This window comes from Elgaria multicarinata, chromosome 2, assembly GCF_023053635.1.
Source record: "Elgaria multicarinata webbii isolate HBS135686 ecotype San Diego chromosome 2, rElgMul1.1.pri, whole genome shotgun sequence".
Lineage (NCBI taxonomy): Eukaryota > Metazoa > Chordata > Lepidosauria > Squamata > Anguidae > Elgaria > Elgaria multicarinata.
Window position 1 is genome coordinate 86,805,954 of NC_086172.1, and position 72,089 is coordinate 86,878,042.

General features: G+C 42.6%; 1 protein-coding gene across 1 annotated transcript; it reads right to left on the reverse strand.

Annotated features, from left to right (window-relative positions):
* Positions 1-9,431: 9,431 nt before the first annotated feature.
* POLR2L (RNA polymerase II, I and III subunit L) lies at positions 9,432-17,319 on the reverse strand. Its single transcript, XM_063117105.1, has 2 exons — positions 17,225-17,319; positions 9,432-10,008 (listed from the first exon to the last, which is right to left on the reverse strand). The coding sequence occupies exons 1-2, from the start codon at positions 17,317-17,319 to the stop codon at positions 9,903-9,905; spliced, it is 201 nt and encodes a 66-aa protein (XP_062973175.1). The 3' UTR covers positions 9,432-9,902.
* Between the last annotated feature and the right edge of the window lie 54,770 nt (positions 17,320-72,089).

Below are 72,089 nucleotides of genomic sequence, written 5' to 3' on the forward strand. Positions count from 1 at the left end.
TGATGTGTGCAGCAAGAACAAGAAAGCATGCAGTATAATGCCACCAGGAGGTGAGATAGGTTGCACTACACATTATGGGAATTCGGTGCTACCATTTTCAGTGGCAGCTTTGTGTTTGTCATGTTTAATTCTGCTCTAAGTTATCATTTGGTGAGCAGTTATCTCTATTCATCCATAATGATTATGTGGTTGGTATCATAATTTCTTCGCCTCATGTTATGTCTCTGGTTAAATGTGGCATGTGAAGGATCCCATGACTGCCTCTGACTGAAATATCTTGTAACATTGAATAGATAGGAGAAAGTATAATCATGCTATCCTTTTTCAGCTTCTTACTGACACAGCGTTCGATCTAGACCATGTTAATTGATTTCAATGGGACTTAAGTTATTCATGATTAACTTGTCCATTAATTTCAATAGAACTAAATGGAGCATTGGAGGGGGAGTGAAAGGGCAGACTGACACTTCCAAAGCTTTGCAGGCACACACTGGACAGGGCAGAGTGAATGGGCGGTGTTACCTTTTTTCTTTGCCAGTGGCCTATTAAGAAAAATGTTGATTTCAATGAGAAGGAAAATACCTACCAAAACAACAGTTGGATGTAGCTGAGGGGCCCAATCCTTAGGCCCCTCAGAAGAATAAAGGTTGCCTCCAACGTGGCCCTGAAATACTCATGGGGGGGGGGGGGGGGCTTTCACCAGCAGAAACACTGTCAGCCATAAATGTTTACCCCTACAGCTTGCCATGGATGTACTAACAGAGCTACTCTCCAGCAGTGAAGGGACAGTATTGCTCCATCCTAGCCTCTTCCAGACAGCAGACCTGGGGGTTAGAATTGCTCTGTAAAGCATGACTAATTTAGCTTGTATCCAACTCATATCAGATTTTCTCAACCTTGTGCTCTTTAGAAGTTTTGGACTACAACTCCCAGCATTCCTGACCATTGGGTGTGCTTGCTGGGGCTGATGGGAGATGAAGTCAGAAACATCTGTACAGTACAAGGTTGGGGAAGACTGCACAATTTTTCAATCTTAAATGCATTTACACATGAGTAAATAAGCGCCAACCCCAGACATTCAAACTCTTTTCTGAATGCTAAGATATCTATGGAAAATGACTATATTTAGCTTTGAGAAATTATTTCCAATTTTAAATATCTATATGCAATATCATCAATTTAGGTTCAGCAAATTCTTTTGTTGTTGTTGGGGCAGGGAGACAGGTCAACAAATTCTAAGTTTCTTATTGCTGAAGTTAATGCCTGTCTCTCCCAGAAAAACAAAACAAAACACAATCTATGAAATACCTATCATAGTTTTCTTGATGACAGAGAAGAGTAATAATTTAGACAGAAAGCAAGAAAGTGGTGGAAAATCAACAAAGAAGGCAGAAATATGCCTAAGTGTCAGCTAAAAGGTTCTCTTTATAAAATACTATCTACAAATCCATTGTGTGTAGAAAATTTCCTGTATACTAGCTTCACTTGTGCAAACCATCTGTGCACTGGTATTTTATTGCTCAGTATCATACCTTTCCAGCTTTTCCGCAGGCAAGCTGGGCGCAAGGCCAACGGGAGTCCATTGGACTCCCCTCTTACCAGGCACTCCCCACTGCCTTCCCACTACTCTCCCCTACTTGCGGGACTTACCTGAGGCCTACACGTACACCAGTGAGCCACCTGGCCTCCTCTCTGGGCTCCCCCTCCCAACCGTTCCCCCCTGCTTCCCCCACTTTGAACTGCATTTGTGAATCCTGTTGCTTAGCCACTCAAAGTTCTTCCTATAGCTCAGAATCTCCACACCATGCATTGCCACGCATCACCTTAGCATTAGAGAGAGAGAGAGAGAGAGAGAGAGATTTTCTGGTCAGTCCCCCCACTCCGCTCCCCACCCTTGGAAAGTAGATCAGAGTGGGGAACCTCTGGTCCTGGGGACTCCTGTGGTCCCAATCTGGCCCCTGGCCCCCTGGTTCCACCCGTTTTACCTAGCCACCTATAGTTGGCTGGCTTCCCAGCTATTATGCAGTTTTTTCCCCATTTTAAAAGTTTGCAATGGTTTCCCAAAGCTTCGTTAATGGCAGTAAAAGTGTTAAGCTACAACATACTGGTGTGTTTTGTATTTTGGTCCCACCCCTTTTGCCTGCAGCCTTGCTCACCCCTAGGTTTCCACCCCTGGGAGCTTCTCCAAAACTGTATTTGGCTGACAGGGGGCTTTCTGATTCCCTTTGGGGGTTATGTCAACACCTTCTCCTTTTAAGGAAAGGTGGATGAATTTTCATTTAACTCAGTGGCACTGTGTTCTTTCTCTGAAAAATGCAGATCTTCCTTTTGAAGCCTATAGTAAAATAGTTACTGCAAACTTACCTCTTGCACATCTTTTCCTGGCTTACAAATTAAAAGCCGGACACCTACGGAAGTAGGAAAACAAACAGCTGCAGCTTATGCTTATTGACAATCCTTGTATTTTATTTCTTTATTACATTTCTATAGTGCCTTATAGCCGAAGCTCCTTAAATGTATCCTTTTAAAAAGAAACAGGAGCCTGTCCTCCACACTAATTACTTTCAGTGCTTAATTGCTGGAATGGAAACACTTTTCTTTTCCTATTAACATATTTAAAATTCACAGGGTCAAATACTCACTTTGGTAGCACAGAATTGTCGCTAAACATGGAGGGATTGATCACACTTCATTTCTCAGGTGCACACTATTAAATGTGTTAATTTTAAGCCCACACATAAATGCAGTGGGGAAAAAATATTTTACAACCTTGGGGGCAAGTTTCCCACTGTTGGTATCAAACTTAACTCAATATAGATTTTAATGCTAGCAAAGATGTTGGCCCTGTTGTCAGTGGTATGCTTTCAAATGCTGCTTTTTGACATTTGTTGCCTCTGGATTTGTTTGCTGCTTGCACTCCAAGAATCTCTCTCTCTTGCCAGGACTCTTTAATTTTACCTTTGCTCAATACAAGCTTTATGTCCCCCCCCCCCCCCCGATAAAAATCTCATCAAGGCATAGCAATAACATGTCAACTTGTCTGAGAGATCTTTTTTTAATCAGCTTGCTTTCCCTCCTAGGACTTTTAATATGGTGTTTCCAGGGGCTTGTCTATATGCACTATATACCCCATAGTGGCTGTGCAGTGGTGCTGCATTGTTTACATGACGCAGCTGCCAACTCGCAGCCACATTGGGGTTTTACCTTCAAAACTGCACTTTCTTGCGGTGTCCTTTTACCATGACTTTTTCATTTGCTCTGATGCCACTACGTTGTTTCTCCCATCTGTCAGTGGTGACTTCGGATAGCGGCATTCCTAGGGGCGGTTCCCAGTACAGGGAAAACCCAGGAAATGTAGGGCATTGGGCAGGGGACAGGCTTGACCAGTGGGATGGCTGCCGGATAGCCCATAGCAATGCTGCAGGGTTTTGGGGGGAAACAGCTGCAAAGTGGTGGCATATAGTCAACCCCCAGGCTTTGAGGCTAAAGAATTCCTTTTTAACCCATTCTGTAGGGCTGCCTGCAACTACTCTTCACAAACATGGGTTCAGACAGTACTGTTTTGCAGGCTTGCACTCATCAAATCCCTCCTCAGCTTCCTATGGTCATCTTAACCATTGTTTGCTGTGATGATTTGGAGAAACTATGGTTAGCAGGGCCAGCCCAAGTCATTTTACAGCTTGAAGTGAAGATGCCTCCCCATCCACAATTCGATGTGCAGAATCTGACTGAACATGGCACAGACTGTGCGCCCCACAGCATCAGCCATTTTTGGTGGCTGGCCCTGATGGTTACTGCTAACCATTGCTAGCCTCCAAACAAGAATTGGGAAACAATGGCTTTGAGGTGGCTTTTTTATTCTAGCTTGGAAGCAAAATATAGTTAGTGGTAACCATAGCATTCCCATTTCAGACATTATGGCGAACTATGGTTATTAAAGAGTGGAGGAAGGAGGCATCACATGCGAAAGGAGGAGGGAGGGTGTGTACAAGCTCACAGCACTTTCCAGATGACCAAAGCATGAATTAACAATGATATCAGAACTGGGCATAGCTAAACATTACAAAAAATATGGAGCTGTTGGTTTTCTATATTCCTTTAGTTCCTCTTTCCAGTAATGTGTAACAACAACATATGATTTCACTAGTGTGTTTTCTCATTCCTGCTACCAGAAACCAATTATGTGAAGTGGAGAGAAGCATGGAATATGATGATGATATGCCATGTGTTGTGTTGTATTATGTGTCACCAGAAAAGGGAGACAAATGTGGAACGGCAGCAGTTGTGTCTTTCTTGTAGTGTCTAGTTCTGCCCTAAAGCTACTAGCTCAGATAAAATCTATGCTGGGGAGCAAAGTGTATTTTTAGTAACAGTTAAGCAAATCCTACTATATACACAGTCAATTCAGTTTGAATCGTACTGGAGAAACAAGTACTCAGACCTGTCTACCAGATCCTACATACCAGGCTCCAGATGTTTTGGACTTCAATGCCTATCAACTCCAGCTCTCATGGCAAATGGCCAGGAATGCTGGCAGCTTTCCAAAACATCTGGAAGGCACCAGGTTGGGGAAATCTGCTATAAGCCACTGTGCCATAGCAATGCTTCATAGGGTTCTGTATAACAGAAGTGGGCAAACTTCAGATTTGTTTTTTACTAGAGCTCTAAGATCCATTGATCAGGACCAGGTGCAAAGTAGCGTGTGTGTGCAAGTGGATGGGTAGGTGCAATAGAGTCAATTACCTATTGCACCCCTTGAGCCATACACTGCAGATACAAAAACCAATCTTCATATGAATTACTATAGGTCAGGAATTCTAACATAAAACTCTCAAAGTAGTCAGTAGAATTGTACAGAGGCCTGGTCAAAGGCAACCTATTGATACTCATATGTTACAGGTGAGCAACACTGAGGCTAACAGAGAAGGAATTTGCACAAGGTCAAGCCATGGCAGACTTTTTTTTTTTTTAAGAAAAACACCATTCAGTTTTATATCTTAGTGTCAAACTATTGGGTGTAAAAACCCTTGCTGATCTACTGCAAGTAGATCCACCAGTGGATCCACATTTACCTTTCCTGCTCCTGCCAAATAAGCCCCCTAGCAGCATGTTGAAGGACAATGTGGCTGGATACTCCTGTATTAGTTTATGGCTTTTATCTGGTCCATGTAAAGTACAGCTGTGTTGAGCAAGGGGCTTGTAAGGCTCTGCCAAAGTGCCTTTCCCTTCTGTGCCTGTTTGGTTTGCAGGGGCTTCCCAAATGATCTGCCATGGGTTGTGTGTTGCTGGCAACTGGGAGTGGCAGAATGGCAGGCTAGCCAAGGACAGAGGGAGGAATGGAGAAGAGGGAAATTGAAAGGGATGATAGCTAGCTAGTTCTGATCTTAGGAGCACTGAGCCTGAACATGTAGCAATTTGGTCATGTCCTTTGCTTTGCCCAACCTTTGCTCAAGACTTTAGGCTGAAGACTGATCTGTAGGATGGTGTTAAATAGGGCAACAAGAGGAGGCTTATTTGTGGGAAACTGGGTGGCAGAGTGTAGAATTGAATGACAGGCCCAAGCAATATTGGAGCCCTGGCCTTGTGGTCATTCAGTTTCAGTACCTACATGGGATTGGAAAATCCCCATTGGACAATTACCTCTTTTGGGAGTACTACTACATCCCTGATATAGCAGTCGTAACACTCTTGCTGTGGGCCCAAGTGTGGGAAGCTTGATGCAGGAGGAAATAGCTGCTGTGAACAGAGTTACGTTAACTTTCCCTACACCCTCCCTTGATGATTAGTCTACCTTCTCCTCTCTGTCTTTTGAATTGCCGTAGCTTTCCCATTATTTCCCTCCTACCAGAGTGCTCATGGTTTGTTCTGCCCTCTTCTTTTCCTCATGAATTGTACATTCATCAGCCTCACTGCAGTATGGGTGTGGTGGCCACAATGGATTATGCTTGCAATTGCAACTGCGGTGCCCTCTTGTGCTGTGTGCGTTTGCATAGACATGATACTGACTAGCTTGAGGTGCAAGCTGTGACACAGTGGTGGCCTTCTTAGTGGCACACAGGATTGGGCTGTAAAATGAGCAAGAATAAAACCAGCACATATGCTACAAGTCAGAGAATTTAGTGAAGGAACTAATATAAAGGCTTCTTGCTTCATCTAAGCTGGTACCCAGGAGCTGGCGTGTTATTCCCTAAAGATGCAACTTTGGATGGACGAAAAGCAAACTTATGCACTCCAGACGCAAATATAGCCTGAAACAGAATGTTGTTTTTCCAGGCATTTTCCTAGATAATGTGGCAGGCATACAAAACATAAGCTCTCCAACCAACTGTGAAACACAAATGCCAGAATTAATCACTTAATGCCCTTTGCATTAGGATAAAGCATGTGGTTTAAAATACAACAGAGCACTTTTAAATGAGGAACTGCTGAATGCTGGCAAAAAAAGAGAGAGCAATCTCCCGCATCCCAGTAATAAACGAAAAAGGAAGCTTAACTTGTAAAGATTCGTAGAACTGATGAGAATAATAATGGTGAGGAGGTTAATAATGTTCCTAGATCAGTGTTTTTTTAAAGAAGCAAATTGATAAAACCAAATTAAAGGAGTATTGGCAAAAGTGGACCCCTATGAGGAAGAAGCTGTGCACAGCTAGCAGTTCCTGTAACTAAACACTGTTCTTCTCTACAGTTCCTTTCCTCCACTACGTGCAAGGCAAATACACTGAAATTTAGAGGCCGAACCACATTGGCGGTTGCGACAATGGACTGGATGAGAGCTAATAAACTGAAACTCAATCCAGACAAGACTGAGATGCTGGTGGTGGGTGTTCTGGATGGGGTTGCACTCCCCTTGAAGGAGCAGGTTCGTAGCTTGGGGGTTCTCCTAGAATCATTTCTGTCACTTGAGGCCCAGGTGGCCTCAGTGGCACAGAGTGCCGTCTACCAACTCCGTTTGGTGGCCCAGCTACGCCCCTATCTGGACAGGGATAACCTAGCTTCAGTCGTCCATGCTCTGGTAACCTCGAAATTAGATTACTGCAATGCCCTCTATGTGTAGCCTTTGAAGACGGTTCGGAAGCTGCAGCTTGTGCAAAATGCAGCGGCCAGATTGATAACTGGAACCAGAAGGTTCGAACAAATAAGACCGATTCTGGCCTATATGTTTCCAAACCCAATTCAAGGTGCTTGCTTTAACCTATAAAGCCTTACACGGCTTGGGACCACAATACTTGACAGAATGCCTCTCCCGACATAAACCTTCCCATACACTGTACTCAATATCTAAGGTCCTCCTTCGAGTGCCTACTCTGAGGAAAGCTCAGAGGATGGCAACAAGGGAGAGGACCTTTTCAGTGGTGACCCCCCCAATTATGGAATGATCTCCCTGATGAGGCTCGCCTGGTGCCAACATTGTTATCTTTTCGGCACCAGGTCAAGACTTTTCTCTTCTCCCAGGCATTTAACAGCATATGCAAGTTTGTCTGATTTTTAATGGACCCCAGAACTGTTGTGGTTTAAATGGATACTGTTGTTTTATACTGTTATTTTAATATTTTGATGGTTTTAAATTTTGTATATTTTTTAATGTTCATGTTTTTCAACTTTTGTAAACCACCCAGAGAGCTTCGGCTAAGGGGCGGTATATTAATTTTAAAAATAAATAAATTTGTGGTAAAACATATATTCCCAAACCTATCTGGCTACCGAGCCCACATTTATACCCAACACATTTCAGAAAGGACTTGTCTTCCTCAGGAATCAGTTATTTTCTCCATATGCTTGGAGCATTTAAAGCAGTTGCAGGATTGGAAAGATTCTGGAAAGGAAGGAAAGTCCTTTCTGAGACGCTGGGAATTTTTTCTTCAGGCACCTGAGAACAGTTTCTCTTGTTTTGGGACAGGACACATAAGCACCTTTCCTTCTTGCTGTTCCTTTACCTTTATACCAACCTTTATTACATGAGGGGACTCAAGGCAACATACATGGTATTCCCAGGTGGTCTTCCATCCAGGCATGCCCAGACACAGACTTCTTGAGTTTCAGCAAGGTTATTGTACCTTGCTGACCATGCCCTCTTGATGTATGAGCAACCAATATGGTTTATTGAAGCATTTTCCTTTAGCAGGCAAACTGAATTTATCATTAAATGAAAGGTTTTCTGATATTATGGAGATAACGCTGACAGGGCAGTAAAGAACAAGGATACGTAAAATTCCAGAACAGGTTGTTAGTTCGCAATAATAATTTTCTGAGATGTGTGCAGAGAAGCTTGCATTTTCTTATAAGTATAGCATTATTTATTAAGCAGATTTTATCTGAGAGCTGTTATGAGATTTCCCCGGCCTAATGTGAAGCTAGCATTTGTTTAAAATGTATAGCTATCCTGTCCCTTAAAAAAAAAAGCAAATAGAGAGAATAGCTCTCCACTTGTTACTACCCAAGCATTTAGTCACCTCCACAATATAGACTAGCTACACTGGCACTCCAACGGAAGGCCATTGCAGAGCTCCATAGAAGCTAATAGGAACACCTTTATGTACACACTTGTACTTGACATGTAATAGCACTACATGTGCTTGAGGACATCCAAAATACGTTGGTAGCGAAAGGCAAGCTGTTTTAGGTTCTTGTCAAATTAATAGTGTATTTCTACATTAGTGGTGAGGTGAAGAATTTTCATTGCCTCCACTTTAGTCATTTAGCAAAAAGCAGATGTTCATTTCCTGAGTTCCCACAGCAGTGTGAAGGAAATGACAGGCATGTGAGTATTTGTGTTCCAACTTTGCTCATATGATAAACCACTGATCCCAGCATTGGTGTTAGAGCATACAAAATAAATAGAGGCAATTCCTTTCATTAGAGAGCTGCAAAGCTTTCAGTTGCACAGAACTCTAAACCAAGGCAAACCGTTAATGAGGAGATATATTACTTGAAAGCATGTATGTATTTGTACCTCTTACTCATGACATGACTCTGGAGTTATGTGGTACTAACACTAAGCGTTTAATGAATACATCTTTTCCTTCATGTAGTGATTTTTAGAAATTGTAATGATTTTTTAGAAATTGTACAGACAAGAAAGCAGGCCACTCAACTGCTCTGAATTCCTGAAGCTGCTCATTTTTTCTCAACTTTTGCAGCTTCCAAGAAGATCGTGCTAGCAATATACCACGGTAGCTTTGAGGATGATCCCTCAGTTTGAGCACAAGAGATTGAGTTTGATGAATATTGCCCCTTATGCCATTATTTTTTACCCATGGACCTGCTTTTTTGTTGTTTTAAGCAAGCCAAATCCATCTTACATTTTTATTAGTTTTCCACATCACAACCCACAACTCAGTCATCTGGATCTCAGATCTCTAAGTCAGGTTCATAACATACAATTGTGTGGAAGAATATTGGAGAGAGGTTTCTTTCTTTCCACCCCCCACCCCTTTAACATTGATAGATGCCAGGTGTGAACAATATAAAAGAGGTTAGTAGCTAGCAGTTAACACTCACCAGTTTCTTGAATGAGATTTAGAATAACAAGAGCAGCACATGCGGGAAGGGGGGGTGGGAGGACAGTCCTTACATCACAAACAGGCTATATTTGCAAGATTTGTTCAAACTGCTGCCAGTAACTCAAAGTAGTTTTAAAAATTCACCATTCTCCCAAGTCCATGTGATTCTGATGAACTTTCATCCCTGTTTTAATTAAATCTACAGTCTCCAACTGTGTGTAAGTGGATTTCATCTTTCAGTAATTTCCTTTGAAGAGGTTAGTGGCTGGGGCAGGAGTGTGCACAGAGAGTGAAATCCCTCACTGAGCATGATTTGCATTTGTAACCCCAACAGTTTAGCTTGTAGATTTCTAGCAGCACACTGGTCGATGTAAACGTAGCACCATACATTCTTCCTGATCTTTATTTCTCCAGAGGAGCATAAATCAGGAGCTTCTCAATCAGATCCAGATGGGCAAGCAGCATTCGACAGCAGTATCTCTTCAGACCCAGAGTATCCGAGGCATCACTAAGAACAAAGAAAAGCGTGTTTTTTTTTTTAAAAAAAGAACAGCTACATGCTAAAACCAGATCCCAGCCAAATAAAGGCAAAGAATTTTAGGCCTTGCCCATAATGTATCAAAAGGAAACCATGGACCCAGGAAGCTGAGTCCCCCAGATATAATCATGCAAAAAAGAATGCTGCTGTAGTGGACGTTGATTCTTACAGTGTACATGTTCTGTAAATATAACTTTGATAAATTACTGGGGTTTAGATTTTTTTTTTTTAGATGTAAAAATGTCCCTGAGAAGTAGGTAACATTGATCATGGCTTGATCGCCTTGAGTCTCCCTGCCACCCTACACACGCGTTAACATTTCTGGTGTCCCTGAGAGAAAATCTTGACAGTCTGTCTCTTAACAAGGCCTGCCTACCCACAAACAGGATTGGTTGTTTGGTTCTAAGAACCAAGGCTACAGTGCTGGGGTTTGTGTTGCATGCTTGCATGTATCTGGGCTGATTTACTTCTTTAAAAAGCACCAAACACAAAGAACAGCATTTCAGCCAATGTCAGCCTCCAGAAGAAGGGAGGGAGTTTTCTCCTCTCAGGAGGAAAAAAAAAAAAAACAGCAATCATTGCCCGAGTTTACATCTAGCATGTACTTACCTTCTTGTCACATCTATGTTTAGGGGTTCACTATTACAAAAACTGTGCATAGCTCTGGTTCCTAGCAGCCTTCAGAAGCCCCTGCTATCTTTCCTCCCTCCAAAATAAGCCCTATTCTCACAACATATTCAGAGTGAGTGACCAGGTGGCTCCATGCTGAATATATGTGCATTCAGTTGAATATCTCCAAGGAGCCTATGTACATTCAATGGCACACATATAGGACTCTCTTCATACAATCAGAAACTCTAGTAAAGCAGGGTTCCCAATTGCAGGGAGACAGTTGTATGTGTGTCTCCTTGTAAGGGAAGGGCCGTAAACCCCTCTCCCCGCTATTTATATTCTTCACCCTGATTATGTTGTGAGAAAATAAGTTATTTATTTATTTGTTTATTGCATTTTTATCCCGCCCAACAGCCGAAGCTCCCTGGGCAGTTCACAAAAACTAAAACCATTTAAAGTATAAAACACAGTATAAAAACAGGATATAAAATACAAATTAAAAACTGATTAAAAACATACCATACATGATTAAAACATCTTTAAAACATCCTGAAAACATTCTAAAATTTCACTGGATAGGCCTGCCGGAATAGATCAGTCTTGATTGCTTTTTTAAATTATAAAGGACTGTCAAGTTGACAAATCTCCCAGGCCATTCCACAGTTAATAAGCTACTCATTCTGGGGATCTTTCGGGGGGGGGGGGGAAAGATCCTGCCACAGCAAAGGATCTCCAGCAAGAGCAGGTGAGGGAGGGGGATTCAGGTTGTTGCCAAACAGTGCTGGAAGAATTGTGTGCATGGTGGAGGCAAATCTGTAAGATGCTGCAAGGAAGTTAGTGAGCCCTGGAAGCTGTCAAAATTGCTCTGTTTTGCTCTATGGTGAAAGAGTCTTCACTTTTTTCTTGGAGCCTGGTACAGGAAGGGGCTACATTTTGTATACATGGTATTTTCTTAGGTGGCATGAACCAACCTAATGATACTACCTACTACTGTCTGACTTATTGATGTTGCCACTTCAACCATGCTTACTTGGAGGAATTGTGTTGAATTTCACTGGGGAAGGGCTCACTGGCAGGGAATGTGATTTGCATTCAATCCATGGCATCTCCAGGTAGACCGGAGCAAGGAGGAGTTAAATAAGTCTGGAGAGCTGCTGCAGACAATGCTGAGCTAGACCAATAGTGACTTGGTTTAAGGCAACGTCCTATGTTCATTGAAACTAATGGCACTGCAGAATTAGATTGCCCCCTTTGAAGAGGCAGTAAGTAGAAAGTATCTAACACATGGAAAGTCTTATATGCAGGTACAAAAAATTAAAGGCGTGAGTACAGGATCGCAAAGACCTGGCTTGGCAGCACTATGTGTAAAAAGGATCTAGGGATCTTAATGCTTCACAAACTGAACAGGAGCCAACAGTGTGATGCAGCAGGTCAAAAAGCGAATGGAATCTTCATCTGTATTAACAGAAGCGTAGTATCCAAATCATGCGAAGTAATCATCCTGCTCTATTCTTTGCTGCATTTAGAGTACTGTGTCCGGTTCCAGGCACCATATTAACAAACTGAAGCATATCTAAAGAAAAGGGGAACTAGGATGATGAGCGATTTGGAAACCAAGTCCTATGAGGAATGGTTGAAAGAGCTCAGTATGTTTAGCCTGAAAAGAGAGGATTAAAGAGGACACATGACAGTGACCTTCAAATATCTGGAAGGCTGTCATACTGAAGAAGCAGAGTTGTTCTCCATTGCTCCAGAAGACAGGACTAGAACCAATGGTGGAAATTGCAGGGACGCACATTTTAGCTAAAATGTCTTAATGGTAAGAGCTGCTCTACAGTGGGACAGACTGTGCCTCATGATGGTTCTCCTTCACTGGAGATATTTAAACAGAAACTTGACAGCTATCAATCAGAGATGTTGAAACTGCATCCTGCATTACAGATCCTACATTCAGCAGGTGGTTGGACAATATTACATCCAATGTTTCTTCTAACTCTATAATTCAATGACTCATGCCTACTTCATGGCCCTTTTCCAAACTCAGTACTCCAAATATACAGATGCAATTTCATTTTTATAGCTTAACAAGAGGATAAAAACAAACAGGTCCCTGACCAAAGCAGCTTGCAATCTAAAAATAGAGAAAAGGAATCTGAAAAAGGAACAAGAATATGCAACTGATATACAAATGAAGAACAGAATCCCAGAAACCAAGACAAAAAAGAGAATGAAAAAGAGAATGGGTGAGAGTATGCAAAGGAAGTATTAATTCTTTGCAAACCAGTATTGTTTAGCAACAGGATTCTTTGCTAAACAAAAATCACTACACATTTTAATAAGAATTGTTTTCACAGAGCAAAGACAATTGAAAAAGGTCAAAAAGGTGAATTAACACTAAGAGATCCAGGACAGCAGGAGTACAAAACCTATTCAAGATTTTAGAAGCTAAACTGTATGATAGCAGGAGTGATAAGATGCATCAAGGAAGGTTTTTTTAAAAAAGAAATGATCATAAAATGTATCAGTTTTAATATACAGTCATCCAAATATGCATCATTTATGGTGTGTGCATGTGTTGGAAGGGCTTTATATTGTAACTTTGTGCACATACATGCATGGAAGAGCATGTCTGAGTCATTTCTCCTCCTGCAAGATCCCTGTTACTTCATATGTGTGGGTGGGTAATTTTTCATCTATTGCGATGTTGTCCCCAAGAACAACATGTTATTTCTTCCTTACAGAAGTAAATTTATTTATTTATTTATTTTATTTATTTATTACATTTTTATACCGCCCAATAGCCGAAGCTATTCAGTTATGTGGATGAAAATAGATGAATTTAGAAACCACTGGGACAGGGGGCCAAGTCTGTGCCTTCTTCCTGGCAACTCCAACCATTAAGAATTAAACTTACTCCTATCTGCATAGCACCATCCTGGATTTGTTCCTTGGTCACTCTAAAATGTGTGATGGAAGGTTCAGAGAATGAGACTGGATGCTGGCTTTAGACAGATTCTCTCTCATTAGGACACAGTCAGCCCCAATCAGGACTTGCTTTTCAGCCTCCATCTTACAGAAGCAGCTTCTCTGGTTTCTGCCCTGACCTTTTAGGTCAGCATACTATTAGCTTCTGTCCCATAGAATTTCTGGCTTTCAGTGGGGACTAACTCATATGGCTGGGCTGTTGACCTATTCAGGTAGCCACATTTAAAAAGAAGTCAAAACTTTCCAAGTGTTATTTAAGTACTTTTTATTAAGTAAGAACAGAGTACATTCCACATTCTGATCATGAATTGTGCCAGAGTAGTAGACATAGGGAGAGTCAAGTTTCCATTTCCATGATGGACACAGTGTAATTAACATTCAATTTGAGATGGAAGCCACACACAGATCAAGTAGGTAGAAGCTATAATATAGAAGTAGGGACTTGATGAACATAAGATAGTATCTCTTGACCTTAGAGGCCTCCAGTACAGACATCAGATTTCCATAAGGGTTTAATTGAAGATTTCAGCATACTAACATGCAACCCATTCACACTTACCTGGGAGTAAATTCTATTGAACGTCATGGGGCTTACTTCTGAGTAGACATGCATAAAATAGCACTGCAAACCTCCACAAAAACTGCAGAAAGGTTTAGATATTTAAATATATCAGTCCATGGTCCAGTTTTTAAAAGCAGAACTGAATATGCTCCTGAACGTTTTCTTTCTTAAATATTCTAAATGACTGTCTGAAGAGGCTCAATGTAAGTGAAAAGTAGCATTTCCAAATAATGCAGAATTTCTGCATCCCTAAACTAGGAAATTATTCAGTTTACCTGACCCATTTTTGCTAAAAGAAATGATTTTAACAATATCTGACATATAGATCTGCCCCCAAAATTGTCAAAGACAGTTAGCTAACATAGATAGCTTTGCTGCTAGGGGGAACTCAAATATGCATTGTCTGCTCACTTGGTTAATGTAAAATTATACAATAAATTGCAAGAGAAACAGATTTATGCCCAAGGCATTCATTCATTCAGGTGCATTTATCATGCAAATATTGTACTAAAACTCTGCTTAATCTCAAATATTAGATGCATCAATCCCAATTCTGTATTTGCAATGAAAAATCAATGGTTATCACAACAGCTATGATTAATTGCAACCAAAAGCAACAGAACGAACTTAAGGAAAATAGTGGAAAGAAGCAACAAAACAGAATAACAGTAAGATGGAGGCATTCTCTACACTCTAGCTAGTCAAGGAAGGAAGCTTTTCTTAGCTTTTTCTGCTATATTTTTATTTAATATCTGGCCATTTAATTCTATTAGAAAAATGGTGTTATGTGGCTGCCAAATGGCAAATTATAAAGTATCTATATATGAAGTTCGTACAAGTATTTTTCTTAACAGATACTTATTAAGAACTGCTAGAATATTAATGTGTAAAATACAGCCAAATTAGCTGATGATTCTTTGTGATTTAATAAAAACTTAAAAACAGGAATGCACTTTTGCTATTCAGTTATGGAATGCTAAAAATGAACACCTAAGAAATACTTTTTGTGCTGTTCCGTATTCAAGTGTCTCAAACTACTCTGCTGTTGAAAGGGTACAGAACTAGTTTTATGTCCTTTCTTTCTTGCAGCACCAATATGCTACAGTCGAATTGTGTAAATAAATTAACTTACATTTCAAATGATCAAATTTAAACCAAGGGTTCATATTTTGTCCATGGCTGCAGCAGAGGGAGATGCGGGGAGTGGGGGGCATTCCATCAATTGTGCTGATAGACCAGTTCCATCAGGCTCCTTCTCCTGCTGAACTGTTTCTATTCCAGCTGGCCGTTATAAGAACTACAATTTAGTCTGCTTTTTTCCTCTTCTCTCCCCATCCCCTTTTCACCACATCTTTTAGACTGTCAGCATGTGGGCAGGGACCGTCTTGTTCTATTGATTGTATATAAGTCACTCTAGGAGCCTTTTTGGCTGAAGAGTGGGGTAAAAATGCTATAAATACGTAAGAAGACACCTGTGTGCCCTATAGAAACTTATTGGCATTCTAAATTATGATGTACTTTTTTAAATGTTCCAAAATACAAATTCAGTATCCTGATAAGTTTCTAGTTCTTATAAGTGTGTGTGTGTGAGAGAGAGAGAGCACTTTATGGGAAGTGTGACAGCAAAGAGGTCAGGTACCAGAAGACACCTAAAATTAGTCTTCAATTTGTTATACATTCTTGGGTTTCCTGAGAACTCAAGCATTCCAAGGATTTAGCAGTAAGACAGAGCCTATCATGGGAATCCTATAACTTACTTGGGAGTAAATTACACTGAATTTAATTGCGCTTACTTCAGAGTAGAGATGTACTGAACTGCATTGTTAACAGCACAAATACAGGAGAGCTATGTTTGTGAAAGCATTACACTGAAATACAAAAGATGGGTAACACTATCTACTGTTCATTGAATTTTTTTGCCATGTCATATGGCAATGCTGAATCACAGTAAGATAGGATGCTTGAATATAAATGTTGAAGGATTGTCTGTTCTAGCAGCTCTATCTCTGTGGGAGAGATTGAAATGTTCTAACTCTGTTTGACACACACTTCTCACTTTGTCAGTATGCTTTATTGGTAAGAAAGCACTAACACCTGAAGCTCAGCAATGTAAGAGCACATGCTTTGCATGCAGAAGGTCCCAGGTTCAATCCCTGGCTTCTCCAGGTAGGGCTAGCAAAGAAATTTTGCCTGAAGCCCTGGAGAGCCATTGCCAGTCAGTGTCAACAAAACCGGGCTAGATGGTCTGATCTCAGTATAAGACAACTTCCTACATTCCAATCAACAGAACCATTATTATATTATTTATTTATAATCATTTTTAGGCTGCCTTTAAGGTTTTATCACCCCTCCCATTTCCGAGGCCAGAGCACGGTCAAGGAGGAAATCCTCACTATCCTATGACCCTCAGACAATATCTAGGGGCCATGGGATTATTTCCTAAAATGAGGTAAAGATGGCTTAAAATGTCAACACTTAATTTTCAACATAACCTTGATCCAGGATATTTTAAGGAATGCCTTGTCTTGTATAAGCGGAGATCCTGTTTCCTCCCGAGTCTAGAATAGGGGTGGGGAATCGGTGGCTCTCCAGATGTTGGACTCCAACTACCATAATCCCATAATTGGACATGCTGGCTGGGCTGATGAAAACTGGGAGTCCAGCAACATTTGAATGGCCACAAATTTCTCAAGTGTGTAACAGAAAGATGGTGATGAGTAAGACTTTTATGGTAGCAACACTCTGATTGTGGAACACTCTGCCTAAAAAGGCCCATCAAATAACCTCTTGTTTTGTTTTGAGATTGCATGGAATTAAACAATGTTTTTTTCAGAAGGTATTTGAAGAATTTCCCACAGTGCTGCTTTAATTGTATTATGATTTTTGGGGGATACATCCCTTAGACTGATTTTATCGTTTAAGCATTAAAGATTTGACATAGATGTTATTATTGACAAGATTTTGGAAGCTGTATTTGTACTTAAAACACTTTTGAAAACAGAAGAGTGCAAGGAGAAGTACACAAACCCTTCTGTATATTCTACTTGCAGAAGGCCAAGGTACGCCTCCCATTTGTTTCCAACTATTTTGCCACCAGTGAAGCATCTCATGGGTATAATCATTTTATACCTAGGAAATCATTAAGGAAAGGAAAATTAAACAGAAAGCTCATGATTTGGTGTATTTAGATTCTAGAATTTAGTCTATTAAGTAACCAAAGCCAAACATTTAAGACCTATTAGTTTCAAAGGAAGAAATCTGCTGAAGTCAATGGATGTAAAAGTGATTAACTCTGGATGAACTGTGTCCTTGTTTTGCAGCCTATGTTTTTTTGAAATTAAGTCTACAACCCAGCCCTAAGCGCATTTCCTTAGATGCAAGTGCCACTGATAAAGAACAATCTGGAAGAACCTCATACTGCAGGCTTGTTGAAGTTAAGTGGGTGTGGACCTAGTAGTCAGTGCCTGAATGAGTGGTTACTGGGTGCCCCAAGTAAGCAAGACAAAGCATATGTGCAATAAACAAATGAGTGTAATGGGGCTTACTTTTGAGTATGTGTATTATTAACTAATTTACTAATATATGCACACTTAGAGCAATCCAATAATAATAATAATAATAATAATAATAATAATAATAATAATAATAATTATTTGTATCCCACCTTGGGGTGCTATAGGATGCTATGGATCTCTTCCTCTGTGCCTGTAGACAGAGCTACAAATGTGGAGGAGGAGAACTGATTGTGGATCTTCCATTCCTGCTGCTGCAAAAAGCTTTCCCTACAACATCGAAAGTGCGACCTCATAAGTGAAGTGGAGGTAGGAGAAAAGGGAACATCCTTGGTGGACAGGGAGGGGAGAGGCTGGGATATGCAAAATCCTATGGCCTCTCCAGTCCCCTCTCCAGCCACTAAAAGGTAAGTCAGTCAGAGGGGCTCAGAGACAGATTTAGTTGTTTTTTGTATTTTAAATGAGGGAATGGAGATGAAATTGCCTCCATCCTTCTCTTGTCCTGCCTGGCTCTTACCAGCAGAACATAGGATAGGCAAAGGGCTCTGAACTTGAAACCTCTCTTTCTATTAGGAGTGCAACCCATAGGATTGCATTGTAAACTTATTTAAGATGTCACTGCATTGTTTACATGTATTAATTCCAAATATTCAGATTTTTCTTAAAGAAAACCAACACTGGTTATAATCCCAGAGTTCATTAAGAAAAATAGAGATATTCTTTGTTCAAAATATTGACAAGGATATTGATTCAGGCAATCAGCAACAGAAACAATGCAGCATCAGTTGTTTCCTCCATCCCTGCATGTGCTGGTCACATGACTGGGAATATCCTAACCCACTACACCGTGGGTTGCTGTGTCATCCGAACCCAGTATGCAGAATGGATGTAGTGAATTTTCATCCACCCTATAACCCCTAGAGCAAACCATGGTTTGTAGGGTGGGTAAAAATTCACTACACCCATGCCGGGTTTGGATGACATGACAACATGCAATGTAGCATAGGTAATTCCAGTTGCAAGATCAGCATACGCAGAGGAAACAACCAAAGCTGCATTGTTTCTTCCGCTGATTATCCAAAACTGGACACTATGTTGAATCACAGATTTTGTCACATCTCACCTTTGCAGAAGACTGCAAAATTTAATGGAATTTTAGTGGTTCTGATTTAAACTAATCATTTGCCAGTTTAATTTGTGTCTTTTAACAAACAGTATTGAAAGTAAGGGGCATGTAGAATTATTTAAGTCTCCTTCACCTCTAAGTGAGAAGGTGAACATAGCATAGATTGCATCAAACTGTTTTTCTAAGTGTGATATCTATATTGGAGACACTCCTTATCCCCTTCTCAGTTTGAGCCAAATAACATGCATGATCAGGCAACTCTAGTGCCACACTTAAGAGTGGTGGGCTTAGATATTGAAGGAACTCCAACATAATTTCCCGCTTAGCCATGGAATTCACTGGGTGACCATCAAGCAAATCAGTCTCTCAGCCTGATGCCAACTTGTATCAGAGGGTTGTTGTTAAGATGAAATTCATCAGAATAAATCTCACTGAAAACAACACATTCTAGAGGGATAGTTTTGTTTTCCTGTTACAGCAAACACAAAGAAGAATCTTGTGGCACCTTGAGGATTCACCTTTATTGTAACATTAACAATTTTTGAACTAGAACCCACTTGGCCAGAGCCATACAGGTTTATACCACAAAAAGCAAGTCTTTAAGTTGCCGTTTTGTTTTTGATTTCTAACCAATTGCAAATCCCATTTGGTTTCAAAACATGGTCTCCAGGGGGTTGAAGTAGCCCTCCAACAAAGTGACCAGCAGCGCTGCTGCAACGTATCTGTACATTCTGGCGTGACTGTCAGTTCAGGATCCAGCTGCCATGGCCCTGACCGCCTCGAAACGCGGGCGGATACAATTCTGATAATGATAGGGGAGGCGGAGGAGGGGACACACGTTCCCGTCTCCCGCAGCTGGCTTGAGCCTGTGGAAAAAGCTTCAATCCGTTTTTCACGCACTCCTTCCTTAGAATGAAAAAATAAATTATTATTATTATTATTATTATTATTATTATTATTATTATTATTATTATTTACTGCTAGTATTAGCAGCAATGCCAGCCACTCTCCCCTTATTTTGAGGAGATGAAAAAGTGTCCGAAACTGAGGAAAAGAGTTTGGAGTAAAGGAACAGTATCCGTTGTTAGTCCTACAGAGTAGACCCATTGAAATGAATGGGACTTAAATTAGTCAGGACTAACTCAAGCCCCATTCATTTCAGTGGGTCTACTCTAAGTAAGGCTTGTGTTAGATTTTGCCTAAGGCGTCCGACAGAAAGGACAAACCAAACTGAAGTACAGCGCCGGGAAACGTCCTGCCGCCAAAGCGCTCAACCGACATACCTACCTAAGAAACACTCACCGAGCCCCGCTCGCGCCACGTTCAAGCCTCCGGTACAACAACGGCGCCGCCACTCCACGCTTTGTAACCGCCGCGCCCCCTCCCCTTCAGGCACTACTAGTCCATAAAAGGTGGGGTGTGTGTGTGTCCCGGCTTCCGCAACCTACTTTGGCCTTGCAGTGCCTTAAGAGATAATAGCGCTAGGTACCCATGGAGAGTAGCGTTAGTCCATGAAGGGTTGGGAAATCATATTATTCCTTTTTGTTTATTTCTTTCGCTTTTTTAACCCCCAACTCCTCCCCACGGCTACGGATTGGTACATTCCGAGAGGTACGGCGTCGCGGTTGGCTCAAGATAACCGCGTTCGTCTACAGAGCTTCGCGATTCTCGTGCGCGCGGCGTTGAGTGGCAGCTGGGGCGTTCGGGTTGCAGAGCGCTGGGTTTAGGCAGCCCGAGCAGCGGTTCTTCGGAAGCAGCAGCAGCAGCGGGTGAGCGTCAGGTATGCCTTTCGCTTTCGCGTTGCTCTGCCACGGCGCTCTTTTGCAGACACGTGTTGCTAGAGTTCTTCTGATGGAGAGTTTTAAAAGGGACGAACGCGGGTGGTGGTGGGGTGTCTCTTCCCCGTACGTTGATTTGTGCTTGTAGATTGGAAAGTGCAACTGGTGGTGGTGTTGCAGCTGAGCCCGATCAAGTTTCCCCCCGCTGCCGATGGGAGCAAGGACGGGCATAAAAAGGGGGGCACCTGGGCAAGAGGTGGCAGCCCTTGTTCCTCGCCACCCCGACTTGTTGGCAGTCTGCTATTTTGTTGCCTTGCCTCGAAACACAGCTGGTCTGGTCCTCTGCGACTCTTGGCGATTTCTTCTTGCTCTGCCCAAGCCGCTCAAGTTAGTAGCGGTTTGCGGCGTGTGTGTATATTTGGGGAGGAGATGCCTGGCGCTAGCTGCTCTCGAACAGCGATTGCAATCTCGGCTAGCTATATTTTAAAACAGCCTTCCCCCAAGCGGGCGATCTCCAAACGCGTCAAACTGCAATCCCCATCCGGCTGGGGATGATGGGGATTGCAGTCCGCCGCGTCTGGAAGACGCCCGGTTGGGGGGGAAGGCTGTTTTAAAGCAACGGGAGTGAACTTTAAATGGAAATACGCGCTCCCGGAGGGAGGAAAGTGTGTGGGGGGCGGGTAAACCACCTTCTTTTTTAACACGGAGACAGAGTCGTGGAGAAAATGCAACTGCTCTTGGTCGTTCATCCATCCTGGTTTTCCCCTAATGCTGCTCCTGCGCTGGTTTTTCATTACCCGAGGAAGGAATCTTCCCCCGTTCTTTCCTATTGAGTGTTGACTTGATGGATCCGAAGGCTGCTGGTGTCACGCGAAAACTTGCCCAATATAGATCTTTTACAGACAGAGTCGCTGTTCTCCAAATCTCTCGGGGGCGGGACCCGCGGCCGCTCGGCCTTTTCCCCGGAGAAATCTCAAACCGCTCCGGGTCTGGCACGTCTGCAGCCCGATCCAGTGAGTGCACGCTTATTACTCGGAAATAAATTCCACGGATGTCAGTGAGATTTACTCCCGGATAAGGGTGCCTCGGTTTGGAAGCCTGCCCACTGGCGCATAAAAGACGTCTTAAATAAGATCGACGGACCTCCTGCGTCCATGCAGGGCTTACGGGCGAGCGAGTCCCACTGAATTTAGTGGGGCTTACTTTCGAGCGAACAATTGCATGCGTCGGATCAGGCTGCACGTTAAACAGCGACAAAGCCTTGTTTAGTACTTTAAAAAAAAATCCGCTCTTTCTCCAAGGAGCGTAGGATGGCATGTGGAGCTGTCCTTTTAACCTCAACAACAGTCCTGTGAGGTAGATCAAGTTGAGGATTTGCCCAAGGTTATCCAGTGAAAGCTTAATGAGCGAGTGGAGATCTGGACTTAAGCCACCTTGGGGAAGCTCACAAAAAAATTACCAGAGTGTACATTTGAGGGGCGGGGAGGAAGGTTTTAAAGTTGAATTAATTACACACTAGCTTATCCAGAAGAAACAATTGAGTTAAAATCCGGTTATGGCTTATTTGGGGGGCATTCTGTTCAAGTTAATGGTGGTCCTCGCCAGTATGTAGTTTAAGGACTGTAGTCTTCTTGGTTACCCTACCATGTAGTTGAACTTTTCTGGAGTTCTCAGCTTGGCTGAAGTGGATGGGTGTGGTCTGTTTGTTTTCTTTTTTCTCTAGAGTAACTTTGGCCAGTCTCTCTCTGGCCACATGTGCAGAATATACTTAAGAGTCGCCTTTAAAAGGTTGAGATTTATTCACAAACGTATTTAGGACAAAATGTTCCAGCTTCAGGAGGATTAGCATGTAATGTTTGCAGGATTGTGTCCAATGGCAACATTTTATTCGGGGAGAGCTACAAATCGTGGGATGGGGGTGGAGAGAGGACAAATGAATTGGATATTAGGTTTGCAATTTGTCAGACCCTGCACTTCAGCAAGCTATTTCTGTGTCTTCAGGCATAGACCAAAAGAGGGACTATCGTGTTTCTTGATTTCCCAGTTGTGTCTCATGAGAGTGTTTGGTATTTGAAACCAGTGGTGCTATTATTATTATTTATTTCTTTGCAAATATTTATCATATAGCTGCAAGGCTTACTTGGGAGTAAGTCTCCTTGAACTCATAGGTCAATAGGTCTTACTTTTGAGTAACGAGAAGTCCAATCCTGTGCAGGACTTATTTACCACAAACTTTAAAAAAGGTGCATAGTTACCATAGAGGGGAAGGGAAGCTGAGAGAAAAAGGGAAGTGTGCCTTGCTAGGTAAAGTCAGGGTCAGCATGAAGGGTCCGCGTGGTTGGTTACTTGCCGAGGGCTCGCACCCCGGCAGAAGCCCACTCACAAGAGCCCCCTGGGATTGCTCCTCCTCTTCACCCTTGCAACCTGCATGTTCACCTGCTTCTTGCTCTGGCCCAGGCAATGTTGGTGGTGAGGAGAAGAGGCAGTAGATGCCGCTGCCTTCTTGCTCACTGGATCTCTTTCTGTCAAGCAAACACAACGTAGCAATTATGCCAGAGAGGAAGAGGAGCAATAGTAACTGGGTGGTGAGAAAGTTGACTCACTGAGGGAGGGGCCCATTGAGGGGGTCTTATTCATGGGCCCTCAGAAATCCTGGAGCTGGGACAGGTTTTTTTTTTAGCAGCATCCCCCTGCCACTCCCCAGTCTAGAAACACCAATTAAAGCCCCAATCCTATGCATGTTTAGACAGAAAAAAGCCCTCCAACTCCCAGCAGTGCCCAGCCAGTCTTTTCTTTTCCCATCTAAACATGCATAGGATTGTGCCCTGGAGGTAGATTGCCACTACCGTGTATGTTGCTTTCATAGTCTGGACTGCCTAGGGCATGGAGGAATGAAAGCCTTCTTGGGAGAGGTAATTCGAGGGAGCCATTCCCTGCAGCCCACAAGGCTCGCTTTCTCTAGGGAGGAATCAGGGAGGCAGCCTTGAATGGGGTGAGGGGCGGCAGACTTTGTCTTGCATTACCATGGGGGGGGCAGCCTGTAGCCCTCCAGATGTTGCTGGGTTTCCCGTCCCCCTCAGCCCCAGCCAGCATGGCCAATGGGCCATGGGAATTTGAGTCCAATACCCACTGGAGGCTCACAGGGTTCCCAACCCACCCTTCTTTGATCAAGCCTGTCAGGGGAAAAAGAAGATTCCTGCTTTTTCTCTTGGAGTTCAGCTGAGGCTACTCAGGAGGGGGAGGGAGAAAGAGGCTTTGTGAACACTCTCTATTTCCCTACCCCTGTGTGCTCTACCTTGTGTGAAGGGTTGCAGAAGAGGGATGATCTTCATGCAAGGTCTCCTAGCCCACCCCTCTTGTCCATCAAATGGCAAGCTGTGTGGTGGTGACCTATCTGTCTCAACTTATTTCTAGGCTGCCTTTACAGTTGAAACATTACGCTAGTTATGTACCCTTGGTGTTCAGGGAAGCAAAGTGTGTGCTAAGGGAAACAGGTTGCTGGACTAGGTAGCCCTTTGGGCTGATCCAACAGGGTGAGTTTTATCAGTTGATGAAATAGACATGGGGCTCATCTACATGGGTGCTTTGCCCCTGGATTACTTTAGAGTGGCGGCAGGTGATCTACATAATGCAGCTGCCACTCCGAAGCAATCCAGGGGCAAAGCCCCAAAGCTCCGGAATAAAGAAGTCAGGTACTTATCCTGACTCTTTTAGATTGGAGCAAGGTTCTGTGCCTCTGCAGAGCCTTGTTTAGAAATAAATAAATAAAATTTAAAGGGGGGTTGGAAATCCCACCAGGGAGGGAGCACCCCGTTCCTCCCCCCTTGTTCCCCCCGTTAGCTGTAAATGAGATCCTTCACATTTACAGCAAAACATACAAACAAATAACACATCAGACCCATTTTCCCTTTAAAATCCTTACTAACCATAGAAGAGGGGGCATAGATGCTCCCAGGCGCCCCCGGACAGGCCTCGTGAGTGCTCAGGTGGGTGGGCATGGTGGCACTGGTGCCTGAAGCCCTAAACTTTGCTCCTTCCCATGTAGACGTTCGGAAGGAGTGTCAATGCAGCTGTGCCACGGCTTGCACCACTGGGCGCAGCATTATTGACGTCATACAGAAGAGGTCATGGAAAGAACCGGACCTTTTTTCATTTCTCCCTGGAGCACATGCTTGTGTGTGTGTGTAAATCAGACTTCTCCAGTCTGTAGCTTTCAAACATGTTGGACTAGAACTCCCATCATCCCCTCTCCACCAGCATGGCCAGTGCTGGTTAGAAAGTAAGAGTTCGGTACAGTGCCTCTTCTTTTTCTGAAATACAGCTTCTTTTGTAATCCCTTATTCATGGGATAGCTGCGGTGCTTATCTCAGCATGAAGTGTACATTAGGAATAACCCAGGGGGAAAATAAGAGAAGTTAAATGGAATATGTGTGTGGGTACTACTGATGTTCAGTAGTTTACTGAAGTTACCAATGGAATAAGAGCTGGAGTAAAGAAAAAGACATGTGAATATCTGATTTCATTAGAATTAGATTCACTTTCATTATGTGTGGTAGTACATTAAGGCTGCATTCCTATACACATGTATGAGGGAGTAAACCCATTGAACTTAGTGGAACTTACATTTGAGTAGACATACATTGGATTGGACTATAAGTCAGACTTGCAAAGAAATCCGGAAAGGCCTGATATGTTCCAGGGCCAAAGCAGACATTGCATTTGTATGTACATTTTTAATTTTTACTCTAGAATAGGTGCAGGGTCTTCTGATTTGGATCAGCACCCTAGTATGAGGGGGCTTTAACCCCCTCAATGGGCCCAATTCACATTGGGGAGCCTACACCTGCAAATTCTATTGCAATATAGCAATCTACTTGCTTCATGAATCATATGTGGGTTTTTAGTCCTATCAAAAGCTTTTCTACTTTGTAGTTGTATGAACAGGCGAGTGGCAATTTAGAACACTTTAAGAAGCCCTTTTGGGGTAGGACTGGCCAGTTTTTCTCATGGACCAACTTTAATTTTATTGGACTGCCACCATCCTCCTCTCTGCTGCAACCTTATCAAGTTTTGTTCCAGGTTTAGTAAAACAGCTTCCCACCATTTCACTCTTAAGGAAAATAAAATTGTTGGAAAGATAGAGAATTCTCACACTTTCCCCTTGGGTTTTCTCTAACATGCCCTTTAACTGGGAAGCTGTTCTTACCAGATAGAGTTGACATTATTAATAGTGCCTGACCTCTTTTTTGCCCAGTGTTTGTGCTTTTAATGCAGGGTTGGGCAATGCCCAGAGTTTCAGGGGGCATTTTTGCCTTCCTGGTCCTCCATCATGGGCCTGGGCCACATTCTACAGAGTGCCATACAGTCCATGGAGCACCCCCTCCAAAAAGAGAGAGAAAAGGCCTTGAAATCACTGTTTTTAAAAATCGATTGGGGAGGCCAGCAGGGGCTGCAAAGGGCTGGCAGGACTGCCCATCCCTTTTTTTAACAGCACGAATTAAGGAAGGGGAGCTTTTGACAGCAGTTTCTTCCCATGCTAAGAAAAGCTTCATCTGCTAAATGCTTGCAGGTCGGGCTGCTGTTCAAAGCACAGGGAGCTGTTTGTTTGTTTTTAAGTTGGGATTCATTTTGGAAAGGGGCTGTGGTGCGAACCACGCTTCCGTTGTCTGGAGCAGCCCCTAAGTTGGCCATCTCAGTTTTAAATGAACAGAACCTTGCAAATGAATTAGAAATTAAATTTTAACACCTCTTTTAAAAAAATCTTGTGAACTGCCCAGATTTTTCAGCTATTGGGTAATACAGAAATATAATAAATAAAGGGCACCCCAATTAGATGCACATTCAACTCAAGTGCCTCTTTAAGGTCAGCTCCTAACAATTATTCATGTTGTTTGTAAGTCATACGCACTGCCATTAACATTCAAGACTTGCATGCACCAGTCTTGATTCATTTCCTCGAGTCTCGTCGGTCTAGTTAATGTTGGGCTATTGTATTGATAAAAAGGTCCTGCAGTACCTAGGGCAAATGTCTGGAAATAAAGATTTCTCATCTTATTATTTTGCTTTTTAGGGGTTGATAAGCAAGCCAAGAAACTCCTTATTGTGCACCATGTCACCTGGGTAATATTTGTCATGGCACTGCAAAACACTTGGGAATTTACTGAACTTTCTGCAGGAAAAAGTGCCCACAAATCCCCCTCAATCCAAATAGATTGATGCACCTGGAGATATAGCTGGATAAAGAGCTGGCACCAGAGGTTGTCATGGTGGGGCCCAGGGTTTCAGAAGGCCATCACCATTGCGATCTCTGGCCAGTGCTGGGTGCCCCTGCTGCCATCAGAGTCTATGCACAACACTGCTGCTGCTTTTCTACTGCCACCACTGCCAGTCATGCACCTCACCTCTGGTGTCTGGTCTTGCATCTTGGAAAATCTAGCAGGTTGGCCTTGTGCCATGGAATGAAACTGAGCATCGAATCAGGATCCGTATTAAGTGCTGTTGTTGCCATCGAATAAAACACGCCTGCAGGAGAAGAGGGTGAAATGAGTTGCAGGGGCAGCAGAAAGTTGCACTTTGTGAGAACTCTGCTGTTGGTAGGGGAAGCAGGAGCACCCCACTGGGGGAGGGGGAGATTGATGCCGGGCCCGGGCCCATCAGTGATAGCATGCCAAGGGCTCAATATCAACATACTGAGCTTTTCCTCTGACCCCAGGTGGTTAGTTGCATTGATCTGAATGGGACTTACCTCCAAGTAAGTGTGCTCAGGATGGAAGTTAGAATAATAAACTGCACAATAGCCACACTTGCCTCCTGATCCTGTCTATGTGGGCAGGATGATAAGAAAGACCCCTTAAAGGGGCTCAGACTTCTAGTGGTCTGGAGGCAAGTAGGTGGTCTGGATGCTGCACCTGTTCATGGAATGTAAGTATTGCACTTGCATGGATCTGACTTAATGAACATTGCTGAACTTTGCAAATATGCACACAATCCAAATAGGCAGAGACCAGGGTGTGTGGAAATGGCAGAGTTCGCTGGTATCTCATCCATGACATTAGAACCTGGAGCACCTGCCTCTGCTGTCTTTCTTTGCCAGAATATAGCCAGGAACCAAACAGCAGATCAAATGAGACTGCCGATGGCGATCAAAGCAGCAACCTCCAATGGAGAGCATGTCCCACCCCACATGCACAAACCCTCAAAAGAACAGATTCAGGTGAGAATGCATGACTTTGGAAAAGGAGGTGGAGAAGGCCGTGGGCTGGGGCTTGTGGAATGGGGCGTCCCCATCTCTCTCTCTCTCTCTCTCTCTCTCACACACACACACACACACACACACACACTCTTACACACACTTGCACTTGCAGGTGCTGCCCATTAAAGAGCCAAATCTCTCCAGAGCATGATCCTGCCTCAACTTTTGACAATGTTCAGCTGGTTTTCAATGCAGAGGACCCATAATGTTTATGGGTTCTCTGCATTTAAAGCCCACAGAACACCATCAGAGGTTGAGAGAGGATGGGGTTGTGGAGATCTACCTTCTCCCCACCCCTGACTTACTGGGATAGTGGCAAGCAGCTACCTCACAGTCACTCATTTATATGAAGAATGATCTTCTCTCTCACAGATGTTGCTGACAGTGTTGTTACTTCACCAGGTTGGGGAGTTGATGTCGAGGCCTATGGAAAATGGCAGCTGTGTACTGTGAAGTAGGAGGGTGAGATCATAGTGAGGGAGCAGCATAGGGACTTTGCTGTTGTTGGGATGGAGTGGGCAAATCAAAAGTGTAGTTTTGAAGCACACCCTATCCATTTTACTCATTCTGGGTTTTGGCTCCTCAGTTTCTTGAGTCAAGGGTTGTTGTGGCCCCATTCCTTGGAATTAATTAACTGGAAGTTGTTGGGGCTTGAACCTAAGACCCTGTGAGGCAGGTGAAGCTGAGCAGTGTCAACTGGGCTGTAGGCACTCAATTAGCTAAACAGCTCAATGGGCTTCTCCCATATTGGAGTCCAACCCTCACCATACTAGTTTTTAAGCAGAGAGTGTTGTTTTTCCATCCAAAAAGTAAATTAAAAAATGAGGCCTAAACAAATGACAATTGGGATCATCAAATCAAAGCAGAATGCGTGCCTCCCACAACTTTGATAAGAGGGAATTTCAGCTGGTGAGGTGTGTCTTGTCCTGACACACCTGTTGGAATTCTTTAGGAGTCTCCAGTTTACTTGTGTGATCCTACATCCTATTGAATTAAATAGCATGTTGGAGAATTCAGTCCCATCACTGATTCAGTCTGTGGGAAGTTGCATGTGCGACAGAGTTTTGATGTGTGCTGATAACACATGCTTAGAAAATGGAACTCTGGGGCGCCACATTCTGCCATACTGTTATTAGCTATCTTTCTTGAATTGTGCTTTTCTTGTGTCTTGCATCAGACAAAAGAAGGTGCTTCTTGGCTGACCTTATTGCTCCATCTGTTAGTAATGTATGACTTTTATTTTTTAAAGGGTTGGTTCCCCTCCCTCTGAAAATGGAATTTCCACTGCCCCTGACATGTGAGCTGATACAAGCCATTATTGCCCTGGATATAAATAATTGTGCCTTAATGCACAGCTTATGTTAATGCGACTTTCGTGACTATTTTTTGAAAACATGGATTATTGACCTGATGTGAAGAAACTCGAGCCTCAATGTGAACTGTAGAGGAGTACATGCTCCCAGTCGAAGCAATGGGGATAGTGGAAACATGATTTTTATGACTTTGAGTACTAATGAAGATAAAATTCTCTCTGCTCCCCACCTTTCTGCCACCCAAGGACAGTAATTGTCTTCAGCTGTGAACAGAGGAAATTGAATTGGTAGTGAGCACAGAAACAACTGCTGTGTGCTAAGTCTTTCTAAAAATGAATGTTTCTCTCCCCCACCCTGTTGAAAGTTTCCTGAACTTAAATGTTTTATTGTAATCCTTTGTCCATGACTGCATCTGTCTTAAAAATATTATAGTTGTATGATTTTTGAAGGGGGTGTAAAAAGGGAGGCATTGTTTAATTCTGCAATCCTAAACAGATTAATTGGGGAGTAAGTTCCATTGAGCATAGTAAGATTACTTTCAAGGCAACACATATAGGATTGTGCTATGAGAGAATGGCCAGATCTACACTGAGTTCCATCAGATGGGGGAAACCACGCCTCCCTACCATCACTTCTCCGCCCCTGTTTTCATTGCTTCCTCTTTTGAAAGAGGAAGTAAGCAACATGCAGAAGGCCCATTCAGTCGGCCGTTCTAATTGCGCTGCTTCTCCTGCATGCAGCAGAAGATAATAGCAGCTTCCGTGTTTAAAAATATATTGGACTTTCTGAGTTTTTTTTGTTGCTGTGCGAGGAAGGCCAGAAGGGGCAGGAGGTGCACAGGAGGCAGATGACGTCATGAGAGGGACCTGTGAAAATCCATGAGTGCCCAGTAGTGAGCGTGCAATAAAACACTTGTCTGATGGAGCTCCAAGCAAGACATAACTCATTGAAAGCGGGTTGAAAATGGTATATGGAATATGTCATGGGCTTGAACAGTTGTCAATACTGTTATAAACTATTATAAAGCAGTAGTGTAGATCCTGTCAGCATAGGCATTAAGGTCTACAGCAATGCTCATGTGGATTGGGACAGAAAAAACAACCACCACCTTGTAAGGCAGCAATGATGTTCCGAGTTAGGTTTTATTTCTACCTGTTTCACAACAACTGCTTCATCTGAATCAGAAATCACAAACAGCTTAAAGTTGCTTTTGGTTGGGGAAAGAAGAGGATTTGTTGAGTTATACTCCACGTAATTCAACAACGTTTTAAAGTTCTCCAAACAAGGATTGACTTGGATCCCCAGCCAAAAAGATGCAAATCTTTAGGATTAGTGAGTTCTTGACCAGCTGTTATTTCTGATCCAAACGAAGCAGTTGTTGTGAAACAGGTAGAAATAAAAACGGAGACCTGTAGCTCAAGTATTCAATTATCACTTTGTTATTGTAAACTACTTGATTTTGGTTCTGTTAATTTGTTCAGTTTCATTAAATACTTATGTTTAATCATTTTTATATAAAATGTTTGTTTACTACCCCAGTTGCTTTGATATTATTTAACATTTTAGCATTTTTCCAATTTGAGGGCCATAGAGATTTCACATTTTCTTGTCCTCCTCTTACCACTTTAAGGAAGTGATTATCCCCTGCTCTTCGTGACTTTAGGGCTGTTTCAGATAACTTTAACATTCAGTGACTGTGTTGGGATGTGATTCTCTGTTATGAATGGATGATGTTATTCTAGATCCAGTTGAATTGGAGTGGATTGTGGGGTCTATGCTTTCTGTGACAAAACTAAGATCTGTGTTTGCTTCAAATAGGTTGATTCCTGATTTGTTATTGGGAGGGAAGTCTTCAATGGGTTGAATTTTCATGGAATGCTTGCATTTTAATATGTTTCTTGCTGATTATGTATTGGGGCTAGATGGCTAGGGCTGCTTGTAATGCTTTGTTAGGCAAAGTTATAGTTGACTGTTTGGGAAGATCTCATAGAGTTCCACTGTTGATTGGGACCTACGCAGGCCTTGTTTAGCAAGCAAGCCTTTTCTGTACTGAGCTGCTCGGATATGCTTTTATAGTTTCTCATTTAGCACTCATCAGTGTGCAGGGCAGCAAGGGCATTTTCGCTCTTGAGATTCAGCCAGTGAAGTATTTCAAGTGCCTGAATATTCTCTAAGCTGTTTTCATAAACTATCTTTTGAGGTGGGTCTAGGGGTGAGCCATCTCCCTCTTCCCTGAGATGCTAATTTTGTAGCTTCTGCTGTAGGGGGGAGTTTCAGGAAAACAATTCTAGGCTTTCTCCTTCGGCAGTGGAGTTCCAGCTGTGTATCTATCTTATAGGAAGATTTTCCAAAAGACAGGGTTCATTCTAAGCATTTTTTTCAACTGCACAAGAAGCCAGTGCAGACTCCCATCCTCAATGCATGAGCACCTCCCAAAAATTTTCTAAGGGGAAAACTATATATGAAAGTAGGATGAGAAAATGAGAATGATTAGCGCAATTAAGAGAGACAGTCTTCTTCTTTGCCTTTATTCTGCTGTGTGTCACTGGTATATACCTACATAGATTGTTGATTGGAACATGAGCTTCTGATTAATCAAACAGTTGATCTCAATAATATAAGATTAGTATAAGGTTATGAAGATTGAAAAACAGTAATTATCTTAATGTTCCATTTCTTTATCTTATTTTCTTATTTTTATATGAAACAGCTTTGCTCCTTAATAAAGTCCATATTCTCAACTGCACAAAAACAGTTTCAGCTGCACAATATTTTTCCAACTGCACAAAATGTGATCAGCTGCACATTAGAATAGACCCTGCCAATATGTGACTTCCTTGCCAATGAAACCCCTATGCATGGACAGATGTTCTAGGGCAGCCTCCCCCAACCTGGTGCTTTCCAGATTTGTTGGACTACACCTTCCAGCATCCCCCAGCTGTTCTAGGGCACATACTCTCTTCATGTGGGACAACTGGCCAAGACTGTAGGATCTTATCATTTTGAGATAACTGAGAATGGATCCAAGAACAGAGCTCAGCAAGTTGCCTTTCATGGGAGTTTTATACAGGCACACACACTGATATATCACAACACTGCGTTAGCATCTCCAACATTTGCTAAATTCGTTTCTCTTTCACACTGGTTCTGTGCTGACCCTGGAGATAACATTTGTATTTCCAGGAGACCTTCTGGAATTGCATACTCACGTTGTTTGTTTTTTAAATGAATAAATCTTAAATTTGTGCAACTGCATTTGGATGCTTCGCTATCTCCCAATAGGTTTTACGCTAACAAAATAGGAAGGGTGTGTGGCATGACTAGAGCCGTCTCCTAGGGTCAAGAAATGATTAGGTTCTGGGATCATGATGTAGCTAGGATGTTCGTCTTTTTGCCAGCAAACAAAATTATTGAGGTGTGGGCTTCAACTGTAAAGGATGTGGAACCGAATAATGACCAGGAAGAGGGATGACGTGAGACTTCAGTGCAGACTAGTAGTGTAAATGCTTCTACCACTTTAATCAGTGCATGGCTTTTGTTCCCCACTTCCGGTTTTAATACACAAAACGCATCACTGGTTGTGATGCAGCTTGTACCCTTTCCTCGCTAACAAGAGTTTATGCAGTGGGGGAAAACTATTGACACAGGTATTGGAGTGATTGCACATGGTGCTCGGAAGTGTATGTTTTCCACCATGTGCATGTGGAGTATGGATCTGGGACCAATCTCCTCTCCCAACAATTTGTGAAATAGCCCTAAGCAGCACTGCCTTGGTGTGAATGCTCCCCCTGCTGGCAGCTTGGAGGAATAGAATGTAATTTTGTCTTGTGTGAATGCATTTGTTTTTGGTTGTTTACTTTGATAGTAGAGGGCATATGTTTGCTTTTTTTGCACAGCTGAGAAGCTCTAAGTGCATTGATTTTTAATTTTTCTTTTTTTTTTTTGCATATATGGTACAGATAAAAAATGGCAGGCGCACAATACATGCATGTTTCACCTGTGCTAAAAGACCATTGATGAACCAAAGTTCATAATGCCCTCCTGCTTATCTCTGGACAGCTAGTCCTTTGGTTCTTTTCATTTTGACGAATGCTGCTTCCTGCCTTATCTGTTAAAGGGGGTATGCCACTTGGGAGTTTGGGGCTACCTTTATAAGTATTTGGTGATTCACATGTGACACTGGATAAATCTGTCTATCTTACTGTTGTCCCTTGAATGAAGCAGTGAGTGTCAATGGAGGAAAAGAGGCCAGAAAGAAGAATGTGAATCTTAAAGATGCACTGTGATGCTGGAGGAACAATTTACACTCCAAAGGTTATATTGAGAAAGGGGAGAAGTTATTATTGAAGTCGGTGCCTTCTCCTCCATCATTGGTTTTCTGTAACGATACCCAGGGTGGTTCGGCAGTGTAGCCTCTCATGCGGGGAGAACCTCAAGCAACTCCCTGACCCCTCACGGGCTCACCGGGCATGTTTGACTGAGCTAGGAAGCCAAGGGCCAATATGCATGTGTTCCCTTGACAGTGACTGCTGACATTTCCTCCAAGTGATTTCCACTCCCTACTAGTCAAGGGCATAAAAGGTCTAGAACTGGGGCCCTTTGATAGCCTGCTCAGACTAATACTAGAGTGGGAATCTTGCTCTTTGTTGCCTTTTAATATCTAAGTGGTAGAAAACAGAAAGAAAAGACTGAACTGGAGGAGGATAGAGTGAAGAACTTACACTGCTGGACTGGTAATTGCAATTATAAAATTTAACAACTTGGGCGTGTCCATTCCCCCTCTTCAGGCATTTTTATATATAAAGAGTTTAATAGATGTTGCCTGTAGTGTGACCATTTCCCACCCCTGGGAACTCAATCTTTGTCAGATGGGGAGGCAACATCAGAGTTGAAAGATCCTGGCGTCTGCCGCAGGGTAAAGCAGGCAGAGTTGAGAAGAAGTGGGAGGTGGTCTGCTAGGTTAGCCACTCACCAGAGGTTTCAATTTGAAGACCCTCCCTGAAGGAGGGATTCAGTAAAAGCCTGTTGGGCACTGTGGGAAACTGTCTATTTAGCTGGTAGGCAACTGCCTTGCTTTATTAGGCTAATTAAGCTTAGAGGATAGCCCCTAACATTCACACTTCCTTCAGAAGTGAAGAGACGTCTATTTATTGAATAAAGCTCTGCTGACTGCACAGCAAACCTCCTTAATTTCTCACATCTTGGCGGGAGGGCATGAAATCCTGACAGTGGTCTAAGAACTGTCTGCTTATGATGTGCAGTGATGCCTCTGTCATATTTACATTCCCATCTCTTAAAATGAGTGGCTTGGATCTTAGGTTTTTGTGGATGGAATTCTGCTTATGGGGTGCTGGTGGTGATTAAAGGGGTGAGGAAGGTGATTTTCGCTGTCTCCTTCTGTTGACTGAAAATCTGTTCTGGAGAGTTGTGGGTCCCCCCAGAACGGTGTGGAAAGTATGTGAGAGGAAGGCAGAATCTGCCAAGATTGCCTCCCATTCCACACCTCCTGCCAGCAGGAGCCTCCCCTGGATGGGAATTCTTTCCCGGAATGGAAGGAGCCCTTCTGTTCCTGGAAGAGCAACTTGGATCCAAGCTTTTTCTGTGTCTCTGGCTTTAGTGAAACAAAGTTGGATATCGTGGAAGTAGAGCAAATTAAGCTTGGTAGCTGTGTTGACTGTAAGAAGAAAATCTAAAATCCATATTGGTGAATTACCTTTATTCATAACTCAAATGTCACAAAAAATAGGCAAGCTTTTGAGAACTCCAGAACTCTTAATCAGGCAAGAGGTTACAAAAATCAGGTTGGGGGTGGAGGAAGGAAATAGAAGGCAGTGAGAAGCATGACAATGTTGAAGTCATGATTTCTGGATCGTGGTCCGAGTCTTACAGTGAAATGGGGGAAGAGGATTAGCAGACGTTCAATCTGGGCCTTACCGAGTGATGTGATGGTTTCAGGTTTCACCCAGTTGTGCCCTTTAGGGTTGCTGGGAACAAGAAAGAAGCAAACCGTGATTGATTCCTTAGTGTTTAATATACAATATTTGTTGTTGTTTACACTAATATGAGTTTTGGAGTTCTAGCTATACGTCATGCCCTTGATTTCATTAAATGCAGCGCTTACAGTTTGCTCTCTTAAAAAAAAGTTTGGGTAAGCTTGTTACGTTGGATGCAATGAAGAACAGCTGCAGAATAAATGCATACATAATATCCATTGCCAATTTGGAAAGCGGCAGCAAGACCTTGACTTGTTTGAAAGGGGGAAGGGGACTGCTAAGGCAGGTGGCAGGCTGTTTATTTTACACCTTGCTAATTGCCGCTGCTACTTTTTTTCACAGCGTTGGGCTTGATAATGGGGAGGGGGAATCATCTTGCTTGTACGTGAGCTAGCTTTGATGCTGAGGCCCAATAGAAGCCCTTTGCATCTTCCCACTGGGTATTGCAAGCTTGTATTTTGTAAAGCTGAGTTGCTTCTGCTACAGTTAGGAAGCCAAATACTGGGGGATGGTGGAATAATGGTGTAAACCTGCCACATGCCCTTTCCTAAAACTCAGCATGGCCTTCCAGTTTGGTAGATGTTGACAACTCACCCTTTTTCATAGAAATAAAGTTGTTTCTTGGAAGCTGAATGTAGTACCAAGCTTGGTGAGGAAAACGTCTATAAATCCCTATTTAATATTTTTTGAAATATCCACAAATCCCTATCTCATGGTGCTCAAGCATTGTGCTTGCCTAATTTCTATTCAGAAGTTGATATAATGTTGTTACATAAGCAAAGTCATATCATTTCTTCACTTTATTATTTGTTTCTGGAACTAGAATCCTAAACTGGGCTGCAAAAAACACTTAAATGGTGCAATCCTAGGCATGGCTACTTGGAAGTAGGTCCCACTAAATGCAGTTGGACTACTCCTGGGTAAGTGGATAGGATTGCAATTTAGGCCACCTATGCGTCTCTCTGATACACCACTATGTGGAGCACCCATCTGTTGGATGTGTTGGATCTGTATTTTGTTCAGTGCAACATAGAAAGTAAAGGACAGCGTTGCTACTAACAAGCACTTCTGTGCTTGGGGTGACCAGATGTAAAAGGAGGGCTTTTGTACTTTTTCTTCATGGAAAGATTTTTTTTTAAAAAACCTGCATCTTTCCCCACTCCTTTACGTCAAGCCCCATCTGTCCAAATCCCATTGTTTAGCCTTATAGGTCCCCTGTTCTCCTTTGCCTTTGGTCACTCTACTTTTATTGCTGATGCTGAAAAAAGTTAGTAACAAAACCCCACCTGTATACTCTAGATTGGAAGGTTCCATGGCCACACTTGGTAAACATTTTCACCAGGATGAGCCAAGGTCTCAGGCACACTAGGCAAAATATTAAACCTTTGTCAATGTAAACCAGGAAATAACCTATCTGAAAAATGAGATGGTTCTTTCTACCCTTTTTATATCTATGTCTCTTCCTCCATTCTCATTTTCCAGCTACTCCATTTGATTCACCCTTGTACCCAGTTTTCATGTTTTTCACCCTCTGGACAATGAGCATGCTTTGTCCTTATTGAGCAGGGTTTTTTTTGGGGGGGGGAGTCTTCACAACCCCCTTCCCCTGGGGTTTTCCCCCTTTCAATATATTTTTTTACTATGCAAACCTTGGGGTTACCACAACTCTTCTGATATCTCCCTCTTGTGTGTGGCTGTTGCTGTCTTGGCTGTGTACATGATCAATGATTGAATTGGAATTAGAATACAGGATGATAATAACCAGGGGATCTTTAGCTCATAGCTTTTGTTGTTAACAGCTTTAAGGCACAATCCTATGCATGTTTAGGAAAAAAAGGTCTACAACCTGCTGACTGGGGTGTGCTGGAAGCTGTAGGCAGTGTTCTCTGCTTAAACATGCATTATTGTGTTTTCAATGCACCAACTTTGAAAGTTTTTTAAAAATATTTTTTAAAAGGTTATTGATTTCTCCACTCCTCACACTCTTTTGTCTCTGTGCTGGAACCCTCAGAAATAAGAGGCACAAGAGCAATAAGAAGCTTTCAAGTGTTAAACAAATGTTAGAAATTCTGATTATTTATTTAAGCAATTCCTTACCTGTTTTCCATTATAAAACAATTCCAAAGCAGGGTACAAGGAATAAAATACTGGAAAATAATACAAATTGACAAAAACCATAATCAAACGGGAGAACAGTAACCGATAAAGAATAGTTTCTGTGATGCAGCAAAAGGAGAGAGAGGGACAATTCAGTCAAAAGCCCGGATAAACTTAGAATCATTGAATAGTAGAGTTGGAAGGGGTCTATAAGGCCATTGAGTCCAACCCCCTGCTCAATGCAGGAATCCACCTTAAAGCATACCTGACAGATGGCTGTCCAGCTGCATCTCTTGATCTTGAATGCCTCAAGTGTGGGAGCCAGACATCATCAGCCATTTCCCCCCATGCCTCTGGTGTACAGGTACGCAGAGCTGAAGCATCAAGATGAGAAATGCACCAGCTAAAGACGTATAAATCTTTAGCTGGTGCCAAAAGGTTGGAAGGTTTGTTGCTGCCCATAAATGAAGATGACAGGGGATCCACATTTGGGGGTGCCTGTATGGAGAATCTCTCCTAAGTTGTGGCGTATTGAACTCAAGGCAAATAGGGCACCATTGAGAGGTCAATCTCTTAATGCCTCTAGTGTCATACAAGCACACAGCAAGGTATTCTCCAAATGTGTCCTTAATTCTACCAGCCCAACAGAAGACCTCAAATGAATGAGTCAGCAGTCTGGATCTCCTGGACTTCTTCTTAGGATCAAGGCATGGATGTTTCATAAACACGATGCCATACCAGTGCAGAGCAATTTTGCCTATGTCAGAGCTGGTCTTCAAAAACAAAAGACAGTCCTAGCAATACGATCTTTAAAAGCCCCATTTTACAACAAAGGAGGTATAAGTTGGGAGATAAAATGCTAAACAATATCTGTTTTATTCTGAAGCAAAATTTGTGCCAATCCCCCTGCTGCTACTCATGGTGGCACGACATAAATTATAGATGGAGTAAAGCTGCAGTGTATGCATACCTGGGGAGTCTTGCTGATTATTCTTTTCCCCACTAGTAATATTTATTTTGGAAGTAAATCCAAGTGAATCGGTGAATGCTCCAACTGGGACAGTTGCTCAGAGGCTGAAATTGTGCTATTGCCTTGGACAGTAGCACAAATACCCAGTCCATGTAACAGATCAGGAACCAGGTTTAGGGAGGGTAAGACAACTTTTCTGTGAGGACAGATGTGTTCTAAAGGTGATAGGCGCGCATGTGCTCCACAGCTGGAGATGGGGAAGGCACCATTTTAAAGAACCAAATCCAATAGGCTTAGGCCTATTTAGACAGAAAAAAGTCCTACAACTCCCAGCATGCACTCTCCCCTGCAAATGGGACCTGGGGCTTTGGTCTCCCAAGAACCTGCTGTGACCTTTTTGCATTGCACTTTGGTAAATGCATTTCTGCATGAAGGGGTGGTTCCTGCTGTCCTTAAGGAGTGTGACCACTCCTAAAGAAACCCACTCTGGACCCAATGGTATTTGACAACTACCGCCCAGTCACAAATACCCCTTTTTTAGGGAAGGTATTTGAGAGAGTTGTGGTGGAGCAACTGCAGGCACTCTTGGAGGGTACTGATTATCTAGACCCATTCCAGTCTGGGTTTCGATCTGGTTACAGGACCAAATCAGCCTTGGTTGCCCTGAGGGATTACCTTTTTTGAGAGAGGGACGGGGGAAGTGTGTCCCTACTAGTTATACTCGATCTCTCATTGGCTTTTGATACCATCGACTATGGTATCATTCTGGATCGACTCCCTATGCTGGGCATTGCATTTACAGTGGTTCTGGTCCTATCTGCAGCATCGATTTCAGAGAGTAACATTTGGTAACTATTCCTTGGCCTCTTGGCAATTGAGCTTTGGGGTTCTGCAGGGTATCATTTTGTCTCCAATGTTGTTCAACATCTATATGAAGCCATTGGCAGCAGTCATTAGAGGATTTGGAGTATACTAGTGTATAAAGCCCTCAACAACTTGGGACCAGGATACCTGAGAGAGTGCCTTCTCCCTTAGCAACCTGCCTCATCACTGAGGTCATCAGATAGCATGCTCCTGGTGATTCCACATGGACCTGTGGCCATATTGCAATCCACCCCAAACTATTAATAATCCTTTCCATGGAACTCCCTGCTCTGGAGGTCAGGCAGGCACCAACATTTCAAGAAGCTTTCCTTGATTGACCAGCTATGGTTTTTAGTATGATGTTTTATTCTTTTTATCTTTTAATGCTCACTGCTATGGAATCTATGGAGCAATATATAATTGTTGCAAAGAAATAAATGAGTTTAAAATTTAAAAAAATGGGTCCAGGCTTACGTTACCTCACATGGTGCCACTAGTGTTAAGGCTCTATGCATCCGAAGTTCAATGGCAATCATTTGATAGCTTTTAGTCAAAGGCCATTACAAATTAATAGACAATACACAACAACAAAACGATCCATAAAAAGGTAAAATCCAGCAATGTTTTTTTAAAAAATGATTATGAACAACTTTGAAAATCATTAATAAAATAGGCATGCAATTTCTCAGCAGATGCAGCAAACAATGTTATCATTATTAGTCAGTAATTGCACCACTCTGTCCTGTGTAGTTTTATCTGATTAATATATGATAGAAATTTTCTCCTTGGGCCTGCATGCAAGGGGTTGAATAATAAGTAATGTACAAATCTTCAACCTGTTTGCAGCCAAAGATACATTTTCATACTGTCAAAGGGATGCCTGGGTATCTTACCTCGTGGTAAGCAGAGGTCCACCTATAACCTGGGTTGTATAAAGGCAGTACAATTCTCTCCAAGATCAGAAAATAATCTCCTCTGGAGGGTGGATCAAACTGAATGTGTGATTTATTATCACCTATCTTTATCGACATCTTGGTCAAGATATACCAATAACCAATATTCAAATATCCTTCCTTGAGTAAATTATAGTTCCTCAGCTTGTCCTGACATTTCTTTGCCGAACCACCATACCTTGATGGTTCCAAACAACTCAATTTGGAATACTATCTTGTATTTCATTCAACGTGCCAATAATGGACGTAGAACAGATAAATCCTGGCAGTGATAGGCTAGTACGGCCTTAAAAAATGATAGATGATATACTTGTAGGGAGTCCTAAGATCTTCCACAGCAATTTATCTTGGAGCATCTCCAGTTCCAACTTAGCCCCTTCACCCCAGATTTCATCCCAATACAACATTTGAGCAATAGCCTTGGTGACAGAACCTTCCAGGGAGGATTTATCACATGCCCAACTCTGATATAAAACAAATGCTCTTTCAACTGACCCATGGTCCCGGCACTCAGAAGTTTGATGGTAGCAAGTGGTGAAAATTAGCTCCAGGGTGAGTTTGCATATTCTAGGGCTGAGCTCAAGATAAGACCTGAATGCATGGCCTGGTTCACACAACATGACAAGCCAGAGTACAGGTTGTTTTTGAATTGTGGGTTGTTTTTGTGTGTGAACCAGCTGCACTAACGAACTATGGTTAATCATGAAGAAGCCATAGCTTATAATCCAAGAACAAACCAAGTAATCTCTTTGTAGGGTTCATGCCACACAACAACCCACAATTCAGCCCATGGTTCAACAACCCCCACTCAATCCATACTCAACCCGTGCGCTGGCTTTTTGTCACCTATTCCATTGCCATGCCTCACTTTGAACTCCTTTTAATAACTAACAGAGAAATAGAAGGAGGGTATTAGTAAAATGGAATCCAGTCTGATTTTTATCTAGTGATAATTTGGGATCACTGATAAGATCGGCAGTCCAGAAGCTTAAGGCTGCTTTTCACAAATGCACACTTCAAAGGTGTGTTGGCAGTTGTATTTGTACAGCTTGAGTCTTTCTGATGCAGTGGGAGAAGATATAATCTTCACAAGAGCTCCAAAGGCGGCCTAATGACAGCTTTTATGGATACCTTTGGTCTTCGTTTTAAATCAAAGCTGCCATTTTGACTCGTCTTTGGCTGAATTATACGGTGCTGTCTGACATGCCCTTTATAATAGAAAAGCTGCTATTACGGCAATACATTGCTGACTAATTGTGACTACGGTGAGCGCACACACAATTCTTGAAGAAGAAGACCAGACGCCCCCCTCTGAGGCGGTGTTTTAATCAATAACTTCAAGAAAGCTGTCCAGTGCCTCCTTCCCTTCCTGCTTTATATTGCAATCCCTTCCTCCTCCTACATGCCCTTCCTTCGGGTTAACTGAAAGGAAATAGCAAAGCCACTCTGTTGTATTGTTCCTTGCAAAGGGGATAAAGGTGCTTATGAAAATAGTCTTTCCTGTGGAGTGAGTTGTACATGCAGGAGCTGGTCTCTTAAAAGCTTCATGCATTTCCCTGGCTGTAATATGTGGACAGCAAAGCTTTTATTAGCTCCAAATGGGAAAGGGGTTTATATCCACATTGGTCTCTAGGAATGCTGAGGGGCTAGGAAAGATGTATCTAAAGTACTTTAACAGATTGGAGTAATGATTGTTGTACCTCTAACTCCCCCCACCCTGCATCCGGAAACCTTGAGAATCGCAGTTTAATGGGATCTCCAACGGAGATTTTTTAGCACCCTCCTCAGACTACCATTCCCATAGGGGAAACTCTGACTGTTAAACTGGTAAACAATAGCACACATTTCTGCATAGATATCCACACAGAAATTGAGCAAACACCTTGTTAATACTCTAGAGGTGAAGTGTTTATCTTTCAGAAAGGTGACGGTTTCATCCTAATAGTTACAGGCACTGCCTTGGTTTAAGCCATGTAAAGGTTTGTCCCAGAGGGCCCCAGTAGAGTGGAGGCTGAGACAAGGAGTGGGCAGGTAGAGCGGGGGAGAAAGAGAAGGGAGGAGGAAGGGAAAACATAGTAAATTAGAGTTTAGAAATACAGTGAAGTTCTGTTTACATTTGAACCTTGTTCCTGGGTCGTCCTTACTGAGAAGAAAATTCAAAAGTAATCCTTAGCCTTTCAAGTATAGTGGTGACCTATAGATATTGTTTAGCTTTTACTACCTAGGTCAGCCCTCCCCAATATGATGCCTTTCAGATGAGTTTGGTACGACCCTCATCATTTCCCACCCAGCACAGGATGATGGGAGTTGTAGTCCAACATTTTTTGTGGTGGAGGGGAGAACCAGATTGGGGAAGGCTGATCTAGAAAATGAGGTCAGGGAGAAGCTGGTGAGAGAGGTGGATGATCTCCGACATTGACCCCTAGATGTGTGAACCCTTTCTCCAGTCCCCATAGGAAGGCAGCTTCATATCTCAAAATAGGGAATTGGTGGTTGGTACTTATTCCCCATACTTATTTCTGAGGTGGGCTGCATCTTGGCACTGCCTATTTCAGTCTTTGGCAAGCCACTTCAGCATCACTAAGGCAGCAAAAGGTTTGTATCCTGCAGTTTCTTCCTGAAGGAAATGACGTGTCAAGTACAGATCTGCAACTTCTATCTTCTCTTTTTCTGATGTAGCCCCCCAGTTCATATCCTTCTGACTGGCATGAATATATCAACCTACCCACTGAATCCTTTCTTCCTTTTTTCTTAATCCCCCTTCCCCAACTTGGTGCCTGCCAGATGTGTTGGACTACAATTCCCATCATCTCCAGCCAGCATGGTAATGATAATGGTGGCTAGAGATGTTGGGGATTGTAGTCTAACACATCTGGAGGGCAACTGGTTGGGAGCAAATGTCTTCTCTGAAAGAACTGACAGAAGTATCGTTCCCTCTATTTCCAAGTTTGTGCTGTGAGTGCCGTTGCTTAGTAGCCAGACCATCACCATCCGCGTCCCAGAAGGAGGTATCGATTGTAATCCTGACTTGTTCTCTTGCTTGCAGGAGGGGTTCAGTCTGAATCCGAGCCTCCCCTGCAGGAGAGCTGATGCTATGTTAAACTTTGCATATGGTGAAGGTGCACAGCTGCTGGCGTGTGTCTCTGTGATGGATTTGATGCATTCTTATGAGTGACAAGCAATCTCTGCAATGGCAGCCTTTGCAAGCAGAGCCTGAAGTTAGGGCTGTGCAAAAGTTCGCCTTCCCACACTTCCTTTCGATCTTCCTTTCCGGTGAACGTGTGGGGAAGAAACTCAGCAACAACTGTGGGGGTGGGGGAGAAAGGCCCTTCAATTTGGGGGCGAGATACTTAGTGGGCCTGTTCAGAAGTCACCTTTAAACCCTGCTTGTTAAGGCTTCTGGTTAAGCAACAGGGTTTAAAGTGTCTTGTGCGATGTGTTTTGCTAAACCCTGCTCACTTACTAGCCACAGTTAGACCATCTGCAGCAGGGTTAGCAGCTCTAACCATGGCTTAAAGTGTTGTGTGCGACAGTATGGCTTGTGGGTAGTGCTAACCCCAGAGAACAACAGTTTCGCTATCTACAGAGCCTGAAGTGTTGTCTCAACAGGTCCATTAAAACATAAAGTTACAAGATGGATTCAAGGGCACTTTTATCCATTTCCCCCTTCATGGATGCCTGTCATGTTTGTGGACATTCTGGAGCCATTTTGAAAATGCTGGTTGGCAGCCCCACTCCCATTCTGCTTGGGTCAGCTTCTGTCTCTTAAAGGACTTTTAGAAATAGAAGAACCACCTCATATTACTAAGTACTGCAAATGTTGCAACCTCCTATCTTCAGCATGGGTTTTACATCCCATCCTCTGTCCCCCTCTGCCTGCTACTTTTGAGCATTCGGATGGGCTGGTGTTCAGCTGAACTCTACCTGAAATATGGAACAGGTTCATGGTTCAGCAAGGTAGAGCCATGAAGATGGGGATAAATAGTTGACGTGTAAGAGCGCTAGTTTGAAAGCAGTTTTGATTTGTAGCTGGGGAAAAAGTGCTCGGATGTGCCTTCTTTGCTAGATTTGTTCCTCCTTATGTCTTTTTTTTAAAAAGAAACAAAAGAATTAATAAACAAAAACAAAAGCCCAACTGCTTCATGGAAAATTAATGGGCATGGCAATGGCTTCTCTTGACAAATTAAGCATGTCACTTAGTGCCCTGAGGGTGACAAGACGTTGCTCAGCATGGTAGTTCTCTCACCTTAAGCATGCATTAAGGAGACATGCTTGGTCTCGCAAGAGATACTGAAGCTATTGCTCTGCAAATCCAGTATCCATAGGGGTCCTGTGCTTAAAGCACTACTCTTAAAATTACTCTCTCTTTTTTTCTTTTTTTCATTTTCCTTTTGCAGTGGGGGACTTGCATTCTTTTCAAAATGGACTCTTCAGGTCTTCAAGCAACTACCGTGCATGCACAATAACAACTTTACAAAAGGTTATTATTATTATTATTATTATTACTACTACTACTACAGTGTTTACTAGAAAGGATTATGTTCTAATGGGTAAATAGGAGAAAAGCCCTTAAGCCTGTCCATTGCTTTATGAATATGGATTCCCATTCTTTTGTTCCTCTTGCGTATGTGTTTCATTAAAGTGCCTCTGCTGTAATTTATTCACAGCATATACAGAGGACGGTTGCAGGTGAGAAAAAGAGTGTGCTGCATAACCTGTGCATTTTGCTCATCTGGACTTCAAAAGTATTGGAGAAGGAGGGCTGAGGCAGATCTGCAATGTGGATTTACAATTTTTCAAAAAAAAAAGAAAAGAAAAAAAAATCAGATTTTTTGGGACTCTGATATATTTTATCAGGCTGTGACACGCATCGGCAAAAGTTTTATAAAGCTTTTGGCAGCACAAACAGCTTCAGACAAGCAATATAAGTTCTCCCCATGAAATGATTTGCAAGGGGTTGTAACATCATGGATGTATTGGCTTCTCCACTTGACCTGCCCCAGAATTGCCTACTTCACACCTCATACACACCTCCCTCAAGAAAAGTGGGGGGAAGCGAAATGCTATATCTTTTAAGCTTTGTTGACAGCTAGAAAACAGGACAAGATTTACGCAAAATGTTCTGGCTTGTCCCAGAGAGCGTAGGCTACCTGCTTGTTGGAAACTAAATCTAAGAGAGCCCTTCAGCCTAATATATCTGGGGAGGAGAGGTATGGATCAGGAGAAAGTTGAGAGCTGTATGTGAAATCTTACTTGGAGGGTAAATGTAGGCATTTGGTGAGCAATTAACTTGAGAGAGTGCTTTCTCTCTTATCAACCTGCCCAATCACTGAGATCACCTCAGGAGGTGCTGCTTGGACCTATGGCCTGATTGGAGTCCAAACAGGGTAGAACCTTCAGTGTGATGGCTCCGTTTCTGTGGAACTGCCTTTGGTAGTCAAGAAGGCACCAATATTGTGTTGTTTTCGGCCCCTGCTGAAGACATCTTTATTTTAAGAAGCCTTCGTCAATTGACCAACCACAGCTTTTTTCTTCTGTTTTTTTGTGGGTTTTTTTAATTTTAAAAAACCCTTTTAATATGGCGTTTCATTCTTTTTATTTTTTATAGGAAGCCCCACAGAACTTAGCAGGGTTTGCTTCCAAGTGGAAGATGCTAATGAGCAGCACGTTTTAAAGCCCTTTCCTTTGGCTAGTACTATCAGAGAGCTTTTAACGATTATTTTCTGGTCTGTAGGCAAGGCGTGCCATCTCTCTAAGCACAGTAAAATAGTGGTATGTGCGGCATGTTAGAACTCTGGCACTCCTGGGGTGCATGATTAAATCACGTAGCCCGGCACACCAGGGAACTGTTATTTAGGAGTTTGTTCTGAAGGGCAGGAGCTACTCTTTCTGATCTGATATGCAGCTGCAGCTATGCTTTCCTGTGGAGAGTGGGAATAATAAAATAATGTTCTGATCAGGAGGTCACATGATAAAAAGCTTTGTAATGATTGAGAATGCCTTCCTTGATGATAGATTGATAGCATACTACAAAATGATTCTTTTGCATTCTTTTTTCTTTTTGGCAATGCGGAATGCATGCATGTATAGTTCTGAAAAACATCAGTTTGATCAAAGTTTCAGTTCTGGACACTAGTTTTTCCTTGCTAGGGCCTGATGTTTGTCCTTTTTGGCCTGTTGCCATCCCAGAATACCCTTCTAGTTCCTTTTTGGGAGACTGAAAAGCTCTTCCAGCTTTTTATTGGCATGAAAGTAGCGTTTTAAAGGTTTCCTGAAAAATTTCGATGTCTTACAAATGCGTTCATTCCTCCAGGTTATTTGCATGTTGATTCCCTTTATCACTTAATAACCTGAACTTGTGAAATGGGTAGCATCAGTCATCCATGATACGTCTGTCAGTGGAGGTGAAGTTGGGGGAGATGTGTGAAGGGGATGTGGGGAGACAAAATATAAATCCTTTTTTATTCCATCTCAATCACTCTGCAGATGATTTTGATGAAGGGACAGTTCAGAACCCTGTGCGATGCTCGTCTCTTCCAGTCTCCATAGCATCTCTTTTAGCCCACCTCTTCCTTTCCTTAACTGTTGAGTGGTCAGGGTTGTCACTGCAGCTGACAGCCTATCATCCTCACCCTGCCAATGGGAGTTTGCGTCACCTTTGTTTCTGCTGTCGTGCTGAGCAGGGCCTGTCCTCCCTGGCATCTGAGGGATTCTTGTGCCACCAAGTGAACTCTCTTGCAGTCACTGTGAGTCTTGTCTCAGTCAGCACATATTGAGATGAGAAATGAGGTTGTGTGATGGGTGACATAGTAGGAGTTTGAAAATGTGGTCACCCGTCAGAGTGCCCCCTGCATTAGACTAGTTGCTTCCTGCCCCCAATTTTGTTTTGATGACAAAATGTAGAGTACTCTCAAATCTGCTCTTCCATTTCCTCTTCTACCCCAGTGACTCTTCTATAAGTCTCTGTGCCATGGCTTCTGCCCATTCCTTCAACCAGCCCCACTGCTACTACTATCTCTTTCGCTTAGGTCCATGTATTGCTACATTCATAGCAGAAGGAAGTTTCCAGGGTATGGCATGCCTGGCCTTGGCTTCCTTTGTAAGGAGAAATCACCGGATACTTATGGCATCTTTTTTTTAAAATTTTTTTTTTGGGGGTGGTATTTAATTTTTTATTGTAAAATTTCAAAAAAAAACAAGAATTGGAAAAGAAAAAAATGGTAGTGACATAAATTTGAATATACCGGTTTCAGTGCATGTGTATGGATTGTGTGTGTGTGTGTGTGTGTGTGTGTGTGAGAGAGAGAGAGAGAGAGAGAGAGAATATGACTTTCTAAGAATTATACATATACTTCAACAAAAGCAGACCAAATGTGCATATAAGTATGCATTTGCAAGTGGCATCCATATACCACCCATTCAAATGTTGAGAGCATTGTTAGGTCCTCAGTCTATTGCATTATAGGAGGTGAGTGTTTATCCTTCCAATGTTGTAATATCAGTCTTTTAGCTGTCAAAAGGGTGGAGAGAATCTATTTGAGCTGATCACACATTAACTTCCAGGAGGCAGGAAGATAATTTAAGGGGAAATTTGCACAAAACTCTTAGCAGTGTTCATTAAAAGCACACAAAAAACTTGTGAACACGTTCAGGACACTCTGTCCCTTCTTCCTTGATTCCCTACACAAAATATCCATCCTAGGACTGAGAAGACATGAAGGAGAGTGGCGGTAGCACTAGTGAGATTGTGAGGAGGAGCAGGGTTTTTGTTTTGTTTTAAAAAATGCTCTTCCTGGCTAGGGGAGGATCTACGCTACTGCTTTATAATGGTTTATAATAATATTGATAACTGTTAGGGCCCATGACACATTACATATACCATTTTCAAACTACTTTCAAATGTCATATTCTGCTTGGTGTAGATCTGGCCTAGCTCTCTAGCCGTTCTGGCAACCCATGAAAAAATCACCCTACTGGGTTCAGACATCACATTAAACCACCCTGAGAACAAGCTACTGAAAGCAACCCTGCTACAAGCCATGGGTTCTCGGGGTAGCTTGTTGGTGCAAAACTACCCACGATGGGGAAACTGCTCCAGGTTTGGTCATCACACTAAGCCACTCTGCGACCACCCACAATGACATCCCAGTGTGGCTTAGCACGCTGTGCAAACCCAGTCATTCTCTTCACTTGGAAAGCTTGTTTACTGTCACCCCCTGTCTGTGGAGCCAGGAGAGACCTTCCAATCCCTGCCGGCCTTCACCTCCAATTCACACTCCCTGCGGTTGTGGACCATTCCAGAAACTGAAGGGGCAGCTGCCTGGGTTGAGCATTTGCTGGTAGAGAACCTGTTTCATAATGAAAAGAAACTTACTTTCTGTCAGAACACTTCCCCCCACCCTTCTCAATATCTGGTAATTACCAGGTGTGTGTTTTTAAGGCGTTGTACATTGCACAATGAAAAGGGCTTAGTTGTGTAATTTAAATATAGGGTGGTAGTGGGAAAATTAATAGCTTGCTGTAGTTCTGCAATAGACAGAAGTGGAATCTAAAAATCTAGGGTGGGGGTGGGAAACCTATGGCCCTCCAGTTTTTGATGGAACAACTCCCATTAGCCACAGGCGGCAAGGCCAATGATGAGGAATTATGGGAGTTGTAGTCCAGCAGTATGCGGAGGGCCACAGGATCCCCATCCCTGATCTTGCATCTAGAAAATATCTCTGCAATATTTGACTTAAAGCATAGAACTGGTCTGGGAGAGACACAAATTCACTAAGGGACTTGTGCCTAGATATGGGTGCTTACTCCTGTAATAATGTCAAGAGGCATTTCTTCACAATCTACTGTCTTTTGAGCTGAGTAGGCATTATGTTTATTTGCAGCTGTCATCTGGTTTAAAATCTGTGGATATAATGGAATGCTGTGACCATTTGTAGCTATTTCAAATTCTTAGTGGGTTAAACCTGGGACTCTTGTCTTATGTTGCTGTTGGAGTACTTTTTTGTTTTACCCAAGAGAAGTAGGTCTAGGACATGCAACTGTCTGAGCTTGGCAATAGCCAGAGGGAATTTGGGGAGGAGAAATGTCAGGCCACACTGTGGAATAGATGTGTCATCTGTTCGCAAGTTTTGAATAGATATTTGCATTGCTGTGCTTAGGAACCCCATGGGATTCCAAGTGCATTGCTCTGCTCTCAGTCTTTCGCACAAGAAATGTGCATTGGTGCCCTGTTTGTGTACATCTTGCATATGACCCTTTGAGGTAGTTCTTTTGTTGATAGAGATGTTATCTTTTCTGAGCATTTGAAATTCATTTGTCATGTTTCCAGATGGGGCTTTTATTGTGTAATCCACCTGCCTCATAAACAACATGTTATGGGGAGGTCCAGACATTGTCGGTCTTGAAATGTAACCCTCTTGTATGTTGCCACCATGTCTACCTTTTTTTTTCTCACCACAAAAAAAGTCCATTGAGGAGGGAAAAAATGGAATAGCTTCACAGTGTCTTTTGGTTGGTAGCAATAGAAGATTTTTTCAGGAAGCACTTTGGGTGGATCCAGAATTTGCTCCTATCAGCAGGAGCAGTCCCTGAGCAGAGTTCCATTCAAGACACACTGAGTCTATTCACATGTCACATTAACCCATGGTGTTTTAGAAGCTACGCATAGTGGCTTATTTGCAAATAGCCTACTGTGCCCTGACAAATGTTCAGACAAATAAGATGCACAGTGTAATTTATCCCCCCCCCCCGGGTTCCTCTTCCCCCTGTAGAACAGATTTTGGAGCATATGGGGCTGGAATTTTTCCAGGGAGGGGAATTTTTTTTAAAAAAGGAAATCTGGATCTAATGCAAATGTCTCTTAAAACTGAATTATGCCCACCTATCAAATACAGAGTTAAAGGTTGCTTCTTTATGTAAAAGAGAACCATGGGGGGGTGGGGTGGGGAGAAATATCTGACTTCTGAGATTAAGCATTATAAATGTACACAATAAGTCACATACTATATTGTAGAACTCGCACTGTAGTCATAGACTAGCAAGTCATCGTAGGCATTAGAATCTAGTAGATGCTACCCTGTATCTCACCAGGATCATCCACTGAGCCCATACAGATGATTTTAAACCTGCAAGAACGCCGTCTGACTCTTGAACCTATGAGTAAGCAGAGGCCATCTCTTACAGAATTTAGGCTACAGTGCTATCGTACCTATACATCCAGAGGGAGAGGTAGGTTATAGTGGTTTTAAATGTATGTGCATTTTGCATGTTCTTGTTTTTAATTTTTGTATATTGTTTTTAAGTGTTTTTCTTATTTGAACTGCCCAGAGAGCTTTGGCTATGGGGTGATATACAAATGCATATTTGTATTCTATTCTGTTCTATTTCCCTAATCTGGTGCCCCCAAGTTGTTTTGGGCTATAATTCCCATCAGCCTCAGCTATTATAAATGGTCAGGGATGATGGGACTTGTAGTCCAAAATGGCTGACAGATGCCAGGTTGGGGAAAATTATGATACACTCTTGGAGTATTCACCGCACTGAATATAGTGGGGTGTCCTCCTGAATAGAAAGGTTCTTTCATGCATTGGGTTTAACTGCTACCATATGTTGTTGCCAAATTTAGCAAGTGTGCTCTACCCCAACTTCATCTGATAGAAGTACACAGGAAATGAACTGAGCAGAGTGAACATGCCTTTCTGGAGGCAGAGGAGTTTCTCACTTTGGAACAAGTGCTAACCCAGAGTTGGAAATCACCCTGGCAAGTGATGCTTCAGCTTATGGAATTGGAGCAGTGATTTCCCATGTAGTGCCAGATGGAAAAGAGTGGCCCATAGCTTCTGTTTCCAGATTCTTGAGCTCTGCAGAGCGTAACCATGCTTAGAAAGACTGCGAGGCTTTGAGTCTAGTCTGGGGAGTTAAGACATTTGAACATTATCTCTATAGTAGGGAATTTACTTTAGCTACAGACCACAAACTTCCTGTCCATTTTCCATCCCGTGAAGGCCATTCCAGAGATGGCTGCTGCCCATATCCAAAGATTGCTTTTGTTTTTAGGGGCTCATAATCATGATACATTTCAAAGGAACACCCTGATGCTGTAATGCAGGCAGCCTTTCACAATTGCCATGCCAATTGGTTTAGAGTAGGGGTGTGCTCCGCTCCGTTTCAGATCCCTGAATCCAAAGCAGAGCGGGCTCATCCAGACCTCCTAAGCCCAGTTCCGGAGCGGACTGGGGGAGGTCCAGATTGACCCGAAGCAGTTTGGAACGTTCCGAAGCGATTCGGACTTTCCGAAGCTTTAGAGCTAGGTGTGCGGAGGGGAGCTTACCTGGCTCCCCTGTTGGCTGCTGCTGCGGTCCATACGGCAATGATGGCAGAGCCAGGTAAGGGGGGGGGGAGAGGGGCTTATTCGAACCCCATTTTGTCCCCTCTTCCCCACTTACGTACCTCTACCGTCTGCTGCAGAGGCAGGTAATTGGGGGAGGGGGGCAAAATGGCGTCCGAATATTGATCCGGACCTCCAGATCTCACTCCGGATCCGGTTCTGGAGTGGATCGGGGGAGGTCTGGATTGACCCGAAGTGGTTTGGGCCCAATCCAGAGGGTCCGGATCAGGATCTGAAGTTGTTTGGAGGGTGTGTGCACAGCCTTAGTGTAGAGAGGGCCGAAACAGGGGGATTGGCCCTCTGCTGTTGAGATGCTCAACATGACACAGATTGGTATTCTGCCAATCATGTCTGCGGGACCAAAATGGGAGACAAGATCTCTTGATTGATGAAGAACTCTGAAGCCAGCTTAAAAGGATGGACAAATGAGCCTGTGGGGAGTTTGAAACCCCCTTTTTCGCTGCCTTCAAATAAGTGCTGTTACTTAGTGTCTCTGCATGTGGACAGAGACAGCCAAACAGAAATCTATTTCTAGTCAATGGGTGCTAACTAGACTTCGGGTGCCTCCAGAGAGGGCTTCTAGCACTACCAGTCAGAGGGCATTGTGCAGAAATTTCATCTTTTTGTGTGTTCTTTAATGGATTTTCCTCAAAAAGAAAAAAGGCAGAAAAAGCTGTGAGAAAACATGGAGGGGGATTACAAGTGGAAGACAACCATGTCTGGGCCCCCTTATAAAATTCGATGAATAAGGCAGGGTGATGGCACAGTAAAAGCCTCATCTGGAAGCACCCTAAATGTGCTGTTCTGGGGTGGCCTGGTAATTAAAAGGATTACAGTAAATGGGGGAGGGTGAATTTAACCCTTTCCTTCATTGCTGCAGTCCTGATGAAAATCTCTCCTTTGAAGCTGATATTTGTATTAGAAGAGGGTTTCTTCAGGAGGATTTTCCTTAGTACTTTCCTCGGGGACTGCAGCAGGGGAAGAAAGATGCATCTACTGTTGAGTCAAGTTTTCCTCTGAATGGGTATTAATTTGCAGTGCAAAAGGCATGATGAGAACTGTACAACTGAAGGTTTTGAATTATGCGCTAGGTTGTATAAAAGCTCTATTTAATTGCAAACCACGGTGCTTTAATTTTTAACTATCAGCTTGAAGGCGTGCTTTTCTAGGAAACATATGCATTTCGAAATGGGGAAACTGATTTGGTTTAATGGATTAAATCTGTCTCTTTTCTTGATTATTTAAATTTTCTTGATTCAAATCAATCCAACTTGCAAGAGTACCATCTAACTTCTGAACATATGGAAAAACTGAGACTATTTCCTGCAGAACTTTAACCTCCAAAATTAAGGTATAGGAAACTCTTAGAGCAGCCTTTCCCCATCTGGTGCCCTCTAGGTATTTTGGATTAGATTTCCCGGAATTCCTGACCATTGATTGGCCTTGCTGACTTGGGGTGATGGGAGTTGAATCCCAAAACAGCTGGAGGGCGGCTGCCTAGAGACTTATAAGAAGGGCTTGTGAAGTCTCTCCACTCTTCTATAACTTCACTGTGGAACCTCTGACCCTCTAGGTGCTGTTTAAATACAACTCACGTCATGCCTCACCTTTGGTGAGGCTGCTTGTGGCTAGGAGTGCTGGAGAAATCTGCAATGGAATCAAATGAGTGCAGATTTCTATGAATATGAGCTATGGATTCTATGACAGACTGGCTTTTCCCCAAGTTGCACGGATTCTCTGGATTTTGCAGACTTTTTCTTTTCTTTTCTGGAATTTTACACAAATTTCATTGCAGAAAAATATGTAAAATAATAATAACTGCTAGAAATGCATATTTGAGGGGGATTTGCAAATTTGTGCAAGTGTGAATTTGTGCAAATTCGCAATATTATATATGTAAAAAACCCTGCTTCCATCAATGAGCAGATGATAGCACAAAAGGCACTTGAAAATCCATGAAATGCAGTCAGAATAGATTTTACAAAATCTGTACATTCCTAACTCTGGCTGATGGAATTGGAGTCCAACCTGCATCTGGAGGGCCACAAGTTCACCAGTATGTGCCACTGATGCCAATTCAGTGAATAAATTAAACATTCAATGAGAACAGAATAGTCAAGCAGTCAAAATGTTATTAGAAGTAGAACCTCCATACATATTTTCTGACTATCTGATGTAAGCAATGATTTACTTTGCTTAAGCATCACCTTTAAAAGCATTGCATGAAACAAGAGGTTGGGGAGAACAGCATCAGCACTGAACACCTTTTATGGGACAGCTGCTATTAAAGTCTGATTTAAAAGTTCTATTTAAATCTTTAGCTAATGATATAATCAATTCTTTTGCTGAATGCTTTTGGGCCTACACACAATGCTTTTTGATCTAAGGTTATGATCTGAACAAGGGAGAATTTAGATATAGGAGTGTATGGCTTTCCTAAACTTGTTACCTAACATAGTTGGGTCGAATTTTGAAAGAAAACTGCTTAGCTTAACTTTCTAAAGAACTTGAGTTTTAAAAGCCAATTTCTCAACAAATACCTATTAAAATACCAGCTCTAACTGCTAAAAGCCTCTGAAAGAAAAGCAAACGCTGAAGCATTATTTTTTAAAATGCAGAAGAAACAAAATACTTCCTAACCAAGGGCAGATTTGGAATTCATTCTTACCAGAGACAGAAATCTTTCCCTCCTACCTCCGTTCTAGTGAGCTTCCTTCTCGTGCATGGAGCTTGGCAAGATCACAGTCGACTTCAATTAAAGAAGGTGCTGTTGTTTCCCAGCACAGTTAATGGAAAAAAGAGGGAAAACGCTACACATCTGTTACTCTGGCCTAGAGACATTTTGGATCCTGCCAACCTCTCTTCCGAAATATGTTTTTCTTGCATTTTATTTTTAAAGAAATCACATATTTCACAACATCACCAGGAATATATTCTTAGGTTTGCTAATGTGATTTTGAAAGCAGCTTCGCCACTGCCTATTCACCATTTCCTGTTGATTTACAGTAGTATAGAAAAGAGCCACGCAAAGTAAATGCCTTAATTAACGTACAGAACTTCTAGGGGAAGGCTTTAAAGGTGGTAATGTGTTGTATTTGAAATGCACAGATACCACAGTGTGAGCTTGAGCCATGCAGAATCTCTTAACATACCAAGTGGAAGGCTGAAGCTGAAACTGCACGCACATTTTGAAGCGCTTGATTATCACTTGGAAATTTTTCATTGCCACTGTGTTACCAGCTTGTGTGGGAGGAGACCAACCTTCCCCAATCTGGTGCCCTCCAGATGTTTTGGACTTTGAACCCCATCAACTCTAGCCAGCATGGGCAATGATTAGGTCTTCTAGGAGTTGCAGTCCAAAACATCTGGAGGGCACCAGGCTAAAATTGGCACTTCCCTACCTGCCTACTCCAGATGCTGTGGCTCATCCTGCCCTGCAATTAGAATGCAGCCCCATAGTATCTTTCTAGCCTGCTTCGCCACCACTTCCTTCACAACACCCTCCTGTCCTTCAGTGAAGTGGACAAGTTTAGGGGAAAGCTTTGACACCTTGTCAAGTTTTCCTTTTCTGCCCCAAGATTTTATTGGTTTAGTATGAGCTCATCACACTTTAGCAAGCCAGTCTCAGGGTCTATGATACATAAATACATACAGAATCTGTACAAGTAGTTACACTTAATAGACTCCCATATGTAAAGCTTTTGTATGGAGGAAACAAAACCAAAAATTAAGACAATCACAAAATAGACATTAGTAGTTGTTTGTTTAAAAACTGAATATTACTGTGTCATAGGTGACACAAAAGTTTTTTGACATACAACTGTAACTCCACCTTCTTGCATGGGCAATTGATTTTTTTATAAAAAAAATACTTGATGCATTTAAAGCCACTTTTTCTGTCTTTCACACATGCATACCAATAGCAAAAGAAAGCCTCCAAATGGCACTTAAATCTCTCTATGGTACCCTCCTTAATATACAGGTCATTCACACACAGTTACAGAAGTGTACTAGGAAGATAACCATTACACCTGTTTTCTACTACTCATAATGAACTATTTTAAAGGAGCATCTTTTTGCCTTGTTTACAACAAAGAACATCAAATGTCCCCATACTTAATTTATGTTCAAGTTTAACAAAATAACTATATTATATATATAAAAGATCCTGATTGAAAAATATTCTGTTTCTAGTACTAGCTACATGTGAGACAAATGAGAGAATGCAACAGAATATAAAATGTCAATTTACTTAGTACATTTGCATAAACTTTCATTTCAGCAAGAGAACTGATGTTCCTTGTAGCACACACTGTCATGTTCCAATCCATATGATTTCACAATGTGGGGAGAGAAGGGCTACTTAGGTGTTGCTGCTTGTCATTTCAGAGTCTGTACGATAAGATTCCCTGGACTTATAAATGCAAAACATGACCCTGTGCAGTGCATTCAGCTTTTTATTGAGGTTGTTGCTTGTGAAATCTTTCCATACATCTGTTATGGCAAATATATCTATATTTGATAGTGGGTTTTTCCTGCTAGGCATTTATCATGTACTTGTCATTCCCTACCCGCAGTTCTTTAGATGACGTTGTGACCGTCCAGTTTCACTGCTGTGTCTAACTACCACTTTGGGTGAGATTTTTTTAGAGCAGGGAAAATGTGGCATTTAATTGTGAAAGCGAAAGAAAGTTTGAATGCCTCTTGTTCCTCTTGGTATTCGGCAATACCACAGTGCCACCTAGAGGTTATGTGGCAGAAAAGCAGGAATAGAAATGCTGGGATCTCAATTCTGCAATGAAACCAAAGGCTAACAAATTAACAGCCTTGTGTAGAAAAGCTCATAGGTAAAGGAAACCTCCTGCTGCACTGTTGTGTCCATTTCACCAAGTAAGAATGTAAAATTGGTAAGTTTCTCTCCCATTTTAAAATGATTTCTATTCCTGGGAAGGGTGGGGCAGTATTCAGTCCTGCCTGTGTGCCAGTGGGACCAGCACTAGCACAACGGTAAGCTAGTTATTCCTCAAGCAACTAGAAATGAGCCAAAATGTTCATTGCTCGAATGGGGCAAGTAAACGAAGCTCACAGAAGGGAGCTCTGCTGACCTATCCCATTCCAAAAACTAGCATTTCAGCTAGCTTCTGGGATTGCTTTAAGAAGCACAGCTTCCTGTTGTACCAATGTCCTGTTCCATGGGTGGAACAGAATGAGAGAAGGCGCAATAGCAGCTTTGGATACAACCTGTAGTGTCGGTAGGAAGGAATCCATGCTGTTCAAAAATTAAATGCGATTGGAATCAAAAGTCCACAATATCAGACCCAATACTAGGAAAGTAGGGGACAATTTTGCCTCTCCTCCTTTTTTTAGGTTAGGCAACTTTTCACCATTTTAATGGTAATGTGTTCAGCTTCTACAGATGCATACCTGGATCCCAGAGCTGGAGCTACAAATGGGAAGCCCTTTCAAAACTAATAAAATCCCTCTTACCTACTGATTATTGGGGCAGGGTGGGATTCAATAGAACCATCTTCCTGAACAGCTGCACAGATTTTTTCCCCAAAGGACTCCATGCAAGCAGGCTATGACTAACTGGATTGCAGAAGGAACAGTGGGCACGGCACCCACTTGTACCTGCATCTCCTCATCCAGCTGGGGAGTTCTGTATATAAGCCTGCCAAACCAACATCTTTAAAAAAAGGGAGTGGGAATCATATCTGTGTCAGTGCATGATGCTGTTTCTAAAGTTTACAGAGATGCCTGCACAAGTGTGCCAAAGAGCTTCCTAGGATTTGTTGCATGCATGTGCCAAAGAATGAAACCTGGGTACCACACTGTGGTATCACGATCATGAAGGAAGGGTTGTGGAGTAGAGGTGGGCTGAATCCTTTGTAGTGTGTAGCTTTTAATTCAGGGTACTTGGAGAGGAAAGGTAACAGAGCTGGAAACATGGATTGGAGAAATTGGGAGTTCTCTTTTTTTGGGGTGGGACAAATTGCAAAACGAATTTTGGCAACAATTGCAGAGAGGCCAAGGGAATCATAGAACAGTAGAGTTGGAAGGGGCCTATAAGGCCATCAAGTCCAATTCCTGCTCAGTGCAGGAATCCACCTTAAAGCATACCTGACTGTCCAGCTGCCTCTTGAATGCCTCTAGTGTGGGAGAGCCCACGACCTCCCTAGGCAATTGGTTCCATTGTCGCACTGCTCTAACAGTCAGGAAGTCTTTCCTGATGTCTAGCCAGAATCTGGCTTTCTGTAACTTGAGCCTGTTATTCTGTGTCTTGCACTCTGGGATGATCAAGAAGAGATCCTGGCCCTCCTCTGTGTGACAACCTTTCAAGTACTTGAAGAGTGCTGTCATTTCTCCCCTCAATCTTCTCTTCTCCAGGCTAAACATGCCCAGTTCTTTTAGTCTCTCCTCATAGGGCCCTCCTATGATCCCTGTCCAGCTTGTCTGCATCCTTCTTGAAGTGTGGTGCTCAGAACTGGATGCAGTACTCAAGATGAGGCCTAACCAGTGCTGAATAGAGAGGAACCAGTACCTCGCACTATTTGGAAGCTTTACTTCTATTAATGCAGCACAAAATAGCATGTGCTTTTTTTGCAACCACATCATACTGTTGGCTCATATTCAGTTTGTGATCTACAATTCCAAGATCATTCTCACTTGTAGTACTACTGAGCCAAGTATCCCCCATCTCATAACTGCATTTGGTTTCTTTTTCCTAGGTGTAGAACTTGGCATTTATCCCTATTAAATTTCATTCTGTTGTCTTCAGCCTAGCGCTCCGGTCTATCAAGATCACTTTGAAGTTTGCTTCTGTCTTCCAGGGAGTTAGCTATCCCACCCAATTTTGTGTCATCTGCAAATTTAAAAAGCATTTCCTGCACCTCCTCATCCAGGACTGAGTCCTGCAGTACCCTGCTTGTTATCTCCCCCCCACCAGTTTGAGAAGAATCTGGAGGGAGATTAATTTTTGGAAGAGAAATTAATAAAAGGGGAAGAACCAGGAAGAGAAATTAATCTATAAAACGAAAACATTTTAGTGTTTTATTTAAAGAATTGTTACCCTGCCTTTCTGCCCAAAAACGGACCCCCCCCCCCAAGGTGGCTTCTGATATGTGCCAGGGAAAATAATAATCAAAGATACACTTAATGATATCAGACAAATAAAAGCAAAGATCATTAAATCAAATCAATTAAAACAGCAACAAGAAGCGAGCATCAAATCAAGTCAGTTACAAATGAAACCACCAACAGCAGTAGGATAAAACCCCGGGGAAAATTAAAAGCCTGACAAAATGAAAATGTTTTTTCCAGCGCACTTATGATGGAAAAGAGCGGGAGCCCCCTGAAGCTCTCATATGGGGGCAGAGGAGTGGTAATTGGGCTTTGTGGTTATATAGGAACAGAATAGGATTCCTGCTGGGTCAGCACAAAGGTCATCTTGCCTAGCATTCTGGTGCCAGCCAGCAGAAAGAATGCCTTTGAAAACGCTTACTAAGGTGATGCTCTCACATTTGAAATTCAGAGGCAGTATCTCTCTCAACCAGGAGCTTCCATTTGCCTATCAGGGCAGGTAGCTGTTGACATTTATTTATGGCATTTATATCCCACATTTTTTTCCTCTTGCAAGGAATCCAAGGTGGCTGACATAGTCCCTCTCCTCCTCTCCATTTTATCCTCACAACAATAACCCTGTGAGATAGGTTAGGCTGAGAGTCAGTGGCTGGCTCAAAGTCACCCAGTGAGCTTCCATGGCCAAATAGGGACTAGAACCGCATCTCCTGAGTCCTGGTCCATTGCTCTAATCACAATGTCACTGGAACATGAGAAGCTGCCTTATGCCAAGTCAGACCATTGGTGCATATAACTCAGTATTGTCCACTTCGTCCTTTTTCAAACTGGATCCTTCCAGGTGTTTTGGCCTACAATTCCCATCAGACCCAGCCAGCATGGCCAAAGGTCAGGGATAGTAGGATTTGTTGGTGAACACATCTGAAGGGCCAGGTTGGGGAAGGCTGGTCTACAGTGACCGGCAAGGGCTCTCTGGGTCTTCAGCGCAAGAGCAAGCTCTTTCCCAGCCCTACCTGAAGGACCTGGGAACTTCTGCATGTGAAGCAGGGACTGTACCACTAAGCTCTAGCCCTGTTCTTTTGTGCGTGAGTCTAATCCTCCTTTAGACAAAGCAGCCAAAGATGTGACCTCCATAAGTTAGTTAGGTGTTGTATGAAGAAGCAAGGTGCTCGACTTTGTGTGTGGGAGGTGGCTTAATTTTGACTTCCCTTTTGTTTCGGCAAGTATGAGAAGCCTGTGGAACAGAAAGGTTTTCAGACCCTGACATTGCAGTCCATGTTTGGTCGAAGGAGTAGTAACTGGATTTGGTTCTTGGGTTCCAGACCAGCCCCCCTTTGTACTCCAGTTTGTGGCCTTTGGCAAGTCACTTATCCCTCAGCCTCACTCATTTGCCTTCTGTAAAATGGACGTGGCAGCAGCAACTGTGGGGGTCTAGGAGTGGTTTGATGTTTGTGGCTCAGACTTGACCTTTGCTTTTTCTCAGTTTGTGATGTTGGGCATGTACCCTGCCATTGGTCTCCATTTAGTCCAGCACTTGCTCTCAGTGGCTAACAAGACCCTCCTGGGAAGCTAACAGGCAGCCCTCCCTGTTGCTTGTCCCCAGCAGTTAGATTAAAAGGTAGACTACACCTGAACATGGAGGTTCCATTTAACTATCATAGCTGAACTTTGGAAGAGCAGGTAGGAAGAACTTTGCATAGGCAGAGCTGAGGGTCAAGGTATGATGGGAGTGGCTTTGGAGGGTAGGTAAGACTTGGCACTCCCCCAGGATTTGGAGGCATCAGCTGTCCCCGGTTAAGAAACGAAGAACGTTACGTATGCATTGGCTCTTTTTTCTTTTTCTTTTTTCTTTACAAAGGGTTGTGTGGGTCCTTTCATAGTGCTGTTAAAAAATATGTCCCCCCTCTGTTTTAGAGTTGCTTTCTACCTTTCTCTCCGCTCTGCAAAGAGAAGTCAGTTTCCCTTGGTACATAGTTCTGAAATTCTTGGTTGGGGGTGCACTTTTTAACCTTAAGCATGCCTAATTAAGGATATGAGAGGAAAATCTTGCCCACTTGTTCCTTTGTCCTTTTGTACTGTGAACTAAACTGTGCAGTGAGTAGTACAGGATGATTTCCAGTTAATGCATTGCTTAGTTTGACACAGCCTTTTCCAACTTGTTGAGTTCCAGATGTTTTGGGCTTCAACTCCCATCAGCCCTTGCTAGCATAGCCAATTGTGTGGAATGCTAGGAATTAGACTTCAAAACATCTGGAGGGCACCAGGTTGGGCAAGGCTGGTTTGACATAAGTGGAAATGGAAATGCCTTTATGAGGGGCAGGACCAGTTCTGGGGTTTGGAGGGCCCTTGGGCAAGACATCCTCTGGGCCCCCTCCCTCATGAGCCTCCCTTCTCATCGCCATGGCCACCAGCTGCTCTTGCTCCTCCTCCTCTTTCTCATCATTGCTCCCACTTACTTGCTTGCTTGACAGGCAGACAAAGGCAGTGAACAAGTAGGCAGCGGCATCTACTGCTCCCTCTCAGCCCCACTATTGTCTGGGCCAGAGCGAGTGGCAGGTGAACAAGCAGGTTGTAATAATGAATAGGAGGAGCAAGTCCAGGGCACTTTTGTCCATGGGCCCTCAGCAGGTGCTCCAAAATGCCTACCTGTGATGCCAGCTTTGATGGGGGGCTCCAGAAGTCACCTGTGCATGAGCTTGACTTTTTTTTGGGGGGGGTGCTATGATGTTTGTCCATCACTGGCAGGTATGGAGTTGTAGTTCCCAAAAGGGCAGCTTCCTTGGAGAATCAAATGTTGTGCCAAAAAACAGACCTGTGTTGTTTCAGGTCTGTACATGGCATCATTTAACAAGAGAGCAAGAGTGTCATGGAAGTTATCAAACTCTTGAATTAATGCATATCCCATTCTTGTACTAGCGGGTGTCTTCTTGGCACTAGGTTGGTGCCGTGTCCCTTGGAAACCATGCAGTGACCCTCCCCTGGGGTGGCAGCAGGTAATCCCGATGCTGAGGAGGGAGTGCAGAGTTTCTGGGTGACCATCCGGGGACTGGAACCACCTCCACTGTCTTCCTGGTGGAAGGTGACTGATCACAGGTCGCCTTCCACCAGGCACTGCCTGGCTATGCCTCCACTGTGACTCCGGAGCGAGGCTTAGGGGCTGTCTTAATGTTGTCTTGCGTGTCCTTGCCTCGCTCTGGAGAAAAAAGTCAGGGTAAGTCCTCATCTTTTTTTCTCCGCAGCTTCGGCGGAAAGCCACTGGGTGAGTGCGCGATTGCCACTGCGTTGTATAATCAACACTGCACCACTGCACACCCAGCCCTGGCCTTTTTGAGCATTTAGGCAGCTCACTGGAAGGTACTATAAATCTTACTTTTTCCTGAAAAAATAATTCTTTTGTAAGCTGAAAACCTGAACGTTTTTGAACTGTGAGTTGGCCCCAATAAAATAGCTCCTTTCACTGATTCTTTCCTCTTCTTCTTTCTTAAGTGTGTGGTTTCACACTAGAAGTGCATGGAAAAGGTAAAAAAGTGGAACCATACAGCATTTGCCCGTGAGCACTTCTATTTTTCCAAATAAGTTTTATTCCTGACGGTGTGCGTTTTGTTGTGAGGAAACTGACATTTTGAGCATTGCATAGATAGATGTAAACTAAGCAGTCATACTTGTTTGCATTATTATCCTGCAGTCTTTTGGAATCCGCTAATGTGGAAGTATGAGAGGGAGGAGAGAGCATGGAAATAGGAAACTAAAGGGCAATTGGGGTTGGTGGGGTATAGAAGGCATGGGGTCAAGCATTAGAAACAATGTGTAGGCCCTGGAGCTTTCTTTCCTCCTTGCTGGAAAGCTTACACAGAGCCTAGCTCCGAACAGCTACGTTTCGAACCTTCCGCACCTGCTCTCTGCACCCTTCCGTTTAAAACAAACTGGAGCCTTAAAAAGGAAGGTTTCACAATGCTAAATCTCTTGCCAGGTCCTTTAGTCATGCTATATGCAGAGATGGGCGGAATGCTGACTTCTGTTTTTGTTCTGAAAGCGTCTGCCATTTGCGTAATCCCTGCAACCTCTTCTTCTAAAATTAAGGGTTGGATCTGACATTTTCTTCCACATGTGGGCTTTAAGGAATGGTGGCTGTTGAGAAATACCTGTGGAAAGCTTTGCTTTGGAGCTGCAGATCCACGTGGATTTTTCCAAGAAAGCTCAGTGAGCACAGCACTGTGTTTCTGCTGGCTCTTCCCCACACGTCTTTCCTGAAGAAAACAAGCTTATTCTCTTATGCAGCTTTGTAGAAATAATGACCGTCACACGTATACACCCTGAAACATGGCTTGGCTGACCAGATTGTTTTTCTTGATCACCGGGGAGAGAATGGGGCTGGTTCGTTTTACTGCCAGCAGAAGGTGGCCTGGTGTGCAGGCATCTTATCCTCTTCCCTTTAAAAGCATCACAGTGGAGGGTAATGCTTTCATTTGAAGATGCCTCACTGAGTTTTGTACACTTAAGACAAACACCCCATGTACTGGACTGTGTCTAATGTCTAATTAAAAAAGCGAAAGGGAGGAGAAAGAGGCCAACATTACAGAGGACAGAAATCTCTAGTCCTAACCTATCCTATGTTGAAACTTTGGAAGTGTTTTCACAAAGAATGTGCAACCCTGTGCAACCTTGCAATGTTAGATTTGTGTTGAGACTGACTCCTGGGGCACGCTTTTTCACATTGGCATTGTAAGCTCTTCAAGGGAGTGCTGCTCTTTTCACTGGCTGCAACAGAACAGCCCTTTTTGCCTGATAGCAGCTAAGCTTTGAACTATGACAGAAAACTGTGTGGTTTAGGACTGCAGGTGTTGCTTCAACAATGCTGCTAAACAGGTATAATAGCGGGGAAAGACGGCAGCATGTCCGAAGTACCTCAAAAGATTAGGGATGATGTGATCGTGCCCCTCCTCTTGTACGTACGTGAGAATCCTGGGCTCCACCTTGGAGGCAAGTGTTGCCATGATGAGATCATGACTTCCTATTGCCTTTTAGAAGTCTTGGGCATGTTCTGAAAACAGCAAAAAGCTTTGGGCATGCAAGGTAGTGACCAATGTTAGGCCCGTACCTTGCAGCTCTAGAAGCCTCCAAGACCATGAGGGGGCAATTTCTTGAATTAAATCACCAGGCTCCCATGTGACGTGGCTTTCCCATTGACTTCGTTGGGGGCAGCCGGGGGGCAGGTATATAACCACCTTTAACATTGGATGACATGAGAGAAACTGCGGAATATGCAGAAAGTTCACTCATAACTCAGAGGCCTTGCAACCAGAATGGGTCCTTCTATTGAGCTAAGGCTAGTACTACTGTAGCAAAAAGCATCATGTTTATCATTGACTTAATTATGAAGGGAATATGAAAAGCAGCAACAAAAAGGTTTTGTGGCATCTTAAAGTCTTAACAAAGTTATTACTGCAGAAGCTTTCTTGGATCCAGTTCATTAGATGCATGGAAGGAATATGGTTTTGCTGTGACCTGTGCTCTCAAGAGAGTATTTAAGTCAGCCTTGTAAATAAGCCTGCAGAAGTTACTAGCCCAGGGAAAAACTAAAAGCATGCTGGGGGGTGGCCAAGGAGGGGACAAAGTATTCTGTTCCTCCTGTAGCAGCCCACTGCCTTTATATGCTAGGTGTGAAGGAGAGGGCTTCCCTCCTCTGGCAGCCTGGTTTGTCTCTATGCTCAGAGGAGGGATGAAGAAGTGCTCCTTCCCTCCTACACCAGTCTACTCACTCATCTGCATGGAATTCTTTGTTGCTTATGTCTACAAGTGAATGCTTAAATACAAGGTTGGTTTTACGCCTTTAAGCACACAATTCTATGCATGTTTAGACAGAAAATAAGGCCCACAATTCCCAATACTCCTTAGCCAGCCATGCTAGCTGGGGGATGCTGAGACTTATAGGACTTATTATTGTCTAAACAAGTATAGGATTGTTCACTAAAACTATTAAGTACTTGGCTCTAGTGTGGGATTCCTCAATGTGAAATCCATAGATGTAAGCAATAAGTGACACAGCTTCATGCCCGATTCTGGTTCTCAGGAGGGCCCAGGGTTATTCATACCCTCAAGCTTGGCTGTCTGACTACTACTTGCTGTGACCGGCCATATATTTTGGTCTGCCAGGTGCCTGCCACCCCTCTGTTCTTTCCTGCCTGCCTGGGACTACAAAATCAAGAGGTAGTTCAGCTGGTTGGCTGTGTTGAGCTTAGTGGGTCACTAGTTATGCCATTGAATTGTAGAGGCTAAAGTGCAGCTCTGGTATGAATTGGTTATTCTTGGATGAAAGATGCTAAGTAATATAGTGTAGAAATATTATCAGTATTTTCTCATATATATATGTATATATATATATATATATATATATATATATATATATATGTATGTATGTTTATTTCCGCCAGCAGACCATTCAAACAAAGGTGGCTTTTAGTTTCTTTTATGCCCTTGCTCCTGCAGAAACTCTAGGCATGTAATTTGAAGAGAACAGTATGACTGGAACTAGAAGCGCGACCTTTTTTCCAGCTGCTTTTGGTACTTTGATTACTTCCCTTCCTCATTTTCAATTTGTGCTTCTTATTTCCGCCCCCTCAGTGAAACACTTTCCTTTGATTGCTATTACATTTGCCATAGTTGGGCCAGAGCGCCTTGTTAGGCAAACTTTGCCCTGACTAATAAAATTGCTTGTCCGTACGAAACATGAGGATAAGCTCATTAAAATGTTTGGTTAATAGATTGTAACACTATAATGAAGACTTGGAGCAATCTGTTTCTTTCTATTATCCTGCCAAGCGTTGTGGAGTTGTGAAATTAGCTCAAGTGATCACATGCATGCAAGCCTAAATAAAATCTGAGTTGTAGCACAATCCGTTAGTATGTAGAAGAAAAGGGGGAAATGATGAAAAATTTAAAGGTTGTGTCATCTTCTTTTAAAGGTAACCCAAGTAAGAACAATGCATATTTTGAGTTAGCAGTACCATTTGAGCTTATGCAAATAATTTTGTTTTTCATAGCAGTCGGATTGATTCCTCCCCTTAGTGCTGTACATATAGCCCCCATCTTGTAGCGCTAGCAAGAGATCTTTACAATTTCAATATTCTTAAAATACTCATTAAGTATTCTGCATTCACCATAAATGCTTGACATCTAAGAACAATATTTAATATCTAGCTTTGATTTCTGTGTTGGATGTTTGATAACATGTATCTAACAGTAACAGATAACTGGCATGTGGAAGTATTCACTATTTGATTTCTGATATGTAGTAGTATTCTGTTTGATAGTTAACATACAGCAGTGACTGGTATTTGATAGCTAACATGCAATTGTATTTAGTATCTGACAGGATTCAATAAGAGAAGTCCGCCTAAACAGGTAGCAAGTCAAATGTTGAGCTATAATTTCAGTATCTAGATCCAATTATATTTTAATTTTTTTGATAAACTTAAAACGTTTTCACAACTTCAACATTAGATGCATCTATGTGTATGCTTCAGGAAGGCACGGGAAGCAGGCAGGAAGCAAAGTTCTTGTATGAGAAAAAGGGACTTTGCTTCCCAAATGTATTGTGCTCTGTTCCCTTCTACCCACTCTGCACTCCTTTAGGAACAGGGCTGCATGACCGCGTGTTACTTCATGGTGATCATGTGATAAGAGTGTGTTGTACCAGATGCACCTGGATGGGAGATCGCATTGTAGAGAGTTGAAGGGTATGGCGCAATATTGCGACAATGCGACATCATATGGAATAGGGCATTACATGAGCGATGTTATGGGCAGGCATGCTCTCTCCTCTCCTCTTTTACTTGTGTACTCAGATAGTGTGGTCAGATTCAGTCAGTACCTGTGTAGTTCAAACTATAGTTTGCTGTTGCATCTGGACCAGCAAACTATGGATTGCATCTGCACTTCAAACTAGAATTGCAAACAGCAGTCAAATGGTGATGGTTTGAAATAACACAGTGTCTTCTACTTTCGTGAATACGCCAATGGCAAAATACAGGAGAACACATTATGCTTTTACTTAAGTTCTTCGATATTCTCCAGATCACATAAATAATGTGTCTAAATGACATTGAAATGAGTTTTCAAGCTCACGCGTATGTAAATTGCCCTGTTGATTTGGGACCCAGACCTGTTGACTTGAAGACCTCTGAATCAATAAAGCTTGGATCAGGCACAAGGCATCTGTCCTTTAAAGCTCCGAATGGGCCAGTCATCCATCTATGGAAACTGAAGGAAATATTCGGATGACCATTAGCAGATAGAATACTGAAGAACAGAATTAAGTCATTCTGGTGTTTTAGCCAAGTTTAATTGGGTAATGTTACCAGATGCCACACTGAAGTCAAGGGCTACTTGTTTCAACATTACATACTTGTTCTCGTGATCCGATTCCTTCTCGCGTCTTTATTAATCTTATTCCTGCTATCCTCCCTTCCTTGCTACATATTATTAATCTTTCTCTGTCCTCTGGTTCATTTCCTTCTGCTTTTAAACATGCTACAGTCTCTCCCATTCTCAAGAAACCTACTCTTGATAGGCTATCTCTATCTAACTACCGACCTGTCTCTTTGTTGCCGTTTGTTTCAAAGATCCTGGAGCGTGCGGTCTACTCTCGCTGTCTTGACTTTCTTTCTAGTAACTCTGCTTTGGATCCATTTCAATCTGGATTCCGTCCTCTGCATTCCACCGAAACAGCCCTTACTAAGATCACCAATGATCTCCTTACTGCCAAGTCTAAAGGCCATTATTCCGTTCTTATTCTCCTTGATCTAACTGCAGCCTTTGACACGGTTGATCATGATCTTCTCTTAGATTCCCTTCATGACCTTGGATTTTGTGGCTCTGTCTATAACTGGTTTGCCTCCTATCTAGCGGGTCGCTCTTTCAGGGTGTTGGCTAATGGCAGCTCGTCTTCCTCCTTTCCCCTTTCAGTAGGGGTTCCGCAAGGCTCGGTGCTTGGCCCGTTGTTGTTTTCCTTATACATGTTGCCCTTGGGCAAGCTTATTCAATCTCATGGCCTCCAATATCATCTGTACGCCGATGATACACAACTATATCTGTCATCTCCGGAACTTTCTCCTGATGTTCACGATCGTATCTCGGCATGTCTTTCAGATATCTCAGCTTGGCTGCTTCATCGTCGCTTGAAGCTTAACATGGCAAAGACTGAATTGCTTGTTTTTCCTCCTAAACCTTCTCCTCATCTCTCATTCTCTCTTACTGTCAATGATGTTACGCTTACTCCGGTCAAGGAAGCTCGTAGCCTTGGCTTTATCTTCGACTCCTCGCTCTCCTTTATTCCTCATATTGAGGCAGTAGCTAAATCTTGTCGATTTTTCCTGTATAATATTGCCAGGATTCGATCATTTTTGTCTGTCTCTTCTGCCAAGACGCTTGTTCATGCACTGGTTATTTCACGGTTGGACTACTGCAACCTTCTTCTCTCTGGCCTTCCTTCTTCTCACATCAGTCCGTTGGTTTCTGTTCACCACTCTGCCGCAAAGATCATCTTCTTGGCTCGCCGCTCTGACCATGTTACTCCGCTTCTGAAATCTCTTCATTGGCTTCCAATTCACTTCAGAATCCAATATAAACTTCTCCTGTTAACCTTCAAAGCTTTTCACGGTCTAGCTCCTTCCTATCTCTCCTCTCTCATCTCACACTATTGCCCCGCTCGTGCTCTTCGCTCCTCTGATGCCATGTTTCTCGCCTGCCCAAGGGCCTCTACTTCCCTTGCTCGGCTTCGTCCATTTTCGTCTGCTGCCCCTTACGCCTGGAACGCTCTTCCAGAACATTTGAGAACTACAAGTTCAACCACAGCTTTTAAAGCACAACTAAAAACTTTTCTTTTTCCTAAAGCTTTTAAAACTTGATGTTGTGCAGACTTCTACTGTTACTTTCTACTGTTAGTTTTTCCCTACCCAGTGCCTGCTTACCCTACCTTGTACCTGTTTGCATTCTCTTCCCCTCCTTATTGTTTTACTATGATTTTATTAGATTGTAAGCCTATGCGGCAGGGTCTTGCTATTTACTGTTTTACTCTGTACAGCACCATGTACATTGATGGTGCTATATAAATAAATAATAATAATAATAATACTACAGGAACACTGATGATCTTTCAGAGATACCTTGGATAACAAAGAGTTCTCGTTTTTTCTTTTTCTTTTTTGATACTCCTATTATAGCATTCTTGTCTTTTTGGGGGGCAGTTTGAGTTTATTATTTTTATATGAAACTGTGGGGAGGAAAAACCCTCTTTCTTCCATTTATTTGATGAGTTGTGTTGTATGAATTTGCTTGGCTCCTTCAACACTCACTGTGTCCAAGAAGATACTGTTTTTATGAGCTTATACAGAAACAAAATAAAATTGTGGAATTGCCCATGGTATCTGAGCAGATAAAGCAAAATCAGGGTAGAACTCTGACTGCAATTCCTAGATCTGTGGTTTATCCGCTGGTTTGTACAATCTCCTAAGAAGGCACGCACAGTTGCTATAAGAGGGATAATGGGATAGTACATAGGGCTTTGCTTTTCTCTCTTGGGGAATGACTGGCTAGTTAGCTTGCTGCATGTGGATAATCCGTTGGCCAGTTGTGATGGTCTGCTTGTACAGCAGATTACGCCATGGAAATGAGTCGGAGAATTTATGATCTGAGACGACACATAGCAGAGTAAAAATAAATAAGGCTATAAACTACACTTTGCTTGTCTTTTTACAATCCAGGATTTCATCCATTGGGCTTGTTTGACATTCCAAAGGTCTACGTGAAGAAAGTTTGGAAGCACAGTATTTACAAATGTCCTGCTGAGATGTCTAAAAAAGCCAAAAGTTGTGGAACTGTTTGAAATTAAAGGAGATCTTTGTAGCTCTATTTTTCATGTGCTGCAGGGGCTTCTTAATGCTGACACTTAAAAGATTTGGGGGCAGTTGGCCCTTTCCTATGCATGTTACACAGAAAAAGGTCCTACATTCCCCAGCCAGCCATGGATAGATGCTACTGCTACATATCCATTGGTCACTTGCATAGCTATCATAATTTTCTGTCAAAAGCAATAGGGCCAACTGTTGCATGTTTGCCTTACATTGAGCTTCTCAGTCCAACTTGACCTCAGGATATGAGATTTAATGTAGTTTAGATCTCTGAAAGATCTCATGTTTTTTGTAACTAGATTGTGACCTCAGCTTGTCATCAATGCGTGCCTTAAATATAAATGCATATAATTGCAGATAACGCACAGTACCATAACATCCTAAACAGTGCATACAGTATTTTGGGCTGCATAGCGCTGTAAAATTATAGTGGAGTTTGGGGCGAGGGAAATTTGTGGCCCTTTTTTGTTCTTGTAAAGTTTTATAAAGCAGGGGCTTTGTGTCACTTAGATTTCCTAGGGTTAACAATATCTCCCAAAGGGAAGATGTTTTTCAGCTGCAGAGATGGATAACAAGATGATGCCATCTGGAAGCAGCATTCCTAATCCATGCTGTTTTGAGCCAGGTAAAGGTTTCTTGTTGTTAGCTGCCAGGCTTTACCTTCCCATTTCCAGAGATCATTTTCATGCTGTCTAGATGAGGAATTGATGCATATTCAAGTGCGCTGTTGGGTTAGGTGGGACTTTAAATAGAATTTTGGAATTCAGTCATGCAGGTACCATAAAGCTCTTCTTCCCCTTTGAGAGGTATTTGCAGTCAGGTTTTGAAAAGAGCTTTCTTCCTAACAAGGCACCAGTTAGGTAGCTGGATTTCAGAATAACTGATTAGACAGTATTAAATTTTCTGGAATTTAGGCTTTAAATATAATGCGCTAGTGGCCACCTCCGTTAGGCCGTAGAAGGAGAGTTTATGGTCCTCTGAAATGCTGATCTCTTGCATGGTGCTGAACACTAAGAAATAAAATAAAAAATCCTAGGGATATTCTAGATTCTATATGGCATGACTCTTGTTGCATTTTTAAAAGCTTTGACTTTTCTATTATTTTGTTGTTTGCACTTATAATTTACAAATAAAAGCCAGGCTTCTAGCTAAAAGCAACAACCCTTTGTGGTATGTTATTTTAAAAAATAAAATAATAAGTCACAGGCACCCAGCACCAAGAAATATGTTTGGTTCTTGTATGTTATAGCAAACAGGTCTTTGTGTTTCTTTCACTGTTGCATACATTGCAATCATGTTGGGTTATATGTGAACTTATGGAGTTGCTATATTCTGAGTCAGACTCTTAGGCCCTCTAGTCCAACTGCTGGCTCTAGACTGGCTGAAGCGCTCCAAAATCTCTTTTCCAGTACTGCCACTTTAGACCCTTTTTAACTGGAGATGCCAGCAATAGGTCCTAGGGAAGCATGCTTTAAAATGGCATAAAATCCACATGTGGATCATCATCATATGCATTTCACTGAAATGTTAATATGCGAAAATACTGCAATTGATTTTGTCTTTCAGGCATTTGACTGCCCCACGCAAATTCAAGAAAACAATCTATCTCACTCTCTCTGTCATAAAATAATAATGCTGTTCTCTTGCAGGTAGCCCACTACTGCCTACTTTACTGATGTGCTTTCCCTGTAAGAAATATATAAGGTATTGAATGCTCCTTGTTGGTCTGAGGACCAAGAATTTAAATCTATTTGCTTAGTTTTATTTCTGCCGGGAGAGATCTGGGTTTAACAGATTAAGCAATGCATACAGCTTTAAAATGTACCTTACAGCAGGGGACCTCAACCTTTTCGGACCCATGGGCACATTTTGGAATTTGAGACACTGCTGGGGCCACCACCACAAAATGCCTAATCAGTGGATTGCTGCTTTTGTATTTACCTCTTGGATCTATGGATCTTAGGCTGCATCTTAGAATCATAGAATAGTAGAGTTGGAAGGGGCATTTTTTAAAAATAAGGGATTGTCTCATTCAGCTAATTGCTGGCAGTGCAATACAGCTGATGTTCTTTTAAACATATGTTTTGGCAATGACCAGTAGCTGGTTCTTTTTGGGAGGGGGTTATTATACAGATAAAGTTTGTACTGGAACAGTCTTTAATGTTCACTGAAGTACACATTCTTTTAAATTATTTACCTGCTTCATGGAAATTAACAAATGGTGAGCATAAATGGATTCTCCACACACTTTTCACAGTGAAAAGACTGATATTACAACATTGGAAGAACAAACATTTACCACCTATAATGCAATGGATTGAGGACTTTATGAAGCTTTCAGTATTTGAATGGGTGACATATCTACCTTCAAATGGACACATTTGAATATTTGGTCTGCTTTTGTTGACGCCTGTGTATAATTGCTAGAATGTTGTATGTGTTTCATATGTATTCACTGCATATGGGGGGGAATCAGAATGTGCCCACCACTGCACAGACGCCATTGGAGTTGCCCACATACGTCATGGAGCCCGCAGGCATTGTGCTGAGTACTCCTGCCTTTCAGGAATCCATCTGTACACAAGAATTATCGAAGAATCATTTGGTTTAGAAAACAAAACAAAACTAAACTAAAATGGACTAAAAGGTAAAAAAGCAGCACAT

What these genes read in the sequence shown, in the direction of transcription:
- POLR2L (XM_063117105.1), bottom strand. Translation starts at nt 17,319, where the DNA reads ATGATTATACCCATGAGATGCTTCACTGGTGGCAAAATAGTTGGAAAC. An exon ending in CAAGTAGAATATACAGAAGG is followed by an intron (nt 10,009 to 17,224) that starts GTTTGTGTACTT and finishes CTTTGTTCTTAG; the next exon opens with TGATGCCTCGGATACTCTGG.